Here is a 56,919-nt window from a genome sequence, read left to right on the forward strand (position 1 = left end):
TACCATTTGGGGGTTGCCTACATTAGGGATTTTTACACCAGTGCAAACCCCCAAACTTAGATGTGTTACACCAGTTTAAAGCAGGACTTGGACTGGTACAAGTTACTCTGCTTGCGAACACTTCATCCAAGTACAAGGTGTCTACATTGGGAACTTGTACTGTTGTAGCTATTTCAGTGCAAAACTCCATAAAAGTGACAAGCTCTAAGAGCCAGAAGCAGGATCTGGAGCACAAGAGACAAGCATTCCATGGCAGCTATTCACAGCAGGAAGGCTAGCTGCCACATTCTGGACAACTGGAACATTACTTCCACCCCGCAGTGAATTACAGTCATGTAGTCCAAAAGTGACAAATGCAAATCATTGTGACTAGCTCAGTTTGGGAAGGAGTGGGATGGAAAAAGGCATCAAAACTATTCATAAAGCACTCACTGATCTCCACTAATGTATTTGCTCCTCTGCCCTGAGATTTTTTTTCAAACAATTTTAATTTACATTTGTTAAGCAAATCGTCCACCTACTTACCTGTAGGAAAAAGCAGCAATAAGAAGAGTGCATGGTCCCTCCCCAGCTTAAGTGTCTTGCTCCCGATGCAAATGATTTTTAAAAATGAATATTAGCATAGTTCAGCTCCGTAAGGGCTATTTCAGAAAAGTATGGTTGTCAAGTCAAGAAGGTAAATGCAACAAATTGGAGAAATCAGCAAGGATGGCGTTAAGAGTTTTGGAGAGCCATAAGCAATAGCCAGAAGCTTGGCTTTCCCATTCCTGCCTTCAGTCCCAGTGCTAGAAGAGGGAATTGGACTTTGTGCACAATTGTAGCAGGTTGGGTGAGGGAGGAAAGAACTCAAAACACAACATCAAGACAAAATTGCTGAGGATTCTACAAGGAATCTAGAAGCAAGAGAGCCCGTGTAGTTACTAGATTTTCTGGTACTTAAGGCCAGCCATGGTCACTAGTAAGCTGCTTTGTTTTTAGGGTCTAAGGCATATGCTTTAGAAAACTGAGCTTAATGTTAAAATGGAACTCCTGTCCACGTTGTAGAAAAACCTATTTTATATGCCTAATCAGACATACCAGAGAATGTAAAAAGAAGCATACCATATGGTTTCTTCTATTTCTGAAAACTCTTGGGGCATATCTTACCTATGGCATTCTTTACCCTTAAAAATGTTCCTAACAGCCCTTTGTGATCTGTTTTAAAACCCCACAAGCCTCTTGGTTTGTAACATGGTAGGTGGTCTGCTTTAGAAGAAAAACAAATAGCCAAATTTTTAATCAATTATTTATTTTATTGGGATTTTCCAAGTCATAAGGGCCACAGGACGTGGGGGGAAAAGTTGTCCGCACGTTGAATAAAAAAAAATTCAGGAAAAATACAAATTGGGAAAAACCAGAGCACCTAGAGAAACACGCGGATCATTAGGTATTGGACATTCCTTATCCATTATAAGAAAGATATGTAATGCTACGTTTCAGTGTTGTACAAGTGAAACATTGGCAAGAATCAAGTCCATTGCAGGCAAGTCTCAACATCCCCCAGATCCACTCGCTATCATCCTCATGTACCATGAAGTAAAAGTTACATAGCAATTTGAGTACTAGCATCCAGAACTGAGGTATCCAGTGCCCTGTCCCATCAGATAAATCAATACAAGAGTAAATCAGAGAATTCAGCACCAAGCATTTTATAGGTTTCAGAGTAACAGCCATGTTAGTCTGTATTCGCAAAAAGAAAAGGAGTACTTGTGGCACCTTAGAGACTAACCAATTTATTTGAGCATAAGCTTTCGTGAGCCACAGCTCACTTCATCGGATGCATACTGTGGAAAGTGTAGAAGATCTTTTTATATACACACAAAGCATGAAAAAATACCTCCTCCCACCCCACTCTCCAATGTAATATATGCCATCATGTGCCAGCAATGCCCCTCTGCCATGTACATTGGTCAAACTGGACAGTCTCTACGTAAAAGAATAAATCGACACAAATCAGACGTCAAGAATTATAACATTCATAAATCAGTCGGAGAACACTTCAATCTCTCTGGTCACGCGATTACAGACATGAAAGTTGCGATATTACAACAAAAAACTTCAAATCCAGACTCCAGCGAGAAACTGTTGAATTGGAATTCATTTGCAAATTTGATACAATTAACTTAGGCTTGAATAGAGACTGGGAGTGGCTAAGTCATTAGGCAAGGTAACCTATTTTCCCTTGTTTTTTTCCTACCCGCCCCGACGTTCTTGTTAAACCCTGGATTTGTGCTGGAAATGGCCCACCTTGATTATCATACACATTGTAAGGAGAGTGGTCACTTTATATAAGCTATTACTAGCAGGAGAGTGGGTTTGTGTGTGTGGGGGGGGGGGTTTGGGGTGAGAAAACCTGGATTTGTGCTGGAAATGGCCCAACTTGATTATCATACACATTGTAAGGAGAGTGATCACTTTAGATAAGCTATTACCAGCAGGAGAGTGGGGTGGGGAGGAGGTATTTTTTCATGCTTTGTGTGTATATAAAAAGATCTTCTACACTTTCCAAAATCCACTTTCTAAAAAAATATATAAGTGCCCAAATAAAAATGTACACAAACAGGCTGTATGGGCTACTTTAGAGCTCATTTCATATCACTAAATTATAGCATATATTTAAAATGTGTCTCAATACATATTTACAGTTATAACTTGAGGTTAAAATTTTGTTTTAATGTTATCTTTGAAAGCAAAAGAAAACCAAGTCACACTGAAACACGCTGCTGAAATAAACTCCTATGTGACCAGAGCTTGTGTAGGAGTTTAATTGCACGTGTACCATTGATATTCAATAGCAGAATAAGAGTTTGCATTTATAAAGCACCTTTCAGCAGAGGATTTCAAAGCGCCTTCCAAACATTTGCAAAAACACCCTTGGGAGGTACTATAGGTAAATATTAGACCATCCATTCTGCAGATAAAGTGAGGCAGAGAGAAGTCACTTGCCCAAGGCCACACAGTGGGTAGTGGAAGAGCTGGGAACCTGGAAATCCTGACTCCTAGTCATCTGCCTCTTTCTACTAGATGTTTAAGGGTCAGATGCACAACAGCCTAGAAATTAAAACTGAAGGCAGTGTTCCCTCGTTTACTCAACTAGCAGAGTCCCTCCAAGCATGGGCAATTTTACAGGATAGGCCCTAAAAATTATATTTTCAACCCCTTAGAGACAGAGATTTGGAGTTTAGTTTGAAGTTTGCAGAGTTTGCACAGGGATTTAGCTACATTGCTCTCAAATCAGTGACAATTTTGTACCTAAATCCCCCTTCAATTCAGCTGGGATTATCAGAAAATTTATTGTAGTGTAATTTTATTCTTTTCTTTTTATTAGCACTATTAGGTTTTTTTCTGCTGCCTCTCTAAAGTGTTGAGGAACTTGCAGATCACGACAACTTTACTGTTGCTTGTTAAATATTTACACAAGACTGCGTGCAAATCAATGATTATCTTAAAAAGAAAGGTGCACGTTAGTGCACAGAGACATTTAAAATGTTAAAAGAATAAGGATTTCATCTTACTCTAAGTCTTCTCTCTATAACTATGTAACTACAGTACATAGTAACTTCAGTAATTAGAAACAATGACTGCAGCCTGCCTAGAGTTATTAATTTAGAAACTAAAGTACTGTAGATATTCCATACCTTTGTAAATACTTTGCAACTTCACATCCAATTCTTATGTAACCCTAAAAGAAAATAACCATGTACTATTTTTCTAGGCTTTGCAGACTCTACAGTGGCAGCCCCATTACAATTCAAGTGTCCTCAGTTTCTGAAGCACCTCCCTTGCAGAAGTCAGAATTTGGACAAATAGTTAACCCTCTTAACCCCCTCCAAAGGGCAGTTTTCTTTTGATCAAAAGAGAGAAGGCATCACAATATAGGAAATAAGGTCTTTATGTATTGTTTGCCAGATGCTGGTGTCTACTGGCTTTCATGGCACAATCGCAATCTGACAGTATAGATAACGACAGCTCACTAAATAAAGACTTCAGCAGTTTGCCATCACAAGATGGTGGTTCTACTAGCAAACTACAAGTTTTAACAGTTTCAGCCAGGTAAGAGGAGACATGTAGAAAAATACATGTATGACCATATCACAAATTCAACACCATGAAGGGGACATAATGGAAGAAAAAGTACAGGTAGGAATCAGGGTCCCAACAAGAAGTTTATTGGGGCGAGAAAACTGCCAGGATCTTATTTTCTGTAACGATGTGTTCGTAACAGCTGGAAGCATTACACGGAGGAGGTCCATTTAAGTTACTGCTGAACTCACCATCATACGGTGTCTCATGATTCTTGTTCGAGAAAGTTGCCATGCCACTGCCAAGGCTGACAAGCGATTTCAGCACTGGAACGCTAGCAACACCAATCATTGTCAGGGTAAGAGGAAAGTCAGAATCGAGGAAGCTATTGTGGAACTTCAGAGAGACCTTAAAACTACCACATACACAGAATATATACATATAAAAAAAATACTGCAAGTATGATCAATCTCCTTATTACTCCAGACTCCAGCTAGAGTCGTAACATGCTCAGATCCTAAATATGAAAAATAGGTCATAAACACATGAGTGGTAAATGCAAGCACTCAAGGGGATAATACACTTCATTCATTATCTTGAAGTGACAATCAAAGTATGCCTTGTCTGGAATACCAATGGATCCCAAATTAATTGACTAGTGTTGGCAGATGGTGACTGAGTGGGTATTGGACTATTACAGGTTACGAAGTGCGATGCAATTCCTGGGGCATAAGCCTGAAGATCATTGTGAAAATTGGCTTCCATAATACTGTCCACAAAGAGGATATAGCAGCAGCTGTGATAAACTCTCTTCTGTCCTTGTGATCCAGTTACGCTCATTCCTTGACTGTACTGTAGATCTTTTGGACGGCTGCACAAGTAAGTTCCAAATCCTCAGGATACCTAATCTCCAGCTCTGCATTTGCCAGGTAGTGAGTGCCTGTAAATTCTGAAAAATAGCGGCCGATATCAGGGTGAGGGATTTCATTAGGCTCCAAGTTATATTCCAAGTTCTCTGTAGGGAGAAGAAAAAGCAGTTATCAGCACACTAATGCCCAGCAATGAAGAAGCTATTTGTCTCTGCCTTCAGTTAGTCAATCTTCTGTTTGAGGGTTTCACCTGCTCAGTTTTCTGAGCAGAGCGGATATATTTTTTATACTACCACCAAACTACCATGTCTGAGAAGAGTACCACTGGAATTAAACTAGAATGTCAGAATGCTAACTGGCTGTTGCTGTGAAGTCATTAATGGATATCAGTTCACTATGCAGAAGAGAAGGGAATGGTTCATACTGAAGAGAGAACAAGGACATCTGGGAATTAGGGCCCAATCCTATCGGCACTCCATCTATGTAGAAGCTACACAACTGGGCTCTAACTCCCACAGTCAGGAAGCCAATTCCCAGAAGAGGTCCTTACAAACTGCCAAATTGTTTGAAGAGCAAAGGAAAAGTCAGTTGTCTCAAACATGCACAAAGGAAGAATTGTATCTTCCCCCTTGAAGGCTCCCGAGGACCTGCTGGGATTTGAGCTACGTCTAGCACACAGAGATTAGCATTTAAAATTCAAATTTTCTGGAATAGCAGTCCTATCAGAAGTAAACGTTTACTCCTTACCACCACAGTATTTTCATGTTCTTTCCTATTTTTAAAACATGACCATTTAATCATTGCACACACAGAGATTAAAGTAAGATCAGAAGCAATGGTGCTACAGTAAGAAGATGAACCAAATGACTACTACTCGTTTATTCTGTCAGAGGAAAAGCTCTCATTTGTGAAAAGCAGTATTGCTGTGCAGTGGCCATTAGTGACTCTCAGGTGTACGATCCCTGTGGAGGTCTTGAATGATGTAATGTATACTTGGCAGCAACTGGAATATGGGTGAATACAAGCTATGCACAGCACTGTTTAGCTTATTTATAGTTCTTGGGGAGGATGCTGAGATCACTGCTTAGGAACAATCCATCCATCCGTAGTTCTGAAACTAGCAACAATTAAACTGATCTTTCACAAGCAATATGGTGAAAACTCACTTAGAATTACTGGTAATGCATTTAGTAGTTAATTGTGACCCAAACCATATAAATCGCAACTGTTAAAACTTTAAAAAACAAACATATTTGTTTGAAATTCTCCCCCTCAAAATCCCACACTCTCTCTAAAGCACAAAACTGAAATTGATGCAACAAGCAAAAAGTGACCTGCACAGAGTTTGGAAGGGACAGGAAGCATGGGTGAGATATGGGATGGAAAGTAAGGACAAAACAACTGTAGCATACGAGATTGTGCTCCAGAACCAAAACCCCTGGAACTCACTAAAGATGAGAACTTGGGCTCTGCGACCAGCCAGTACTACAGTTACTAATTTAGATTACAAAAAGGGAAACAGATGAGAATATAACACATATAGTAAGATACTGGGGAAGATATTTTATTCTCATCCTAATAATGTGTGCAGAGAGAAGAAAATGTTATTTCTTAGAAAAAGCAGGACCTTCCAAAAAGTCTGCTTCATAAACACACAAGCATTGGGGCAGAGGCACAGATTCAAGAATCCCAAATACTACTTATTTTCGGACTACCAAGTGCAAAGTAAAATATTTGGGGAAATCTAGAACCACTAATCTCCCTGTATTTTACACCTACAAGTGTATCTGACCTTTGCATTTAATTTTTAAACTTACCCTCATGTACTGTACTGCAAACTATGTTAGACAGCACCCTCTAGTGAAAGCTGAACCATATTCAGTCAAAATAAATTTTCATAATCAAAGTGCTTCAGAAACATTTAATCAATCTTTGTAACACCCCTGTGATGAAGGTATTGTCCCCATTTTATAGATAGTGAGAGGAAGGCAAGTGAAGTAATCTGCCCAAGATCAAGGGGGAAGTTAGTGTCACAGGAAGGATCAGAATGCAGGAGTTCCTAGCACTCAATATTCCTGTGTTCGGACCACCACCAGATTTATTTTTTTATATAGTACAGTGCATTAAAAAATGGCCAGAACAATTTCTATAAAAGGCATAGTGATCATAAAAATGAAACCTTCCATTACACAATGACTTTACTCCTGATTTTTGTCCAAATCTCCTTAGAAACCTGACAAAAACAAGAAAAAAAATCCTCACAAAAGCCAAAAAATTCAGGGTTAAGGCTGAAATTCCATCATAGAATATCAGGGTTGGAAGTGTAACAGAAGGGACCTCAGGTGGTCAACTAGTCCCCCCTGCACAAAGCAGGGCCAATCCAACACTGAATCATCCCAGCCAGGGCTCTGACAAGCTGGACCTTAAAAACCTCAAAGGTAGGAGATTCCACCACCTCCCTAGGTAACCCATTCCAGTGCTTCACCACCCTCCTAGTGAAATAGTGTTTCCTAATATCCAACCTAGACCTCACCCACTGCAACTTGAGACCATTACTCCTTGTTCTGTCATCTGTCACCACTGAGAACAGTCTAGATCCATCCTCTTTGGAACCCCCTTTCAGATAGTTGAATGCAGCTATCAAATCCCCCCTTATTCTTCTCTTCTGCAGACTAAATAATCCCAGTTCCCTCAGCCTCTCCTCATAAGTCATGTGTTCCAGTCCCCTCATCATTTTTGTTGCCCTCCGCTGGACACTTTCCAATTTTTCCACATCCTTCTTGTAGCATGGGGCCCAAAACTGGACACACTACTCCAGATGAGGCCTCACTAATGTCGAATAGAGGGGAACGATCACGTCCCTCGATCTGCTGGCAATGCCCCTACTTATACAGCCCAAAACGCTGTTAGCCTTCTTGGCAACAAGGGCACACTGTTGACCCATATCCAGCTTCTTGTCCATTGTAACTCCTAGGTCCTTTTCTGCAGAACTGCTGCCTGGCCACTCAGTCCCTAGTCTGTAGCGGAGCATAGGATTCTTCCATCCTAAGTGCAGGACTCTGCACTTGTCCTTGTTGAACCTCATCAGAGTTCTTTTGGCCCAATCCTCCAATTTGTCTAGGTCCCTCTGTATCCTATCCCTAACCTCCAGCGTATCTACCACTCCTCCCAGTTTAGTGTCATCTGCAAACTTGCTGATGGTGCAGTCCATGCCATCCTCCAGATCATTAATGAAGATATTGAACAAAACCAGCCCCAGGACCGACTCTTGGGGCACTCCGCTTGATACCGGCTGACAACTAGACATAGAGCTATTGATCACTACCCGTTAAGCCCGACGATCTAACCAGTTTTCTATCCACCTTATAGTCCATTCATCCAGCCCATACTTCTTTAACTTGCTGGCAAGAATATTGTGGGAGACCGTAACAAAAGCTTTGCTAAAGTCAAGGAATAACACGTCCACTGCTTTCCTTTCATCCACAGAGCCAATTATCTCCTCATAGAAGGCAATTAGATTAGTCAGGCATGACTTGCCCTTGGTGAATCCATGCTGACTGTTCCTGATCACTTTCCTCTCCTCTAAGTGCTTCATAATTGATTCCTTGAGGATCTGCTCCATGATTTTCCAGGGACTGAGGTGAGGCTGACTGGCCTGTAGTTCCCAGGATCCTCCTCCTTCCCTTTTTTAAAGATAGGCACTACATTAGCCTTTTTCCAGTCTTCCGGGACCTCCCCCGATGGCCATGAGTTTTCAAAGATAATGGCCAATGGCTCTGCAATCACATTCGCCAGCTCCTTTAGCACTCTCGGATGCAGCGCATCCAGCCCCATGGACTTGTGCTCATCCAGCTTTTCTAAATAGTCCCAAATCACTTCTTTCCTCACAGAGGGCTGGTCACCTCCTCCCCATGCTGTGCTGCCCAGTGCAGTAGTCTGGGAGCTGACCTTGTTCGTGAAGACAGAGGCAAAAAAAGCATTACGTACATTAGCTTTTTCCACATCCTCTGTCACTAGGTTGCCTCCCTCATTCAGTAAGGGGCCCACACTTTCTTTGACTTTCTTCTTGTTGCTAACATACTTGAAGAAACCCCTCTTGTTACTCTTAACATCTCTTGCTAGCTGCAACTCCAGGTGTGATTTGGCCTTCCTGATTTCACTCCTGCATGCCTGAGCAATATTTTTATACTCCTCCTTAGTCATTTGTCCATTCTTTTTTGTGTTTAAGATCAGCAAGGATTTCACTGTTAAGCCAAACTGGTCGCCTGCCATATTTACTATTCTTTCTACACATCGGGATGGTTTGTTCCTGTAACCTCAATAAGAATTCTTTAAAATACAGCCAGCTCTCCTGGACTCCTTTCCCCCTCATGTTATTCTCTCAGGGGATCCTGCCCATCAGTTCCCTGAGGGAGTCAGGCTGCTTTTCTGAAGTCCAGGATCCGTATTCTGCTGCTCTCCTTTCTTCCTTGTATCAGGATCCTGAACTCTACTGTCTCAGGGTGACTGCCTCCCAGGTTCCCATCCACTTTTGCTTCCCCTACTAATTCTTCCCCGTTTGTGAGCAGCAGGTCAAGAAGAGCTCTGCTCCTAGTTGGTTCCTCCAGCACTTGCACCAGGAAACTGTCCCCTACACTTTCCAAAAACATCTTGGATGGTCTGTGCACCGCTGTATTGCTCTCCCAGAAGATAACAGGGCGACTGAAGTCTCCCATGAGAACCAGGGCCTGCGATCTAGTAACTTCCGTTAGTTGCCGGAAGAAAGCCTCGTCTACCTCATCCCCCTGGTCTGGTAGTCTATAGCAGACTCCCACCACAACATCACCCTTGTTGCTCACACTTCTAAACTTAATCCAGAGACTCTCAGGTTTTTCTGCAGTTTCATACCGGCGCTCTGAGCAGTCATACTGCTCTCTTAGGCCTGGTCTACGTTATGAGTTTATGCTGATTTTAGCAGCGTTAAATCAAATTAACCCTGTAGCCATCCACACAACAAAGCCATTTTTGTCAACATAAAGGGCTCTTAACATCGATTTCTGTACTCCTCCCTGAGGGGATTAGCGCTGAAATCGACATCGCCGTTTTGAATTAGGGTTAGTGTGGACGCAATTCGATGTTATTGGCCTCCAGGAGCTATCCCACAGTGCACCATTGTGACCGCTCTGGACAGCACTCTGAACTTGGATGTACTGGCCAGGTGTACAGGAAAAGCCCTGGGAACTTTTGACTCATTTCCTGTTTGGCCAGGTGAGCTCATCAGCACAGGTGACCATGCAGTCCCAGAATCGAAAAAGAGCTCCAGCATGGACCGAACAGGAGGTACTGGATCTGATCGCTGTATGGGGAGAGGAATCCGTGCTATCAGAACTACGTTCCAAAAGACGAAATGCCAAAACATTTCAAAAAATCTCCAAGGCCATGAAGGACAGAGGCTACAGCAGGGACGCAACACAGTGCCGCGTGAAACTTAAGGAGCCTCAGACAAGCGTACCAGAAAACCAAAGAATCACACGGATGCTCCAGGACAAAGCCCCAGACATGCCACTTCTATGCTAAGCTGCATGCAATTCTAGGGGGGGCCGCCACCATTACCCCACCCTTATCTGTGGGCTCCGATGATGGGTTACTTTCCACCATGCCTGAGGATTTTGTGGACGGGGAAGATGAGGAGCACGATGAGCTAGGGGAGAGCACGCAGCACATCGTTCTCCCAGACAGCCAGGATCTTTTTATCACCCTGACTGAAACACCCTCCCAACCCAACCAAGCTGGAGAAGGGACCTCTAGTGAGTGTACTCTTTAAAATATAATACATGTTTTAAAAGCAAGCATTTTTTAATGATTCATTTGGCCTGAGGACTTGGGATGCATTTGTGGCCAGTACAGCTACTGGAAAAGTCTGTTAACGTGTCTGGGGATGGAGCGGAAATGCTCCAGGGACAACTCCATGAAGCTCTCCTGGAGGTACTCTAAAAGCCTTTGCAGAAGGTTTCTGGGGAGAGCAGCCTTATTCTGTCCTCCATGGTAGAACACTTTACCACGCCATGCTAGCAGCAAGTAATCTGGTATCACTGCATGACAAAGCCTGGCAGCTTATGGTCCCGGTGTTTGCTGGCATTCAAGCAACATCCGTTCTTTATCTCTCTGTGTTATCCTCAGAGAGCGATATCGTTCATGGTAACCTGGCTGAAATAGGGGAATTTAATTAAGGGACATTCAGAGGTGGCCGTTCCTACTGGGTTGTTTGCCTGTGGTTGAAAAGACTAACTCCCCGCAGTTAGCGAAGTGGTGGTGGGAGGACATTAGCATTGAGCTGTTCGCATTTGGCTAGCAGGGGGTAAAGCGATCATCACAGGGAATTGGATGGTTGGGGGGGTTAGTTTGGTTTCTGCTGCTGCATGTTAACACAAAAACCGGAGCACTAAATGGCCAACTCAACGGGCTTTGCTTGTATGGGAGAGGAGGGCGCTGCTGTTATGAAGGTTGCAGAAGCCAAAAGACCATGGCTTACCATGGCCGCCTGCAAGCCGAATTCTGTTGCCCGGCCCTGCGTGTGTGATCTCTAACACCAAAGCCACAGGCACTCAATATAAGATGCAGAATGCGACCCTGTACCAAAATCACACGTGCTCTGTAATGTGAATAGTGTTGTTCACCGTGAAAGAGTATAGCTGTTGTTCTGCGAAATATATCTTTTTAAATACTTCACTCCCTTTTTTTCCTCCCGCAGCTGCAAATGTTTCAAGCCTTCCTCCTCCATCCCAAAGGCTATTTCAGATAAGGCGGTGAAAAAAAATGCACGTGCGATGAAATGTTCTCTAAGCTCATGCAGTCGTCCGGCACTAACAGAGCTCAGCAGAACGTGTGGAAGGACACAGTAGCACAGTATACGAAAGTGGCCAATGAACGTGAGGACAGGAGGGATGATCGAGATGAGAGGTGGCAGCAGGAAAATCAGAGAAGGCAGGATGCAACTCTGGAGCTACTGTGGGATCAAACGGACATGCTCCGGCATCTGGTAGAGGTTCAGGAACGGCAGGAGGATTACAGACTGCAGCTGCAGCCCCTGTTTAACCGCCCTCCCTCCTCCCCAAGTTCCATAGCCTCCTCACCCAGACGCCCAAGAACGTGGGCGGGGGGGAGGAGAGGAGGCTCCGAGCACGCAACCACTCCACCCCAGTGGACAGCCCAAGCAACAAAAGGCTGTCATTCAACAAGTTTTGAAGTGGCCTTTTCCTTTCCTCCTCCCACACCCCACCTGGTCTACTTTGTGAGTTCTCTCTCTATTTTTATAATCAATTAATAAAGAATACGTGGTTTTTAAATGATAATGACTTTATTTCCTTTGCAAGCAAGCTGTGATAGAAGCGGGGAGGGTGGGTTGCTTACAGGGAATTAGAGTCAATCAAGGGGGCAGGTTTTCATCAAGGAGAAACCAACAGAAGTGTCTCACGGTACCCTGGCCAGTCATGAAACTAGTTTTCAAAGCTTCTCTGATGCGCAGCGCTTCCTGCTGTGTTCTTCTAATCGCCCTGGTGTCTGGCTGCATGTATTCAGTGGCCAGGTGATTTGTCTCAACCTCCCACTCCGCCATAAACTTCTCCCCCTTACTCTCACAGAGATTGTGGAGCACACAGCAAGCAGCAAGAACAATGGGAATACTGGTTTCACCGAGGTCATAGCGAGTCAGTAAACTGCGCCAGCGACCCTTTAAACGTCCAAATGCACACTCTACCACCATTCTGCGCTTGCTCAGCCTATAGTTGAACAGCTCCTTACTACTGTCCAGGGTGCCTGTGTATGGCTTCATAAGCCAGGGCATTAAGGGGTAGGCTGGGTCCCTAAGCATAACTATAGGCATTTCAACATCCTCAACAGTAATTTTCTGGTCTAGGAAGTAAATCCCTTCCTGCAGCCGTTTAAACAGACCAGAGTTCCCGAAGATGCGAGTCTCATGAACCTTTCCCGGCCATCCCACGTTGATGTTGGTGAAACATCCCTTGTGATCCACCAGTGCTTGCAGCACCATTGAGCAGTACCTCTTACTGTTTATGTACTGGCTGCCCTGGTTCTCCGGTGCCAAGACAGGGTTATGCGCTCCGTCTATAGCCCCACCACAGTTAGGGAATCCCATTGCAACAAAGACATCTACAGAGTCACTATCTTTGATAGCAGCAGCTCAATGATTGCGTTGGCTACTTGCATCACAGCAACCCCCACAGTAGAGTTGCCCACTCCAAATTGATTACTGACTGACTGGTAGCTTCCACAGGGCTATTGCCACTCGCTTTTGAACTGTGAGGGCTGCTCTCATCTTGGTATTCTTGTGCTTCAGGGCAGGGGAAAGCAAGTCACTAAGTTCCATGAAGCTGCCCTTACGCATGCAAAAGTTTCGGAGCCACTGGGAATCATCCCAAACCTGCAACACTATGCGGTCCCACCAGTCTGTGCTTGTTTCCCGGGCCCAGAATCGGTATTCCACGGCATGAGCCTGCCCCATTAACACCATGATCTCCAAATTGCCGGGGACCGTGGTTTGAGAGAAATCTGTGTCCATGTCCTCATCACTCTCGTCACCATGCTGCTGTAGCCTCCTCACTTGGTTTTTCAGGTTCTGGTTCTGCATAAACTGCACAATAATGCGTGAGGTATTTACAATGGTCATAACTGCTGTGGTGAACTGAACGGGCTCCATGCTTGCCCTGTTATGGCGTCTGCTTGGAGAATCCAAGGAAAAGGGCACGAAATGATTGTCTGCCGTTGCTTTCATGGAGGGAGAGTTGACTGACGACATTTACCCATAATCACCCGCGACAAATTTTTGGCTCCATCAGGCATTGGGAGCTCAGCCCAGAATTCCAATGGGCAGCGGGGACTGCGGGATAGCTACCCACAGTGCACCACTCGGAACGTCGACACTTGCCACAGTACTGTGGATGCACAAAGCTGAATTAATGTGCTTAGTGTGGACGCATGCACTCGACTTTGTACAATCTGTTCCCAAAAATTAACTTCTGTAAAATCGGAGTAATTTTGTAGCGTAGATATACCCTTACATACAGTGCAACTCCCTCACCTTTTCTGCCCTTCCTGAACAGCTTATATCCATCCATGACAGTACTCCAGTCATGTGAGTTATCCCATCAAGTCTCTGTTATTCCAGTCACACCATAATTCCTTGACTGTGCCAGGACTTCCAGTTCTCCCTGCTTGTTTCCCAGGCTTCTTGCATTTGTGTATAGGCACTTAAGGTAACTCGCTGATCGTCCCGCTTTCTCAGTATGAGGCAGGAGCCCTCCCCTCTTGCGCCCTCCTGCTTGTGCTTCCTCCCCGTGTCCCACTTCCCCACTTACCTCAGAGCTTTGGTCTCCTTCCCCTGGTGAACCTAGTTTAAAGCCCTCCTCACTAGGTTACATCCTTAACATATTCTGTTTAGACAATGAAGCTCACCTGCTACGTGTTCAGACTGTTCTCAGGCCCCTTACAGAATTGCATCAACTGTAATACTACCAAATAATTTTCAGATTTAAGTAAAAGTTGGATCTATTCTTCCAAACACAGCAATCAAAGTTTTCAGCAGTGTTTTCTTATCATGTAAACTATTAAAGGTATTTCAAAATAAAATTGGAGGGTGGCAAGTTAAACTGAAGTTAACTTTTCAGTTCATTCCTAGTAGTACTGATCTCATTGAGAAGTTATGGGGGTGTTCAGAAGCAAGGTAGGTCAATTTAAGATTTGAATATCAGTTTCCTTCTTGCTTTAATCTTGATTTTCAGAGTACATATTAATCTGTTTAAATAATAATCCCTAGTGTTTTAATATCCATATAACTTTAGTGTAAATATTAACATTGTTCAAATATTAAGCAGAACAGATCTGATATACCACACATTTACAAATAAATGAAATGCACACGTATCACATCTACAGGCTGATTTATTTGCTCACCTTGAGCAGCGTATCTGCAGGATCCATCCTCCACCAGCACATTGTAAAAAGGTTGATGGGGACCATGAGGTAGGCTATGGACATTCATATTTCTAATCCATTCTTGTCCCATCATGCAGGTGGGATCCCAGCCATAGATGACACAGTTATAGCCGTATCTAATTAGAAGTATTAAACAAATTAATCAAAATCTTGGAAAGGTGCACAGCTAGATACTCTTCTTGAGAGAGGAAGACTACCACTAAAGGGTATGGGATCTGCATGCTGGCACTCATGAGCTCCTGGGAGAGAGTCTGTATAAAGAACACCATTGACTGAAGAATTAAGAAATTCATGTTCTACCTTCAAACTGAAGACAAAGCAAATTAAGAGTAATTCTGAGAACAAAAGATTAATGGAGTTCTCATGGTGCCAATTCTAATCCAATCCACCTGAGCATGGGACTGCAAGTGGAAGACTTGTTCAAAGAGATCCTTTTACAATATTCCTTCGTATGGGAGGGAATTGGAACAGTCATCCCGTACTTTAACTCCGTGGTCAAAGAAAATATTTTGAATAATAAAGCAAACTCACATTTGTTTAACTGAACACAAACAGCCATTCTCTCCCCATCTCTGCTGATAAACCAATAATCATTTTCACCATGGTTCTTGCCTCACACCCATCCAAATCACTTCAGAGATGACGACACCTTCTTTCCATTTCCTCAATGGCTGATCAATTCCAGCCTATCCTTCACCATAGTATTTGAATGCCCCGAGCAGGACAGCATCTACTAGCTCACAGCCCATACACCATAAATCTTACTTTGCAGCAAATGGTCATATGGGATCATGCCACAACTTGTAAGCCCAAGGGCAAAATTCCAATAAAGAAGTTTTTTATGCAGAATTAGGTTACAAGAATTTCTAAAGGGTGAAGTACAACCTTGTAAGAGCCTCAGGTATGTAGTTCACGTATACTGCCCCCAATCCCACCTTCCTTGGTAACAAACACCTTGCTGTCATATAAGCACATAGGGACCACTGTGATCATCTAGTCTGACCTCCTGTATAAAACACACGCCATAGAAGTTTCCCAAAATATTTCCTATAGCAGATTTTTTAGAAAGCCATCCAATATGGATTTTAAAATGGTCAGTGATGGAGAATCCACCACAACCCTTGGTAAATTCATACTATGGACCTCGTCAAGTTTCCTTCAAACGAACTAACTCCCAAATGACAAACACAAATCATGAGTTAAATACTAAAAGACAAACAAACAGTATGTGGCACAGATTAAAGTGAATTTGAAAACCACAGTGAAATTACAGTAAAACAGAAAAATTAAGAATTGGGAAGGAGAAAAGATGTAGTCTAAGAGTAAATTTGGGGAAAAAGCATATTTAGTTGCTATGCTCTGGTCAAATATTAAAACTGCAATCAAACCTATTACAATGCAAACTGACCTGCAGCTTACATTTAACACTCAGTTTAGAAGTCATTGTATGGGGAGGGACAATTATTGTCCATTCCCGCCATGTGACCCTAGGATTTCTGGGCAACGAGTTTCCAGAAACATAAAACCTATTTTATTTTTCTAGCGTTATACGTGATTGTGTGGTACCCTCTGAGAAGTCAAAGTGACTGTGTCTGTCCTTAAACCTGCTCCTCATGCACTTATCAGGAACCGGGCCAGAAAAGCAGCAGAAGTAGCACATCACCAGCAGGTTGCATCCCCCCAAAAATAAAGGCAGAAAAATGAAGTCTCCAGTGAATGTGGGGGTGGGGGGGGAGGAGGAGAGATATTATGGGAGAAAGATGATGTATAAGATTTTCTTGTTCCTTCCCACTGTCCCTTCAAAGAGGGCAGAAGAGCAAGAACAGAGAAAACAATGCGATATACTCATTGCTATCAGTACTATTCCAAGAGCTTAGCCATATAATCCCTGCCAACACATTAACACTTAGGGTTCAGATGGCTCATCTTCATGGTCCTCTTACTAAGCAAAGAATGGACAACACACTTGCGATCCATCAAAGGACAGCGAAGTATACAGAAGTCAGGCTTCATATCTCTAAAAGGATACATAAATAACTACACATAGGGGCAGTATGTTCCTTCTCAGACACTTCTCTAACCCTTCCTTAGCATGTAATAAAAATGATGATCAATCGCAGCAAGAAGGAAGCAGCTGAATGCATCATTCCATACACAAACAAGAGCACACAGTGTTACAGTAAAAAGAAAAGGAGTACTTGTGGCACCTTAGAGACTAACCAATTTATTTGAGCATAAGCTTTCGTGAGCTACAGCTCACTTCATCTTTTGGACACTGAAAGGTTCAGAGTTGATTACCTCTTGTGTTTCATGACCAGCCCAATAGAAAAGCAGATATCTTTGTGCTTCTCATCAGAACGGTGCTTCACCTCAGGTCCCACTTCCTCCTTACGGCGTTCAATATGCTCTAAGGTATGCTGAACTAAATATCCTACTGCCCCATGCTGGGATGGATCCAACACCTGAACATGCTGCAGGATATCCAGAACCTTCAGCAGGGAGAGAAAGACAACTAGGTTTATAAACAGTGTCTATAGTAGCTTTAAAAAGAAAAAAGAAAAGAAAACTATCTTCTCCATAGACCCTAAGTGCCCAATTCTAGATGTCCGCTCCTCTTCAGATCAGGGTTCTCAAAACTTTTTCCATAAGGTGAACCACATTTTGCTACAGATTTTGGACCAGTTGCCATCTATCCACCACGGCACAGACTACCTCCTGTCCCATTCAGCATCATGTAACATGCATGTAACAACTACTGCAATTACTTACCGGAAAAGTAATATTAGGAAAATATTTAACAAATCAACTGCCTTTTATTGCAGTTTAGCAAGTGAAAGTGAGGAACCAGCACCCTGCAACCAGTCTTCAAAAACCAGCGTCTGCTCCAGACTGCAGAGCTAAAGAGCCCTTCAGAGTTGTTTCTCATTACAAGCACCCTTAATGCCCACTAATAGTCACTAGCCTCTTAGCCGGAAGGACTGGAGATAGTCCCTTCAAAGCCAACAAACATCACTCCTAATTTCTCAGAAAGGTCAGCGTTGCAAAACATGAGGTACACCCCTGAAACGAGTGCACGAGCTAGGACTCATAAGCCTTACAACCGTTGAGAGCTAGGAGAAGGGTTCAGGATTCCAAACAATGTTTCTGAGATGGTGGGAGCTTGTTGTTGCTAGACTACCAGACCGCCCTTGTGAGACTATTCTAGAAACATCTATTACCCAGGCATGCGTTACAAACATGGGATACTCAGTGGGGCCAGAGTCATCTTAAGTAGTCTGATTTGTCTTAAAGGGTCAGGGGAAGCGAAAATGTATCCCATTCCAGTATCAAATGCCGCATCTGCCTACTATTTGCTTACACACCTCAGCAGCTGTCAAATACCTCAATTATCCCCTGCCCAGTATCCCCCTAATAGCTTCTGCAACATTGTGCATTTTCATTACAAAAGCCTGAAGCACACTAAACACTGAAAATCTGGGATAGGATAACAAGTTAATATCAAAGTAAACACTGACCTGCTTGACATATACTGACTCAGAGGCAGAGAGGGGACAGGCAATGATCGAGGGCATAAAAATACTTAGACAAGTAATGAGCAGAGGGCTTGGAGGGCAGTGCTGCATCGTTCAAGATCCTCTGCCACCTAATTTCTGTCAAATGTGCTGCATATTTCCCATTTAATGTCTCAACCAGGAACATCAAATGCAAGAAATCTCTACAAAAGCAAAGTCCTGGCACAGTGATCAAAGCTGTCTCGGATCTTTTGCTATTTAAAAGCGACCTGCTCAATTTTTGTTTTAAACCTTATCTAGGAAGGGGAACTACACAAAAATGAGGAAGTTAGCTAAACAGTAACTAAATGGCACGGTGCCAAAAGTGAACTCCCTGCAAGCTGCATGGAAATTTTTTAAAGACACCATAATACAGGTTCAAATTAAATGTATACCCCAAATTAAAAAACATAGTGAGACCAAAAAAGTGCCATCATGGCTAAACAACAAAGTAAAAGAAGCAATGAGACGAGAAAAGGCATTCTTTAAAAAGTGGAGGTTAAATCCTATTGAGGAAAATAGACAGGAGCATAAACTCTGGCAAGTGAAGTACAAAAATATTAGGAAGGCCAAAAAAGAATTTGAAGAACAGCTACCCAAAGACTCAGAAAGTAATAGCAAAAGTTTTAAAGTACATCACAAGCAGAAAGCTTGCAAAAAATCAAAGGGGCCACTGGAAAATCGAGATGCTAAATGAGCACTCAAGGACGCTAAGGCCATTGTGGAGAAACTAAATGAATTCTTTGCATCGGTCTTCACAGCTGAGGACGTGAGGGAGATTCCCAAACCTGAGCCATTCTTTTAAAGTGACAAATCTGAGGAACTGTCGCCGACTGAGGTGTAACTGGTGCATTAATTTTTCCATAACCACAACCTCATTTTTTTGAGCCATTCCTCTACGGTTGTGCTGTTTTCCTTTTTCTAATGAGAGACTATTAGTAGCCGGAGCCGATAAGAAGTTAATTCTTCATTTCCTTTTGTGTGACCATTTCCGCTAGGAAGTCCAAGAAGGATTGCCAAAGGTAATAAATATTCAACACTTTGTAACCTTTGGTTACGAATTACAAACCAATAGTCTTCAACGACTGGACACGTCCACCATATAGGCACGAAATCTGCACTTTCACCACAATTTTTCAAACATTTATCCTCATTCAATCTATATTTCATATACATATATTATACATACATATACATTAACCTGACTGGTATGAGGTACCATTGAAACAGGATTTTAAAGAAATTTTGATTGCGTTACAGGCTGAGGCTTGCTGATCCTCTTTTCCAGATCAAATCCTATTCCTCTGGGGCAATCTTTCTATCCAGATCCTTTTCACAGCATCTCCTACATAGACTTTTTTTGTTAGGAAAGCTGCCGGCAAAGATTGATATAAATTAGTTATATAAAAAATTTTTGTTTCCCAACTGACCAGACACCATTACTTCTATTAAAGTTAACTTTCTGCATAAAACAGCTAAACTGAGAAACAATGCCTCATTTGAAAATACTGATACCATGGAAGAATGGGCCAGTTAGAGATAAAAAATTAAGTTAGAGAAGTTTCTTTACTGAATAGCCAGCCAACGTGGCACACTCAGTCTTTAAAGCTTTGTAGTTTGTGATCTGGGTTAAGATCTGGATTATTTACAATGGGTGTCATAGAATATCAGGGTTGGAAGGGACCTCAGGAGGTCATCCAGTCCAACCCCCTGCTCAAAGCAGGACCGATCCCCAACTAAATCATCCCAGCCAGGGCTTTGTCAAGCCTGATCTTAAAAACTTCTAGGGAAGGAGATTCCACCACCTCCCTAGGCAACACATTCCAGTGTTTCACCACCCTCATAGTGAAAAAGTTTTTCCTCATATCCAACCTAAATCTCCCCCACTGCAACTTGAGACCATTACTCCTTGTTCTGTCATCTGTCACCACTGAGAACAGTCTAGATCCATCCTCTTTGGAACCCCTTTCAGGTAGTTGAAAGCAGCTATCAAATCCCCCCTCATTCTTCTCTTCTGAAGACTAAACATCCCCAGTTCCCTCAGCCTCTCCTCATAAGTCATGTGTTCCAGTCCCCTCATCATTTTTGTTGCCCTCCGCTGGACTCTTTCCAATTTTTCCACATCCTTCTGGCAGTGTGGGGCGCAAAACTGGACACCCTACTCCAGATGAGGCCTCACCAATGTCTAATAGAGGGGAACGATCACGTCCCTCGATCTGCTGGCAATGCCCCTACATATACATCCCAAATTGCCATTGGCCTTCTTGGCAAGAAGGGCACACTGTTGACTCATATCCAACTTCTCATACACTGTAATCCCTAGGTCCTTTTCCGCAGAACTGCTGCCTAGTCGCTCGGTCCCTAGTCTGTAGCAGTGCATGGGATTCTTCCGTCCTAAGTGTAGGACTCTGCACTTGTCCTTGTTGAACCTCAGAGTTCTTTTGGCCCAATCCTCCAATTTGTCTAGGTCCCTCTGTATCCTATCCCTACCCTCCAGCGTATCTACCACTCCTCCCAGTTTAGCGTCATCTGCAAACTTGCTGAGGGTGCAATCCACACCATCCTCCAGATCATTTATGAAGATATTGAACAAAACCGGCCCCAGGACCAACCCCTGGGGCACTCCACTTGATACGGCTGCCAACTAGACATGGAGCCATTGATCACTTCCCATTGAGCCTGACGATCTAGCCAGCTTTCTATCCACCTTATAGTCCCATTCATCCAGCCCATACTACTTTAACTTGCTGGCAAGAATACTGTGGGAGACTGTGTCAAAAGCTTTGCTAAAGTCAAGGAACAACATGTTCACTGCTTTCCCTTCATCCACAGAGCCAGTTATCTCGTCACAGAAGGCAATTAGATTAGTCAGGCATGACTTGCCCTTGGTGAATCCATGCTGACTATTCCTGATCACTTTCTTCTCAAGTAAGTGCTTCAGAATTGATTCCTTGAGGACCTGCTCCATGATTTTTCTAGGGACTGAGGTGAGGCTGACTGGCCTGTAGTTCCCAGGATCCTCTTCCTTCCCTTTTTTAAAGATGGGCACTACATTAGCCTTTTTCCAGTCATCTGGGACCTCACCTGATCGCCATGAGTTTTCAAAGATAATGGCCAATGGCTCTGCAATCACATCCGCCAACTCCTTTAGCACTCTCGGATGCAATGCATCTGGCCCCATGGACTTGTGCACGTCCAGCTTTTCTAAATAGTCCCGGACCACTTCTTTCTCCACAGAGGGCTGTCACCTCCTCCCCATGCTGTGCTGCCCAGTGCAGTAGTCTGGGAGCTGACCTTGTTCGTAAAGACAGAGGCAAAAAAAGCATTTAGTACATTAGCTTTTTCCACATTCTAGGTCACTAGGTTGCCTCCCTCATTCAGTAAGGGGCCCACACTTTCTTTGACTTTCTTCTTGTTGCTAACATACCTGAAGAAACCCTTCTTGTTACTCTTAAGATCTCTTGCTAGCTGCAACTCCAGGTGTGATTTGGCCTTCCTGATTTCACTCCTGAATGCCCGAGCAATATTTGTATACTCATCCCTGGTCATTTGTCCAATCTTCCACTTCTTGTAAGCTTCTTTTTTGTATTTAAGAGCAGCAAGGATTTCACTGTTAAGCCAAGCTAGTCGCCTGCCATATTTACCAATCTTTCTACACATCGGGATGGTTTGTTCCTGTAACCTCAATAAGAATTCTTTAAAATACAGCCAGCTCTCTAGGACTCCTTTTCCCCCTCATGTTATTCTCCCGGGGGATCTTGCCCATCAGTTCCCTGAGGGAGTCAAAGTCTGCTTTTCTGAAGTCCAGGGTCTGTATTCTGCTCCTCTCCTTTCTTCCTTGTGTTACGATCCTGAACTCGACCATCTCATGGTCACTGCCTCCCAGGTTCCCATCCACTTTTGCTTCCCCTACTAATTCTTCCCAGTTTGTGAGCAGCAGGTCAAGAAGAGCTCTGCCCCTAGTTGGTTCCTCCAGCACTTGCACCAGGAAACTGTCCCCTTCATTTTCCAAAAACTTCCTGGTTTGCCTGTGCACCGCTGTATTGCTCTCCCAGCAGATATCAGGGTGATTGAAGTCTCCCATGAGAACCAGGGCCTGCGATCTAGTAACTTCTGTGAGTTGCCGGAAGAAAGCCTCATCCACCTCATCCCCCTGGTCTGCTGGTCCATAGCAGACTCCCACCACGACATCACCCTTGTTGCTCACACTTATAAACTTAATCCAGAGACTCTGAGGTTTTTCTGCAGTTTCATACTTGAGCTCTGAGCAGTCACACTGCTCTCTTACATACAGTGCAACTCCCCCACCTTTTCTACCCTTCCTGAACAGCTTATATCCATCCATGACAGTACTCCAGTCATGTGAGTTATCCCACCAAGTCTCTGTTATTCCAATGACATCATAATTCCTTGACTGTGCCAGGACTTCTAGTTCTCCCTGCTTGTTTCCCAGGCTTCGTGCATTTGTATATAGGCACTTGAGGTAACCTGCTGATCGCCCCTCTTTCTCAGTATGAGGCAGGAGCCCTCCCCTCTCACGCGCTCCTGCTTGTGCCTCCTCCCGGTATCCCACGTCCCCACTTACCTCAGGGCTTTGGTCTCCTTCCCCCGGTGAACCAAGTTTAAAGCCCTCCTCACTAGGTTAGCCAGCCTGCTTGCGAAGATGCTCTTCCCTCTCTTCGTTAGAGTGTCACTGGTGAGGGAAAAGAACTTCTCTCTAGTTCTACCCCAAACCACAGAGTAGCCTTTGTTAAGGGTAAGTATAAACTTCTGAGGACACGATTTTTTAAAAATTATCATCCATGGTAGCCCAGCGAGGTTTGCACTGCCACGATTTTCTTGTTCAATAAAAACCTGGTGTTTGGCTGGGTTAGGGCATCACCAATCCACTACTACTTTGAGCTGGCTGGCACGTTAGTACCATTGACTATTTGGAACAGCTAGTCCATCCTGTTTAAAGATCTGTACAAAGTATCGGCACTCAGTCTTTCCTTATTCCACATAAATTCTAACAAACAGTCTCCTCTGTATTCCTGCGAGGGTTTTATCTGGGATGATTACAAAAAGATTTTGAAACAAGACCATGCTTGGCCAAACATTCATTTTCACTGTGACTGTTCTTCCCAACCAAGAAATTGCATATTTCCCTCAGCACTCCAGCTCCCCCCGTCCCGCATTTACTGCGGTTCCAGTTTGACATTGAAATCTTACAGCTCCTCTAGGGTGTTTGAGATTTGAATTCCCAGGTATCTTATAGGACTTATTGCCCATTTGTATTCAAATGTTTTGTGGAGGAATGACTTCTCAGAGTCTGGCAAATTTATAGCTAGTATTTCAGATTTGGCATAACTTCCTTTAATACAGATTTCAGAGTAGCAGCCGGGTTAGTCTGTATCCACAAAAAGAACAGGAGTACTTGTGGCACCTTAGAGACTAAACACATTTATTAGAGCATAAGCTTTTGTGGGCTACAGCTCACTTCATCGGATGCATAGAATGGAACATATAGTAAGAAGATATATATATACACACACAGACAGATAAGTTGGAAGTTGCCATACCAACTGTGAGAGGCAAATTAGTTAAGATGAGCTATTATCAGCAGGAGAAAAAAACTTTTGTAGTGATAATCAAGATGGCGCATTTAGACAGTTGACAAGAAGGTGTGAGGATACTTAACTTTAGGGAAATAGATTCAATATGTGTAATGACCCAGCCACTCCCAGTCTCTATTCAAACCCAAGTTAATGGTATCTAGTTTGCATATTAATTCAAGCTCAGCAGTTTCTTGTTGGAGTCTGTTTTTGAAGCTTTTCTGTTGCAAAATTGCCACCCTTAAGTCTTTTACTGAGTGGCCAGAGAGGCTGAAGTGTTCTCCTACTGGTTTTTGAATGTTATGATTCGTGATGTCAGATGTGCGTCCATTTATTCTTTTGCGTAGAGACGGTCCGGTTTGGCCAATGTACATGGCAGGGGGCACTGCTGGCACATGATGGCATATATCACATTGGTACATGTACAGGTGAACAAGCCCCTGATGGCGTGGCTAATGTGATTAGGTACTATGATGGTGTCACTTGAATAAATATCAGGGGGTAGCCGTATTAGTCTGGCACCTTAAGGTGCCACCGGACTCCTTGTTGAATAAATGTGGACAGAGTTGGCATCGGGCTTTGTTGCAAGGATAGGTTCCTGGGTTAGTGTTTTTGTTGTGTGGTGTGTAGTTGCTGGAGTGTATTTGTTTCAGGTTGGGGGGCTATCTGTAAGCGAGGACTGGTCTGTCTCCCAAGATCTGTAAGAGTGAGGGATCATTTTTCAGGATAGGTTGTAAATCTTTGATGATGCGCTGGAGAGGTTTTAGTTGGGAGCTGAAGGTGACAGCTAGTGGCGTTCTGTTATTTTCTTTGTTGGGCCTGTCCTGTAGTAGGTGACTTCTGGGTACTCTTCTGGCTCTGTCAATCTGTTTTTTCACTTCAGCAAGTGGGTATTGTAGTTTTAAGAATGCTTGACAGAGATCTTGTAGGTGTTTGTCTCTGTCTGAGGGATTGGAGCAAATGCGACTGTATCTTAGAGCTTGGCTGTAGACAATGGATCGTGTAGTGTGTCCTGGATGGAAGCTGGAGGCATGTAGGTAAGTATAGCGGTCAGTTGGTTTCCGGTATAGGGTGGTGTTTATGTGACCATCGCCTATTAGGCACAGTACTGTCCAGGAAATGGACCGCTTGTGTGGATTGGTCTAGGCTGAGGTTGATGGTGGGATGGAAATGCAGAGGCTTTCCCAAACTCTCACATTTCTTTAGATACTAGTTTTAGGGACATATTTGGTTTAGATTAAAATATTACATCAGCAGCATATAAAGCATAAAAAGCTATTTTCTGATGTGTTCCTGCAAGTTTTATTCCTGTGACAGATTCATTGCTCTTTATCCTCTGTGCAAAAGGCTCCATGGCCAATGCAAAAAGTAAAGGAGACAATGAATATCCCCTACCTAGCCTGTCTGTGTAATTCAAGCAGAGAGATTTAATCCCATTAACTCACACAGCTGCTTTTGGGCTGGTGTAAAGAGTGTATCCATTGGGCTGGTGTATCCATTTAAGGAACTGGGGACCAATGTCCATATGGGACATGACTTAGAAAAGTGTGGAACTTTACATTTAATCAAAAGCTTTCTCTGCATCAAGTGACACCAAAAGAAAGGGATCTTTTCTTCATCTGGCATTATGGATGTTTATAAGCACTCTCCAATTTGTCTATCCTTAATTAATCCAATTTAGTGATTTAAGTCATTTGCAAAAGGTACACATTTAAGCAATAGTAAAATATGCATTCTGGTTAGCTCTGTTTGGCTAAGATTTCACATTTATTTCTACAAATGTGACGTACTCCACTGTTGTTGGTTTATTTTTTTTCTATGCTGGCTGGATACTTCGCTAAAAGGGAGCTCTTAAAAATAAAAATTCCACGTCACAGAGACTAGGTGAAAACACATTCTCAGCTGGAAAAAGATGCTGGGCCCTCTGTCAGCTGTTAGTAACTGATCCTTGGTCCAGAAGTCTGGAATTAACACATGCACAGATGGATGCAATGCAGGAATCCTCAGTGATCACTGAGAAGGTTGAGGATTTTCAAGGTGTTTGGCAAATTTGGAGCAGTGATTAGTGATACAGGGAATACAACTTAAGGACCACATCTGTACTTAAGATCAACAAATTGCAGGATAGTAAAGTGGAAACTGAAAATAAATCAACCATAAACCTTCAAATCACTGGCGAGAGGAAGTAAATTGATGGTCTGGGGAATTTGCCACAGGTAGGTCATAAAGCTTAGCTGTCCCATGTTACAGTACATCTGTCATTTCTACTGGAAGATTCCCAGGGAGAATCTTGGATATTAGGAAAAACTTTTTCACTAAGAGGGTGGTGAAACACTGGAATGCGTTGCCTAGGGAGGTGGTGGAATCTCCTTCCTTGGAAGTTTTTAAGGTCAGGCTTGACAAAGCCCTGGCTGGGATGATTTAACTGGGAATTGGTCCTGCTTCGAGCAGGGGGTTGGACTAGATGACCTTCAGGGGTCCCTTCCAACCCTGATATTCTATGATTCTATGATTCATTAGCTTGTACCATTTTATTTGTGGGTGAATCTCTTAAATCTGATATTTCCTTCAGACAACAGCAAGCTTGGTGAACAATTTATTATACAAAGGTAGACTCTAGCTATACTACCCAAGCTTACTAAAGAATGCCTGCCAAAGAGGAATTTAGTTATATGGGCCTTCGATCAATAGTTTTGTAGTCAGATCACTTGTCTTTGTAACGAGAAGGGTGTTTTTATATACTCCAAAATTGGTAATGGACAGGTGGTCACTTTGAAGTCCATGAAGACAGGAATTTTTTTTGGGGGGGGAGGGGGGGGGGGAGGAGGGCGAGTGTTGGAAAGGAAGTGATTGCTTAGAAGTTGATGAAACAACCGCAAGAGGAATGATATGAATGCTATTGAAAGTTTGGGCTCCTTTCGTACATTCTTCATAATCTGAACATGCAGCTATTGAATTTTTATTTTTAAAGGATACTGCAAATAAAGACACGTGATAGAGTTTGGGGAATCTTGTTTTGTTGGATTCCCTTTGACTCCAAGAAATGAACAAGAAAAACCACAGTACACATGTAATGATACTCTTAATTTAATCACTAACTTTCATCACCTCACTTTGACAATCACTATGTTGGGTAACATTGTGCTGTGCAGAAGTGATTGATGAGATCTGTGGAATATACAGCCACGTATTATTATCCATAATCATCCACGATTGGGGCCCATTGTTCTAGGCACTGCACCAACATATAGGAAGCAACAGTCCTGGCCCAAAGAACAATCAATATGGGTTTAAGATCTAGTAGCAGAGATACTAATGTAGTGAATGGGTTTATCTTCAGTGGGGGTGTGGGTAAAGTTCCAATGGTAAGTCCCTGATGAGTAGAGATTTACATTTATTTTGATTTAAGAGGTATCCCCCTTCACTGACATGAACTGAATTTTGCTAAGTTATATGCAGCTGCACTGTAACAACATGCTCAACGTAATTAAATGGTTTCCCTAATTATGTGCTTTATACTCAGCTTGATGGAAGGCTTGAGTGACCCAGACAATTTATATGTCCAAGTCCTTTCTCCATCAAATTATTTGATATCCTGCCTTGATTGGCATGACTGAAGCATCAGCCCCATTATCCTCATACTTAGGATTCCTTTTGCAGTTCTTTTATTGTGAAAGTAAGTGGGAATGGGTTGAGAGCGCCAAAACACAGTTTTAGTTTAGTTTATAACAGGTAATCCCAAAGATTTACTTTTTCGGGCAATATTTTTCCTTAATCCAGCAAGAGCTCTTACACCCATGGCCTCTATATCATAGAATCATAGAACATTAGGGTTGGAAGAGACCTCAGGAGGTCATCTGGTCCAACCTCCTGTTCAAAGCAGGACCAACCCCAACTAAATCATCCCAGCCAGGGCTTTGTCAAGCCGGGCCTTAAAAACCTCTAAGGATGGAGAATCCACCACCTCCCTAGGTAACCCATTCCAGTGCTTCACCACCCTCCTAGTGAAATAATAATATCCTAATACTTTTCCTAATATCCGACCTAAACCTCCCCCACAGCAACTTGAGACCATTGCTCCTTGTTCTGTCATCTGCCACCACTGAGAACATCCTAGGTAAAACACTTGTGTATTTTACAGCTCTACGGCTGTTTAAGTCTACCTAGAAACATGCAATCTTGGTTTAGAGATTAAGTACTAGATATATCAAGAGAATCTGAAAGCCCAAGTTAAAATGAAAAAACAGTTATGGGAAGGAAATCTTAATTTTTGTCTCAGGTCAGAGGCTATCCACAGATATGCAGTGGGAATACAAAAAGCAAAATCTCTTCTATATGCGGGAGATACTGATTTTTGAAGCGTGATAATTCTTTACATTGTTTGTACAACATAAAAAGCTCTTGGCTGACTACAACACAAGGTACTGTAGCCCAGAATCAATCTACTGTTTTTTAGCTTACCCCCTATGATAAAATATATGACCAAGTTTTAGGGTACCTTTTCTGGCCAGATTCCCAGGTGGAAGTATAACCTAGCCTGGAGCATTAGATGCTGCACATTGTCCGGATACATGGCCAGGTATAGATCCAAGGAGTCTCTCAAGAGCTGGTAGGACTGATCAGTGCTTTCCCTACCAGCAAAGAAGAAATTCAATTTTAAGGTTAAATCTTCATTTCCTTTCCCTATTACTTCAGCATTCGGGAGACACTGATCAATAAAGACATTACACAGTACTGGTACACTCATCCAATTGGAGCAACTCCAGGGGCTTATTGTTGCTAACAGTACCCACTACTCTGCTAGGATGGAATTGCACTAAAATTGCCCTACCAAACTCTATTCCTTCCCCCTGGGGGAAAAAAAAATCTCCTGGTTCCAATACCCCTTTCAGAGAATGCACTCTCCAAGCTGCAAGCTTACTTTCTCTCAAATTGTGATATGGTTCTCCTGGCTCATTCATACTTGGAGCAATTCTTTTATGTTTGTGCTTTTTTGTCTTCTATAAGTAACAGTGAAGACTCCTTAAACAATATGAAGAAAGGTGTTCATAAATAGAAACTGAATTACAAGTCCAATCATGACAGCCCCAGTGTAACCACATGAAGTTGATCATGTGGGATAAATCCATCAGATCTTTTTCTCTACCGGATAGTGAAAACTCTAATATGCCCTAAAGGAAACACAGTCCCTTGATTTGCTTATCTGAAATATGGTTTACTAAGTACTTTCTATGATACAAGAATATTCCTTTAGAGTGAGTAGAATCATTAAATAATGAGAAAAGACGGGTAGAACTGCCAAGTGAATAACTGGTATGGTTTATACCTCATAAAGCCACTCATGACTGCCATAAAGAAGCATATGACTAATCAAAGCAGCATTTTTCAGGTCCACATTTAAGTAAGGCTTTACAATCTTCATGAGGTTTAAGTAAATCTTACCGCTTTCCAAGGTTTAAGAGGTTTCCCACCATACGCTGCAAGACCTCCTTTGAAGTAACCACTCCATAGAACTCCTCTGTTACATGGTGGCCAATCAGGTACTCACATTCTTTCACAGTTAGCTGCTTTCCCTTTCCAAAGGCATCTATGTACATGTAGTCAAAGATGTCTGTGCTTCTAATGCAACACCAAGAAAATAAAACTCAGACTTGGGAGTCTCATTTAAACAGGATTATGTCTGTGTCCTTTTCAGATGCCTCTCACTCTTGTGTTTAAATCTGAGGCGAATATTGTCAGTACCTCAGCTCCTTTAGTGACAGGGTTTAGTTTCCTCTTATTTACCTTCTTACAAACACATGGCAAAAGACTACAAAAGTCAAATTATTTTATCAATAGTGCTTCTTCTCCCCACAGAGGCTTGCAAACTATTCTCAAATTTGCTTTACCTGATGCTATGATATATTAGAAGGCCATGTTTGGCTAACAATAGATTGTTGCACAATGCAGCTATCGGGATGGGAGTCAAATACCATCGGGGTATGTGTAATCAAGTTCACTGTATTGAATGAGATCACTAACATTACCCCTGAAATTTGTACTTCTGGGAGTAACATCACTGCTAATAGCCAATCATTAGGTCATTCGAAGAGTCGCCAACACTGATTCCGAGAGCAGGTGGGTACATGACACAGTAGCGTCAGCTTCTACCAGTTGTGCTGCACAAAGGTTTAAATGAAATGCCTTTAAAAAAAGCTATAAAATGATGAAAAGCAGAAGTGCTACCCCAACTACTATTATATTTATTCAGGAAATCTGTTGCCATTCAGAACCCTTTGAGTGAATACTCAGCTGTGTATTCACTTGCTGGCTGATGTACAGATTTAGCAATTAAACTCATAGATCTGTATTGGACAAGATGCTACTGCATTTATGGATTATCTCAGAAAATACTTCTTGTTTCAGCATTGAAGTAACTTTTCGATTTGCGTCAGAAACAAACATACAATGCTTTCATCATGTGAAAAAACAGTTAACTAGGAACTTTCAACCTGACCTATTTTAACATCTTGTCATCAGAGATGGTTGCGTTACTTGACCTCTCTGCCAACAGAGTTTCAGGTTGGAAAAACTGCCTCCTGGGGGTAAATGGTTTATTGGTCTTCCCAAAAGTCAAACGGAATTAACAGAAATCTTACCCTTCTTTCCCCTGACACCATCTCAGCAGGAAGTGACTAGGAAAGTTGACTGGCTCAAGTCTGACTCCCAACTGCCTGGCAATTGTTAAATAGAGCACAGACAAGCTGATAGGGATTCCTGTCCTACGGATTAAAACCTGAAAAATGAGATTAAATCAGAGGGAAGCTTACAAATCATAGGTTATTTAATGCAGGACATTAAAAAATTCAATTTCTAGAGTACCAGGATTCTCAGCGGAGATGCAATTTTATTCAAAATGCCTCAAAATCCACTGACCCAGCAGCAAGTGCACAGAGAGTTAACATACGATACTGTTTACAGCAAGCCACCCCTTTGTGACACTCAGAATAGAATATCAGGGTTGGAAGGGACCTCAGGAGGTCATCTATAGTCCAACCCCCTTCTCAAAGCAGGATTGGTGCATACAGATTTATTTTACTTACTCATCCATGCAAAAATGACAAAAAAGTGTAAGTAGAATTCTCTCTCAAATTTGTACTATCAGTGGCTTCCTAGGCTGGTTCAGTAAATACACACTTGCCTGGTGAATGTATGAATTCAAGGAGTTGTAGTAATCCATCTCATTTCCTTTGTATTTTAACTGTTCATACAGGACACAATTCACAGCATCCAGTACCTGTCTTTGAAACTCCACATCAGGAACAATCAAGACCTCTCCTAAAAAGAATACAGAGTGACAAGACAGAGAGAAAAGATTATTACTTAAGTAATGACTGGCTGCTCATTCCTTGAAATAGAACAAACTTCACAGAACACTTCATAACGTTTATGGGAGAGAGACTCTCCTCTTTCAGATCTTAGAGGACACTCAAGAGTGTGATTTGATTGCTGTTCAGTTTGTAATGGCTCCAAGAAAGAAAAGGACACCTCCCAAGCCCCGTGTTAGGGCTATTTAAAAATTATGGAGTAAGTTAAACAAAATAAACATTGTTTAGGCAACATAAAGACGAGCAACATCACTCTGAAAGGGCCAACTAGACCACATTTCTCTACAGTACCTGCCTTTGGAGCCAAGCTTGGATGCCTAGGGTTTTTGGTCCGCAGGGCTTTGCGAACTTTGTCTGTGATATCGTCAACCTGCGCCTGGACACTCGTTAGACAGATGTCTGAGAGAGGATTACAGTACTGGTCAATTAAAACAGCACCTGGAACAGATAAACTATTTAAAAACAGGATTTTGGTCTGTTCTTCACTTTCCAGCTCTTTGTTTAAAAGCACATATTTCAGCAAAACACTTTTTTTAAAATGTTCATTGGTTCTGATATAAAGTCATACCCAAACGCATAAAACATGGAGACAGACACAAATTATATGAATCCTTTGACTTTTAAAGAGACATGTATTTACATCTTGCAACCACTTCTCAGACTTTCAGATTTTGAATCTCAAGTATGCAACCTCCTTCTCTTTAGGGCTAAGTTGCCCCCCAGTGTCTTGAAAGCAGAAGTAATGGAATCTAACATAGAATACGGGAAGCTGCATTAGATCAATTCTGTACCAGTCATCTCTCTTCCCTTCCTCTTCGAATCTTTTCGGCAGTTGCTAACTCAAGAATCTCACCTTTAAGGCCTTCCATACTCGCAATCCAGCTCCATTTCTGCTCATATTTAACATGTCCACTATTCTTAGAACAGTCTCTCATTTTTGTCCAAGTGTCCTCTGTCAAACTCCTGGAGAAAAAACACTTTTTCCGAGAATCCTTCCTTGGTTGCCTTGTCGCTGCTCTTTCCAAAACCTTCCTATTGTCCAACTTCTTGTCCTGTCTATATTCAACTGCAGAAGATCTCTAAGATCTCTGCAAAATGGATCATGTCTGTTCTAGTTTTGCAAAGTGCCCCGTACATTAGCAGACTAATATGCATGACAAACACACCTCCTGCAATATCAGCCACAGAGTTCCCCTCCAAAAAAGCCCACAAAGTGGCAGCCTTTGGCTTTTATTGCCTGCCCCAACACATTCCCTTCTCTAAAGTCTACCACCACTTTTAACTCATAACACCAAAATAAACTCTCTAAACTGGGTTTTAACTTTCACATTTACTATATTTTTAGAGTACACACCAAGACAGATTGCTTCTCCCCCAAATCTTGGGAAAACCCTGCACTTCCAAAGTCTAAACATATTCTCTCCATAGTTCTCTATTTCAGGCTTACATGACGTAGCTCAAGAGTATGAACTTTGGGGAAAGCAGGTGTCCAGCAATACTGCAAATTTTCTTTAAAGAGCACTTTTCCCCCACTATTAGAACTTTAAAAGGAGGTTGTTCAGGATTTTATTTTAAATAAACTACACCTAATTTTTAAGAAGCCTAGTGTAGTTTGAGTGCCTGACATTATGCAGCTAACATGGTACTGAAGTAGGCTGCTTGATATTATATAAATACTGTCCCCTGTGACAATCACATAAGTGCATCTCCTAAGACTACACTGGTGAGCAAACATTTTAAAGAAAAATAAGATTACTTGATAATTTAAAGAAATGACAGCAAATGCCTTTTGCAAAGAGTTACCCTGAGGAACAAAGTTGAAAGATATTTAATAAATGTAGATTTCATTTGTACACAGGAAGAGGTTACAAAACATGGTGTAAACAAATCTTTCATAATGTTTAAACATTAATCTTCATTCTGTGAGCCAAATAGGCATGGAATGTAACTATTTATTCTAAAACATTTGAGGACAAAGTGAAAACACACCAGAAATACTTTTCTAGACAAAATATCATTAAACATATACAGAAGCAAAACTCATTGCAATTCTCATTAAAGCACATTTACTTTGACCAGTTACAACAATGCAGCTACAAAGCACATCCCTGCAGCCCCTGGCGGGGGGGGGGGGGGGGAAGGGGCTCCGCATACTGCCCCTACCTGCAGGCACCGCCCCCGCAGATCCCATTGGCTGCAGTTCCTGGCCAATGGGAGCTGCGGAGTCAGTGCTCGCGGCAGGGGCAGCGTGTGAAGACCCTCCCCGCCTAGGTGCTGCAGGGACGCGACGGCAACTTCCAGAGCGGCGCAGGGCCAGGGAGCTTGCCTTAGCCCTGCTGTGCAGCCAGACTTTTAGCAGCCTAAAATCTCCCAGATTGGCTTTAGTAACCACTGGGAGGTACAGCCCAATTCCGGGAGACTCCCGGCGAAACTGGAAGGGTTGGTAACCCTATCCAGAAGAGACAATGGAAATCCCAACAGCCTGGAAAAGTCACACCCAAAAGACAGCCAGAAGGAGGAGACTCCCCCTACCTTTCTGCAGGAAAGCAAAGCAAAGGTCCGAAGTTGGAGAACAAAGGGGGAAGGTGTCTGGTGTCTGAATTAAGAGCCGGGTACACTGATACAGGAGAAGATTCTCTCCTGGCACTGGGAGACAAAAGGGGAGCAGGGCATGGCAATGCCCTGGCTCCCATCAATAGGAACCATATCCTCTCATGCTAACCTAAAGACTTTCAGACTCTGTATTGCAGGTGATTAATCAATAGTTACCGTGTTCTGAAAAGGCTGCCTGGTGTTACTGCAGATACTTAGAGCACTGTGCCCTAAAGGGGTGGGAATGAGTCTCTCCCAGGACCCTGGCTTGGCTGGATTCAATGCAGGGAGCCCCAGAGACAGGGATCACTGGTGCCTGAAAGCCCAGTTTCTGAGTTGTAGAGGCCACAGCTCTGCTCCATGGATCTGTGTGGATCCTTGGTTTGGCACACTGCAGAAACACTCACAGGGCACTGGTTACAGGGTAAGGCATAGACCAGACCTCGTGAATCCATCACAATAAACCATGAGACTTCTTTCAGGCCAATACTCACCTTCCAAAAATGACAATTGGTCCCCAGGTCGTTCAAGATATGCCTTCAGATTTTTTAAAATATTCTGTTGTCGTAGAAAGTAAAGAATTTTCTTTGCATAGTACTTCCAGGTTAGACACTTCCTGCAGAATTAAACATAAAAATGTAAAGGCCCTATCACCTACTAAATTAACAAGCAATGGCAGAATCTCTGCAAGCCCGGTCGTTTCAAAGATCTAATAACCATCAGGGGATGTTTAAGGAGGTGATCTTGAATACAGCCAAGGCATACATGGTTAGGGGATTTAAATGCCAACAGTTCCAATTTACAGACACTCATAAATCACATCTATCAGGGTCACCACTGGCCTTTGCCAATTTACTACTAAATGCCTCCTCAAACTCTTCTGTTCCAGAATGTTAACAAGTGGACAGGTCCCAGACCCAGAATGGGAAGGCAGAACTCCATTAATTTTCACCATAGTTTTATTTCACCCACTATTACTGCCATGTGTTTATCGGACCCAGTTCTGATGGTGGAAGCTGCAAGCTTTCAAGCCTCACAGAGTGTCTGAACTAAACACAAGTTGGGACAGATTTTGTTAAGAGAATCGGTTTCTCCACACTGTAGGAAACTACCTAAAACGGTTAGCAGGCAGTGTGGTGTGTTACAAATTGTTGTAATGAGCCATAAAACCAGTGTCTCTATTGAGTCCATTATTTTTGGTGTTTAGCAGAATTTGATGTCTAGCCAAGCTCGTCTTTGGAAGGTGTTCTGCAGATTTCAGAACAAGGGCTGAGAGGTCACATATAGAGCAATTGTTTTGTGAAAAGTGTTTGGCTGCACGGGATAGGGTGTTTTTGTCTTATCATTTTTCTGTGAGTTCATTTCAGAGCATAGCAATAGTCTGGTTTCACCTACACAATTGTTGCTGGGTCATTTGATACACTGGTTGAAGTACACCGCATGTGACAGACATGTGTAGGAGCCATAAATCTTGAAAGGTGTGTTGTGGAGGATATTGATCATTGTGGTACTGTGACAGTACATCTGCAGGTTTTGCATCTCTTGTTCTGGCAGGGTCTGGTGCAGTTTTGAGTTGATGTGGAGCTTGCTTCTGATGATGAGACTGGAGAGGTTGGGGAGTTGTTTGGAAGCCAGAAGAGCGGGGATGGGAAAGATTTCTTTGGGGATGTGGTTCCCATCAAATATGGATTGTAACTGTTTGAGGATACCCAATATGGGTTCCAAAGTGGGGTTGTAGGTGACAACTAAGGGTGTGCAGTCAGTGGGTTTTTTCTTCTGTATTGAAGCAGGTTCTCCCAGGGTATTTGGGTGGACCTTTCCAAGATGCAATCGACTTTTCTGGTGGAATGCCCTTGTTTAGAGAAGGCAGTTTTAAGTGTGTTTAGGTGTGTATCCTGAACTTTCCTTTCTGAACAAATTCTGTGGTATCTGAGTAACTGGCTGTAGATACATTTCTTGGTGTGTCTGGGGTGACTGCTGGATCTCTCAAGGCAAGTGTGGTCATCTGTGGGTTTCTTGTTTAGTCCTTTGTAGGGTTCCACTGTTGAAGCTAATCATGGTGTCCAGGAAGTTGATGCTGGTGTGGGAGTGCACAAGGGAAAGTTTGATGGAGGGGTGATGGTGGTTGAAGTTATGGTAGAAATCTATGAGGGAGTTTAGGTTGTCTGTCTAGAAGATGAAAATTATTGATCTATCTCAGGTATATCATTGGTTTCATGGTGCATTTTTCCAAAAGTTCTTCCTAAAGTGGCCCATGAAGAGTTTGGCATATTGGGGAGGCATCCTAATGCCCATGGCTGTTCCCATGGTTTGTGCTAAACGTTTGTTAAATATGAAATTGTTGCAGGTGAGAATGAAACGGATAAGTTTGATGCTGCGTTTAGGGTGGATTTCTGAGAGTTGTAAATTACCTTGTGGGTATCTAACAATGCCATCATTATGAGGGATGTTGGTATATAGGGAGAGGACATCTACGATGGCAAGGATGGTGTTCTCAGGAAGGTTGTTAATGTTGTGGGGTTTCTGGAGGAAGTCAGTTTTGTCTCGGAGGAAGCTGAAACGTGTGTCATAAGTAGTTTGAGGATGGTTTCTATGAGTCCTGATATTCCTTCAGTAAAAGTGCCATGGCCATTTAGGATGGGTCTGCCTAGGTTCCCTCATTTGTGTATCTTGGGTCTGTGTGGGATGAGATTGTAAAGTTTTTCTTGGAGCTGTCTGAGGAAGGATTTGATGGTACTGTATCATTTAACTCCTGTGTAAACGGTGGTATGGGGTCTTTTTGAAATACTTTACAGTAGGTAGTGTCTGAGAGTTACCTATTTTCCTCTTTGATGTACACATCACAATATACAGACTATCATGGCACCCACTTTGTCTGGTGGTTTGATCGCTATCTGGTGGTTGGAATTTCAGGGCCGACGAAGTGAGCTGTAGCTCACGAAAGCTTATGTTCAAATAAATTTCTTAGTCTCTAAGGTGCCACAAGTACACCTTTTCTTTTTGCGAATACAGACTAACACGGCTGCTACTCTGAAACCTATAGCTATCCTGTCAGTGGTAGGGACTGTGGCAGATATAACATTTGCTGAGGATTTCAGAGTCAAATTTTTTTCTTAAAGCAATTGATGTAATGATCCGCTGGGTGGTTTTGTCCATTGGTAGGGCACCCAATGAGATTATTTTTTTTCTTATGGACTGTCAGTGGGGAGGTGGTAGTTGTGGGTAGTGTTGTTATGGAGTAAGCAGAAGATTTCTTCTAGTTCTCCACATGCTCGTAAGGTATCAGGTTCTGTGGTGGGGCAGAAATTCAGTCTCTTGGAGCGTACAGATATTTCAGTTCCGGTTAGGAGCAGTCTTGATAGGTTGATGATGCTGGGTTGTCGTTCGGTGTCCATGTGTTTGATCATGGTGTCTGTGGTTTCTCCTGGAGGTGGTACTCTGTGCATTGTGGAGTTGTAATAGTTGGTTCCACTTTTTGTTTTTGTGTTGGATGGCTGTCAGAAGTGGGGTTTGGTTTTGTTTTTAAAAGTAGTTGTTTTGTGTTTCCTGCATGATCACTAGGTAGGTCTCCTGGTTTTTTTTTCTTCCAGTATGTGGGACCATAAGATGGATTTCTTGTTTGAGATGGTCTCTTCTGGAGTATGTAAGGTACAGAAGAGGACTTCTGAGTTTTCTGAGGTCCTTCTACAGAGCTGTTCAGTGTATATGGAGTTGTATGTGGTGGTCAGAGGGTTATACATGGGAGTCCTCTGGAATGTGCAGTTTCTTACATTTGCTCAGAAAATAAATGTTACTGTTCAGTCTGGCTTCCTTCTTCATGCTGTGGAGTTTCCATTGAAAGACATTTGAATTGCTTCCTTGAAGAGAATTCCCTTCTCTTCCCCTGCTCTTCCTTCTCCCCCAAGCCACAGACCGAGCAATTCTTCTCCATCCTGCCAACTGAAAGAATCAAATCTCATAATACTTTATCCTCCACTAATTAATCAGGATGCTCCATAGGGACAGCCCCTTTATTGGGACATTTTCCAGGGAAACAATTTAGCCTAATGATATTGAATGGCAAGGACTACAGCTCAATCAGGCTGTAATTAGCATGAATTCTGCTTTATGGGAATGCATTTGGCGAGTGCAAAAGCTCAAATTGTGTTTAACCAGTTGTCAAATACAAAATGAAAGCCACAATTTTCAACCCAGAAGTTACAAAATAATGTGAAGAGAAAATTAAATGAATAGTTTCATTCCAGTTTGTCTTTTCAAACAGTCCCTTTAATCAGGACAACAGGCAACCAGGAAACATTAAGAGAAATCTACTGTCATTTCAATCACAACAGAAGCAGCTTTCTACTGTTTGCATGTCACTGATAGCACAGCACTGTAATGGAGTCTTGTTTGAATGATAATGCTCACCTCTTCACTGCTCCAGAGATTAACAATGGCAACAAAAATATTTACACAGACAAGAACCAAAGGTGCATTGGTTTGTTTCTACCTTTAATTTAAGTGATCAATGTAACGCTCGTATTTATGCAATTTAACCAAACAGTGCATGTTGTAGTGGCTCAAACAAGCTGATTTCAGGACAAAAGAAGTTATAAGCTGCAATTCCCCACCAAAAACCAGAAAAGCAACAGAAAGGACTACAAGCACATTGTGCCAAAAGCCATGCTTATTGTAGAATATTTAAAGTGTTTTCCCTCTGGAAAGTTATTTCCATTATGCTTGTTCTGAAGTTTAAAAACAAAGAGACAGCTAGTACCTAAGGGAAAGAAAGGTGAATATTAACATAAACTTCATAATGCTGAGATTTATTAGGCTGTGACATTTATCTGTTTATTTTAAACAAGGGAGGATGAAATGACCCTGAATATGACCAGAGTGCATTCACCACTGTAGGATTCACCTCCACTCAGTTAACATGAAATTAGTTTTTTCCACTTCCATTTCTAACACCTTTGATTTTTTTCTCACCTTCCTTCCATGTTAAGGATAGACATCAGCTCGTCCTCAAAAAAATGACCCGGGCACCCAAGAGTCTCAATGTCACTGAAGCCATCACAGGGGACCTGGCAAACAGGACACTGTGTTATACACTACAGAACAGTTTACTTTCTCAAGCAGAGATAGGTAATTTCAAAGAACCCAATTTAATACTTTGTATACACAAGTGAAATTGAACTGAAAACAGATTTTCCAGGCCTGGCAAACAGAGTTCTCACTGGAGGGTGCTCATCTACAGTACTAGGCCTCCAATAATTCAAATGACCTGACGTTTTGCAGTCTTCCAGCTACGATGAAAGATGCATCTGAGTAAACATCAATGACCAGCCATGTGCCCCAGTAAACAAATAACAGGGCAGCAATTCTTCATGTGGGTGACACGGTGGTCCTGTTAGTTTTACACTGAATGTAAAGTTCATAAATGCTACAGAAATGGACATGGAAAATATTTAAGTTACTTTTACTTAACTGTAAAACATAGTGCTTTGTGTGTCTATTGATTATATCCATATTATTTCTTAAAAAATGCTTGTCTAGCCCCAATACCCTCCATTCATGAGAGCACATTGTCACACAATCTATAAAAACGGCAGAGCCAACTAATCTGAAAAGAGAGATAGCGGATTCTGAAGGACCAGTAGGTTTCCAGCTTCTGTCTTCCTGTGCCCTGTGCTGATTGGCTGTTTGCTCCTATCCTCACCCCCCGCCCCCCTAAAGTCCCTTGACATCAGCTTCAGTCCACACCTGCCCCTCCTCCCTTGCCTTATTCCCTTCCTTTCCCTTTAGCTGTTCCCCTCCTAAGTAAACCCACCCAAGGGGGAAAAAAATTATGGAATTAACATGATATCTACCACCATCACATTCTTCACTCTGCTTGTGTGTTACACTCCTTCCCCCACCCTACATCCATCTTGTCTATTTGGTCAATAGCGTCTCATTGTTTCCTCATACTTCCCCTTGTATCCATCTGTTCTCTCTTCTCTTACACTTAGATTGGAAGCTTTATTGGACAAGGACAGCTTTCTTGTTCTATGTTTGTGCAGCACTTAGCACATGAGGTCCTGGTCCATGACTGGGGTTCCTAGATGCTATTGCAATATAAGTAAATAATAAGAACAATGGCTAGTAGAAGGAAATGTAAAGATTCAGCCTCTGAGTGAGAAGATGACAAGAAATAAGAGGTCAGAGATACTAGTGCACAAACGGCTAGGTTATTTTCAAGTGTATAAATAAATTAGAAACCTTACATGTTCTGAGAAGAATCTTTTGGAGAATGATGCTACAATTCGTTGCGTTTCTAAGCCAGCATTGTGCCGTGCTTTATATTCCTTTAGCCAATTAACGTTGTCTGTCTGGCTATAGTATTTCAGAAGTGATGGCCACCTATGTAACACACACAGGAACAGGTTCAGTGGTTAATACTGCAGCCTCCACAAGACAGTTTAATATTGTAAAATATGTTACTTATTGCTAGGCAGTTAACCATCTGTGACTTGGGTACCTGAGACTAAGTCAAGACGTTATATTTTAAAAATTTATCCACATACTGAAGTAAAAGCAGCAGAGTAGAATTCCTATTCCCCTCCAGTCTGATTATTTCTGGTTAGATTACTGTAAACACAAAGTAAGCATTGTGGGGAAAAGTGCTGAAGAGGCACAGATATCAGAGACTTGAATGGGATTTATGTTCCTAAATACCTTAGGCACTTGAGAATCTCCCCCTAAAGCTTTACAAAATAATTTTAAGTCCTCAGATCAATAAAAGAATAAGCCTATAGTTTAAACTACATATATTTTCTAATATTAAAGACAAAACAGCTTAAAGGTGACGTTGTTCTCACCTAACAGGACTTGAATTCATTGCCCTATGTTTCTCCTGCTACAGCTGAAATCTCTAACTAAAAGGGTATGCAGAATATAGCTCTGGACACTGAGTTAGGTGTAAACAAGGACAACAACTCTTGCAGGAAAATCACAGAATTATGAAATCAGATCTTACTAACGGCTTCTGCAAGTACTTTTAAAGTACACAAACACACACACAAACTTAAAGATGCACCTGTTTTGATCAGCCCTTCAGTTTGAAAGTTAACAAAGTACAAAGCCCCTCTCACTATCTAAGGCACAAAATGTTGTATTTGAAATGAAAACTCAATTGCAGTTGTTATTTCTAAGGCTAATATTGACAAAAGCACTTGCCCCAATAAACTGGCATCATTTGAGACACCTTGCTGAGTGGCAGCCCCAGTCTAAGAGAATAGGAACTAGCACAATGATACCTATGACAACTCAAAAGACACAGAAAAATCAGCTGCTTAATGAAGGTGTTTAAAAGATGAAGCAGAACTGAACTCAGTACAGCTGAAATACTGTGTGCCGTTTCTTAAGGTAAGAGGTCACTTGTAACTTGTAATTTTTAATATTTATTTTAAAATTGTATCAGAATGTTACAAGTTTTCATGCACCCTTGTTTCCCATCACAAATCCGAAAAGTAAAAATCTAGGTTTTCTTCAAGCAATGACATGACTTGCCTTAAATAAAATGTGTTCAGATTCTTAAAATAATGAATGACATGGTTAATATCTATTAAATAGAAATAAAACAAGTCAATGTGTAACTATACTATTTGAACTAAAACATATGGAGAATATTTTACTATTAGTTAAAAGTAACGCTACCCTGAATTTGCTGGCACACAAATTTAGAGGCTAGCCAAATACATTTGTATTTCTATAGTACCTTTCATTCTAATGGATCCCCAATTACTCACCCATGACTAAAATGCAGCCACATTGCAACAATACTAACAACTGTTTATTTTAGGGTGGTAAGTAAAGAATAATTTGTCCAACTAAAATTACAGTGAGAATTTGAGAGAGAGAAAATGTAATTACTCAAAATGGAATCTGGCCAGGATTACAAGGTCAATATCTAAACTCTAGCCAAAAGTTCTATTATCAAATAAGTGGATGCTACTGCAACATGAGCATCTACTAAACACTCACCATAATCAATTTCAAGAATGGCTCTGAACCATTCTAAAAGTTCAGGCTTGCTCCTGAAATTATAACTACTGAGTTGATGAACATATCCGGCTACCTACCCAAAGTCATAGCTTGCTGAATTGATGAACTAACTATTGTTCAGTAGCCTCTTTCACAGGTGGAGAAAGAATAGTTTCATTTACTAACCTAAATTTTAGAAGCCAACTGGCAGTTAGAGAAAGCAACACTGCCAGAAGGATGTGGAAAAATTGGAAAGAGTCCAGCGGAGGGCAACAAAAATGATTAGGGGACTGGAACACATGACTTATGAGGAGAGGCTCAGGGAACCTGGATTGTTGAGTTTGCAGAAGAGAAGAATGAGGGGAGATTTGATAGCTGCTTTCAACTACCTGAAAGGGGGTTCCAAAGAGGATGGATCTAGACTGTTCTCAGTGGTAGCAGATGACAGGACAAGGACTAATGGTCTCAAGTTGCAGTGGGGGTGGTTTAGGTTGGATATTAGGAAAAACTTTTTCACTAGGAGGGTGGTGAAACACTGGAATGTGTTACCTAGGGAGGTGGTGGAATCTCCTTCCTTTGAGGTTTTTAAGGTCAGGCTTGACAAAGCCCTGGCTGGGATGATTTAGTTGGGGATTGGTCCTGCTTTGAGCAGGGGGTTGGACTAGACGACCTCCTGAGGTCCCTTCCAACCCTGATATTCTATGAACACAACTGGGGTTTTTTTTGTGCCAAGACATGAACAAAACCAAGTATCAGATTCATTTATTCTAATCTAGAAAGCCCAATAGCTGTAGTGAATTATAGAGATTCATCACAGATTATATAGTGATTTAAGCCCTTGGAACAGTACATTGTATGTTCAAACTGAAATTTTATATGTTAAAAATTAATTTGAGAACATTTATCATCTATTAAGTTTATGATTTCTGAGAAAGTGAAACGAGCAGATGTAATCTCTTGCACTATCCAATTTGGCAGCCCTCAAAACCAATTTTATTGACAATAGCTTATATTGAAAGCCTTCTGAACTACACACGTACTTATTTCAGAGTAGCAGCTGTGTTAGTCTGTATTCCTTTTCTTTTTACACATACTTATCTATTTCAACCAATGCTTGCGACTGACAACATTATTTTCCTTGTTTCACCAAGCTAGAATCTCGATGGGGCAGTGCAGAAGAGTTCCCTAATTTGCCTTTTGTCCTTTCCATCAGAGGTCAGCAAAAGATATTTTACTAGCTTTGTTTGCCATTTTGAGCTACAGTGGAGATGCAACACACATTATGGACTCCCGATTACAAAAACAAATGTAACATTTCTTATGTTACTAAAAGGGCATTAGTCTATGTGTACGCTTCTTCACATGAAATCATGTTGAGTATGATGCTTCTGATTCAGAGAAAATAGGGTCACCTAAGAATAACATGTCCTGTTTATTGGATTTTACCACCAAAATTTCTGGAGTGAGTAGCACTGAGCCACATGCATCTGACAGGTGCATCACTGCCCTCTAATCTCTCTCTCTCTCTTTCTCCAAACTAGAGCTGGGCAAAAAAATCTCCAGCAAACAGTAAACTTGCCAAAATACACATTTTAAGACACAAACTATTTATGAATTCAGGTCAAATTTGATGCATAGCTTTGGCAAAACAAAATGAAATAATATTGAAAAGGAATTTCATTTAGAAATGTAACTATTTTTTAACACACAGCAGCAAAACAGGGTGCAATCTAAAAAATGACCCAAAAAGGAAAACCACCACCACATTTTGGGTCCATCAAAACCTTTTGCTGAACCTGAAACAAAAAATTATGCGGGTGGAGGCTGACATGAAAAAATTGAACTAGTGAATATTTTTAAATATTTTTTTCCAGATTTTTTTGGTTTAACCCCAGAAACAGAAAATCAATTATTCACTCAACTCATTTTATTCCACATTTCAGCACCCTGGAAGTACATCTACATTCCAATTAAAAACACACATGGTTGGCCGGTGTCAGCCAACTTGGGCTCGCAGGGCTAAAGCTACGGGGCTGTAAAGCTGCAGTGTAGATGTCTGGGCTGGAGCCTGAGCCCTGAGGAGGGAGCATCTACACTCCAGTTTTACAGGGGTGCAGTCCCAGTGTGAGTCAGTGAAGACAGGCCAGCAGCAGGTGTTTAACTGCAGTGTAGACATATCCAGGATACTGTACACAGGGTGTTCTCCCAGGGAAGCCTTGACTGGGTGTCTACACAGCCTCCTAAACCCAGGCTCAGACTCAGGTTTGAGCCCAACCCCCGGTCTGTCCACACACAGATCAGTCTGACTTGAGTCAGCAAATGCCCAGGGCCAAGGACCCGACTGGAGAGTAGGTCAGAGCCTGAAACTCCGCCCCCCGGCTGGGTTGGACGCGGAGCCCCCCCCGGCTCCGCCTCTGCACCCCCCCGCGGCTGGGTCGGAACCGGCTCCGCCTCTGCGCCCCCCCGCGGCTGGGTCGGAACCGGCTCCCCCCCGGCTCTGCCTCTGCGCCCCCCCACGGCTGGGTCGGAACCGGCTCCCCCCCGGCTCTGCCTCTGCGCCCCCCCGCGGCTGGGTCGGAACCGGCTCCCCCCCGGCTCTGCCTCTGCGCCCCCCCGCGGCTGGGTCGGAACCGGCTCCCCCCCCGGCTCTGCCTCTGCGCCCCCCCGCGGCTGGGTCGGAACCGGCTCCCCCCCGGCTCTGCCTCTGCGCCCCCCCGAGGCTGGGTCGGAACCGGCTCCCCCCCAGCTCCGCCTCTGCGCCCCCCCGCGGCTGGGTCGGAACCGGCTCCCCCCCGGCTCTGCCTCTGCGCCCCCCCGCGGCTGGGTCGGAACCGGCTCCCCCCGTCTCGGCCTCGGCGCTCACCGGAGGCGGAAGCGCTCCCGCCAGACCTTGCCGCGGGCCTGGCACGCCTCCCGCAGCCGGCGGCAGGTGCAGGAGACGCGGCCGATGTCGGTGGCGCTCAGGACCCCACAGCACAGGATCAGCTCCAGCAGCTCCCCGGGCAGGTCGGTGAGACCCGTCCCGCCGGCCTCCGCCGCCGCCATCTTGGCTGTTTACCTGGGCGAGTGACCCGCGCGCCGCGCCGCCCCGCCCCCTCGGCAGGGCGGCCCGGACCCGCAGGGGTAGGGAGCGTCTGCAAAGTCCGATTCCAAGAGAGGCGCAGAGCAAAGGCTGCGTGCCCAGCCGCGCCTCAGGGGCAGAGGAGTTAGGGAGCATCTGCAAAGTTCATGCTCCCCGAGAGGCGCAAAGCAGGGCGCAGGGCTCACCCACAGCAGGCACAAGAGCTGCTCAGGCTGAGGACTGCAGGAGGCGTTTTTTATCTGAGTTTTTTATCTGAGTCCAGGGTTCTGGATCTGACTTCGAGTTCCCAACGTGAGCCCGGGTTCTGGATCTGACTTCGAGTTCCCGACGTGAGCCCGGGTTCTGGATCTGACTTCGAGTTCCTGACGTGAGTCCAGCTTCTGGATCAGAATTTGAGTTCCCAACGTGAGCACCGGTTCTCGATCTGAATTTGAGTTCCCGACGTGAGCCCCGGTTCTTGATCTGAATGTGAGTTCCCAATGTGAGTCCAGGTTCTGGATCTGAATTTGAGTTCCTGACGTGAGCCCGGGTTTTGGATCTGAATTTGAGTTCCCAACGTGAGCCTGGATTCTCAATCTGAATTCCAGGTCTAGATCTGAGCCCGGGTTCTCGATCTGAGCTCAGGTTCCTCTTTCAATATGTTCTGCTAGCACTAAGGTTGCCAGGCCTCCAGTTTTTGACAGGAACGCCAGGTCAAAAAGGGACCCTTGCGGCTCCTGTCAGAACTGCCAACTGGGCCGTTAAAAGTCCGGTCAGATGCATCCGATGAAGTGAGCTGTAACTCACGAAAGCTTATGCTTAAATAAATTTGTTAGTCTCTAAGGTGCCACAAGTCCCCCTTTTCATTTTGCGAATACAGACTAACATGGCTGCTACTCTGAAACCTGTCTCTTGCAAGAGACTGCCCAGTGTGCACCAGCAGGAGGCTCCCCCACTAACAGCTGAAATCCCTGAGAGCTGTGTTGTGGGGGGCCCGGAAGACATCTGGGCGGCTGGTGGAGAGGCGTGGCCAGTAGGGTGGCTGGCGGAGAGGCGTGGCAAGTGGCCAACAGGGTGCCTGGTGCAGAGGTGTGGCAGGCGGCCAGCAGGGAGGCTGGCAGAGGGGGCCAGAGCAGAGCCCCGCAGAGAGGCAAGGCTATGGGCTGTTGGGGCGACGAGCGAGTGCCCGAGCAGCAGAGCGTGTAAGGGGCCTCCTTACCCGCCCCCTTCCACGCAGGGTGGGAAGTGAACTCTGCGGATGAACCTCTGAACTCTGGGGCTGCGCTGGCCAAGGACAGCAACTGTGAGTGGGGTGCGGAGAAGGGACGGGCATGTTAAAGGGACTTTTGGGTTGCTGGACTTAAGACCCTGAGGGCAAATGGACACTGCCCAACTTACTTGGGAGTGGGTCTTTTGCTCCTGGTTTGTGTTTATGAACTCTAGTTGTGGTGTTTTCCCAAATTAATGCTGAATTACTTCCCTCCTTTTATTAAAAGTTTTTGCTACACTCAGACTGCGCTAGCGAGAGGGGAAGTATGGCCTCTTAGAGGCGCCCAGGGGGTGGTGTGTAACTGTCCCAGGTCACTGGGTGGGGGCTCGAGCCGGTTTTGTGTTGTATTGATGAAGCGGAACCCCTAGATACTGAACCCAGCCCTTGTTGCTGCTGGCTTCACCTGGCAGAAGGGTTACACATCAAAGGGTGGTCACCATCAAACCCCTTTCTTTGACCCCGTTTGACTCCTTCCCAGCCCAGTAATACCTGAGCTCAGGGAACGTGCCCTGGAACCCCAGTAAACCACCCTGGGAGGGGAATATTTGGAATGGCTGAATCTAGTTACTTTGGCCCAGGGATCTCTCAGTGCCTCTGCCCTACAGCCCTGACACCTGATTCCCATTAACATGCAACTGCTAAAAAGCTTTGTTTTTTTCCTGGGCTGTATGATCTCCAACTCGACCCTGAAGACTACAGCCCGTGAATCCACTGCCTGGGCCCTGTCTCAGGCCTGTTTTTCTGGGTGGGCCAATTGTATGAAAAAGTGGCCCAGTTTTTGGAAGACCCAGCATTTCTCTTACTGCTGTTCTACCTTTCTCAGGGTGGGCTGGAGCTGCTTCAGGCTGTGGTTTCACTGATGATCACTGAACCCGTAACCGGACCTGCCCTTATGATCCTGTTCTCTCCCCACCTCCATTCATTCTTCCCAGGGTTTTATGGACAAGTCCCACTCTGCCAGCTGAGCTGCCGCTTGGAGGAATGCACCCTTCAAGAGGAGCCCTCAAGAGCTGCTCTAGGAACTGTCCATTCCCCACTTCCTCCCCCTGGTGTCATACACTACTGTACCCCTAGCTCAGGGCGCCTTTCCATGGCCCCCTTTCTGCACCTAACTCACTCATCCGTCATGAGCTTCCATGGGCATTCGGTACCTTCATAACAGCCCAACTCTCAGCTGCATAGGCACTTTGCCCCAATCCTGGCTCTGTCAAGAGGAGGCCTCTAGCATTTCCCCCTGAAAGGATGCAGGAGAGATGAAGGGCCCACAATTCCACCCCCCTTCGGATTGGCCACAGTTTCTCAAGTTCCCAGGACCCACTGTCTGCCCCTCCTTGCTCAGGGTGTTGTGGGGGGCCATTTGACAGCGAGGCTGCAGCTGCACCCATCCCCTCATTGCTGCCCTACCTTGAGTTTTTAACTTGTTCTTTATCACCATTCTGCTCTTGCTCGGTTTCCCCTCTGGGGAGCTGATGCTGCTGCGCTCACTGCTCTGACGGGGCTGCTTTCCTCTCCTGGGTGCTGTTCTTCAGACTCCTTCTCCTCTCTGTAGCCTGAACAGTCTCTGCCTCGGCTGATAATGCGCCAACTCTACGGGCTAGCGGCTGATAGCGGCAGGATTCCTGGGTTCTCTTCCCAGCTTTACCAGTGATGCACTGGGCTAAATTCCCCACCCTCTGAGCCCCACTTTGTAAATAATGAGAGAGAAAACACAACTCACTTCAGTGTCTTCCAAACAGATTTTATATGACCAATTCAGAGCCAATGATCTTCTCCTCTTCTCAGTCCTCAAGAAACTAAAGTGTTGTGACTCCATCTGAAACAGGAGATGCCGAGGTGCCACCAGTGCCTGAGGCCTCAGGGATGGCAGAGAATTGATTAAGCAGGATAGGTCCAGATCGTCCTAACAGGTGTTCCCTGGTCCATGCTTCAGAGGAATTTGAAAGAACCCCCAGGGTCCCTGCCAATCTGCCTTTGGGCAAAATTCTTTCCCAACCCCAAACCTGGTGATCAGTGTGACCCTCAACATGGGCCAAACCTCTAGGAATAGAGCATTTGCTGTACTGTCTCAGAGCACTGGTCCTTTTCATCCAGTGTTCTGTGTGGCCCAAACCTGATGGTTCAGAGGAAGGTGAAAAAACACCTATAATGCAGCTGATCAGTTGTGCATCTGGGAGGCAAAATTTCTTCCTGTCCGCTACAGTTGGCCGGCTGAAGCCCTGAAGCATAAGGCTGATTATACAAATTATCTTAGTATTCAGGGCTGCAAGTGAGCTCATTATCATTGGAGCAAGACAGGGGCTCCTCCTAGCTCCTGATCTGAGAGAACAGAGTCAGTGACTTGCCCCGCTGGGGTCCCATGGGCTTTGTGGATGGGCTCCTGTCTCTCTTGCTATTGCTGTCATTCACACTCACTTTGTCTCTCTCTCTCTCTCTCTCATGTATAGGCTGAAGACTTTCATGCACTGTGAGGCCTGTAAATTTTCACTATTATATCACACATGTTACACTGCTCCAGGACATTGTCAGAGGGCCCCCATCCCGACACTCCAGCCAGCCTCTAGTGGCAGGTGTGAGAGGGAAAGCAATGGGAAGGGGGAGCTGCCCCCTTGTGACACCCAGTGATGTCATTGCCAGTTCGACACCACTTTTCAACTGCTCTTAGCCAATGAGGCTGCTGTGTTTCAACCGCTTTCGCCTTCTAAGAGGAGGTATTTGGGACTAGTCATCTACCCAGCTCCCATCAGAACTGAGCCCTTCTCCTTCTCATTTACCCCAAGGCCAAAATTTTCAAAATAGATTGCTCAAAGTTGAACAGCTAAGTCCATATGTAGGCACCTGAAAGAGTGGCTTGGTTCCAAGAATTGCTGACGTCTCATTGACTTCAGTGGGAGTTGTGCGTGCCCATCCACTCTGGAATCAGGCCAAAGTTACTTAAGTGCTTAAATATGAATGAGTGTCATAACAGGGCAGTTTGTCCAGCCACAGCGCAAAGGGCCGGCTAGGCACACATAGGTCACTTTTTACTTCTTACAGTTTGGCCCCTTGATCTTTTCCTTGTTTCAGTCTTTTTACTGTTAGTGCCCTTAGTTACTCCCCACCTTATATTTTCTTTCCTGATGCCCCATTTCAATCAAGAGAGACGTGCTTTTTGCCAGACCAAAATCCTGGATCTCAAGCCCCTGGAATTTAGCAGAGGTTTTGAATCCGAACCTGGATCTGAATTTACTCACCAGCTCCCATCTGTATAATGAGCTGAAAGAAAGTCACAAAGCCAAACATCCCTTGCCCTTTGGGTATTTCAAATCCAAATCAGAAATTTGCTGGATGGCCCCCATCTCTGGTATCGACTCATCATGCATGCGATAGATCAAGGAGCTTAGGAAGTCTCTCTCTTGCTCTCTCTTTCACCCACACACATCTAGATTTCGTCCACTTTTTTATTTTGACTGTAATGCAAACAGGCATAGGTATTTCTGAAGAATGGATTCCACTGTCCACTATCCCCTTCTTAGCGCCTTCAGAAGACTCACTGCACGTACCCACTAGGAGGTGATGTGCTTTGCTGCCAGGCCCTGTCCCCTGTGCTATTAGCATCTCTGGGTCCATTAGCGATGGACCTGAGACCAAACCTCATATCTCAACACCCCAATCTTTGGGGAAAGGGTAGAAATCCAGCCTGGGATCAGAGTTCTGTGCCCCAGGCCCATCTCCAATAGTGACCGGTTCCAGTGACTGGGAAAGCCCTGGTGGAGCTGGGGAAGCAGTGTCTCTTGTGGGGTAACAGTGCTGACCGGCCTTTGGGTTATTGGCCAGACTGTTCAAACCCCTGCCGGGACTGAAGGGCAGGGTCTGGTCCAGACAGAACATCCTGGAGAGATGCGGTTATGGGAATTGTGACACCCCATTAATGAGCCCCGCCCCCTCTGAATTGTTGACCATTGAGATCTCTGCATCAGAGCCCACAACCAGTGCCAATCCCCCTTGGGGCTAGTTCTGCCCTTTTTATCCTAGTTCTTTAGGTTTCTTTGACGCTTCCCCATGATTAGCAGGCAGCCCTTTGTGGTGTGAGACTCCCACTAGCAAACACACTGCCCTGGGGATATGGGCACTGGATCTGGATTTTTCTGGCCTGAAAGGCTCCATGGGTGACTTAATTGTTTTGGAGATCAAGTCCTAAGTTGCAAAATTTGGATCTAGATTCTGATCTTGAACTGAATGTCCCCGAAGTACAGGCATGTTAGGATCTGGGCTTTAAGCGTGTGTGTTTAAAAGCAGTTGTATCTAAGTAAAGGCAATATATATCAGCAGACAGTACAGTATGCATGGGCAACATTACACCTACACAGTGATTCTATCCATCTCACCTGCCCCCAGCCACCATTCTTCATGCCAGACAAGCATTCCAGTTCTCTCTGGCATTCACTGCACTATGATTGCGCAGCTCCAACAATGGATGGTGTCCAACAGACAGAGTAGGCCTCTAACCCTGTTCAGCTTAGATGTTTTTCCAGTGTAAGTACCCCGCAGAGGTCTCACACTGCAAACGGGGTTATGATGTAATGCTCAGAAACCAAGCAGCCCTGCAAGAAAGTGAGCATCTGTCACAGAGAAATACAAGAGATCTCACAGTGTTCTTTTTTACATCACCAGTATTTTCTACTATTGTTAGTCAGTGGAGGGACAGTGGGATGTGGTGAGGTAGACAGGGCATTTCCAGTGTCAAGAGAACAAGAAAAAACAACTAACAAGACAGTCCACTGGATTTCGTCCACTTTTTTATTTTGACTGTAATGCAAACAGGCATAGGTATTTTATTCCATAAAATCAAAAGATTGGAACTATACAGAGAGGTGCATGCTTTAGAACAGTGTGGATACCTTGCAAACAGAGCAGGAGTCAGTCCATGAGAGAGGTGCTGGAGTACATTGTATGAATGGCAGAGATTTTAGCAGCATTGAGAGCTCAGAGGTAGGGGAAACCATGTTTCTGACTGCTTAAAGCACTGATATGATCAAATACAACACCTGCCCACCCTCACTCCCGCTCCCAACCCCCACCCTACTTCCTCAGAAAGAAACCTACATTTGAATCACATTTAATGCTACAAAATGTACCAATCTGTCCACCCACCTCAGGAAACACAAAGTGAGAGTCAAGCTGATGCTCCAGTCTTAACTCATGGCGTCGTTTAAAAAATAAACGGAAGGCACAATGATACGAGGGGAAGGCGAAGGGTCACTAGGCTGAGAGAATTTGGAAAAGATGGAGTTCCAGCTAACACGGGAAAACCCAGGACAGTTAGAGGATTCAGGAAACCTCTAGAATGTAGAGATTTCGCCAAACCTTTGTCACATTTCACAAATGTCTCCATTTCACTTTTGCGCCTTTGCTCTTCATGAGACAAGTCATTTAAAAACCTGAGATTTTCAAATCTGCCTAAGGGAATTGGATACCCAGTTCCTTTTAAAATCAATTGGAACAGAGCACCCAAAATCCTTTGGGAGCTAGGAGAATTTCAGCCTGTGTTTCTAACTAGATGGGAGCCAGTGCCATTCAACCAGTCCTGCTTGAAAGGCACTCTTGCCCTGCTTCCGGGGAACCACATACAGCCCAGAACTCAGACTTTGCCAGAAACAAGGAGAACTCAATCTTCACCATTCTTCAGTTCTTTTCAAAATATAAGAAACCAGGATTTCTGAGGGGCTTCCCAAATGGGCCAAAGCTATTTCTTCCAGGTCAGGAGTTGACCCAAACTTGGGAGTTCCTGACATTTGTCTATTTTACAACACTGTAACCAGAATTGATGTTTGCCCTGCATTTTCTTGGCTTTCAAACCATCACTTCAAGGCTGCATATCAGCAAACCTCATTTAAGGAAGGGTCTGAAATGCATTCCTACATCAGAAGCATCAGAGTGAATTTTGTTAATACTCCATTCTATACCCCACACAGACATGAATGGCTGCTTTGGAGTCATGCAGGCTTGTTAGTTAAAGGTGGATTTAGATACAGTTTTTTAAAAGTTGTATTTTTCCTGAAGCTGGTAGATGTTTTTTCAAATTTTGATTTTTTTCAAGGATTTTTTTGGACAAAAGATTGAATTTTAACTAACCCCCTCCCCCCAACTCTTGAAGACATTTTTACAATCTCCCTCTCCCGCCCTGCTATATGTTTTTTGACTGGATAAAGTGCTGGTCAAAACTCGGTCTAATTTTAAAATGTCAATGAAAAATTTCAACAAAAATGTCCCCATTTTTTGGTTTTGCATTGTTCAACCAGCTGCAGTTGTTTTTGAAATGAATGGATTCTGCTATGAACTCAGCACTCTTTAGCGGAGTCGAACACAGCCTTGGATGGGTCAATCAGTTCACCCTGGAATTGACGGGAGCAGTTCACACACATGCAAAATGTCTGGAACCTCATTAGTAAAGCTAAAGCTGCTTGTTGGTTGGCACTTGTGGAAACACAAACTTTTACATTTTTTGAACACACGACTTAAAAAACCCCAATTCTTTCAGACTCAGGGTAAACTCCAGAGCAGATGGGGCAGGGGTTGCTGCATTTATTATCTGTTTTGCTACATTTTCAAGTAGAGCTGGTTGAAAATTTTCTGTCAGAGCTGGTTTTTTGGTTGGAGAATTGATTTTTTGACTAAACTTTGTGTGTGTGTGTGGGGGGGGGGAGTCTCAAAGTGCCCACTTTCCATGGAAATTTTTGATTTTTCATCAAAAAACCAATGCCTCAAACCCCAAAGATTTCAGTTTTCAGGATTTGTATTTCCACCTGCCCACTTCCTGGATCCCAACAGGACCCAAGAAAATCCACATTTTCCATGGAAACCCAGTCCCACCCCCACATATAGACCATTTTCCAACTAGCTCTATTCAGTGGTGATTCAGAGCAAGCTGCTGCAAAGAACTAACCTGTGGGATCCCTTAAACCAGCGGGGGACCCATACACAGCTGGGTTTACTGCCTCTGAGTCGTGCCCACACAATCTGACCCACACTTTGTGACACAAATGAGAAAGAAAGGTACCTTCTTGTGTGATCAGCAACTCACTGTGAGCAGCTCTCACCAGCAGAGAGTCTATAAACGACTGTGTTTGAAATGAGCTTTGCAGCTTCTCGTCATTGGCCCTTATAGGCAACAGTACCCGCACGGGGCATTTTAGAGTCCAGGCCGTGTCCATCCTGTTGTAATACTGTCTAAGCAGGGAGAAGAGAGGCATGTGCTGTGATGTGTAAATAGTTCTCATGCCATCCTCATAGCTTTAGCAAAACCCAGAAAACTCTGACCCCACTAGAGCCCATTTCAGTCCTGGAATGAAGCGCTTTAAATCCACGATCTCATTAGCTTTTTCCATCACCCCTGAAGTTTTAGTAAATAAAGGTAGTTGTATGGGAGAAGCCAGAGCTGAAATCCCACAGCCTGGGATAGATTTGGAACAAGATTATTAGGGAATAATGCATTGCGGGTGAGTGCGGCTTGGTGCATGCAAAGCTATAATCACTGTCCGGTTTTGGGCCCCACACTACAAGAAGGATGTGGAAAAATTGGAAAGAGTCCGGCAGAGGGCAGCAAAAATGATTAGGGGGCTGGAGCACATGACTTATGAGGAAAGGCTGAGGGAACTGGGATTGTTTAGTCTGCAGAAGAGAAAAATGAGTGGGGATTTGATAGCTGCTTTCAACTACCTGAAAGGGGTTCCAAAGCGGATGGATCTAGACTGTTCTCAGTGGTGGCAGATGACAGCACAAGGAGTAATGGTCTCAAGCTGCAGTGGGGGAGATTTAGGTTGGATATTAGGAAACACTATTTCACTAGGAGGGTGGTGAAGCACTGGAATGCGTTACCTAGGGAGGTGGTAGAATCTCCCTCCTTAGATATTTTTAAGGTCAGGCTTGACAAAGCCCTGGCTGGGATGATTTAGTTGGGGATTGGTCCTGCTTTGAGCAGGAGGTTGGACTAGATGACCTCCTGAGGTCCCTTCAGACCCTGATATTCTATGACTGTAACCTCTCCTGCCCTCAGGCTCAGTGCTGAGGCGTGATGATCGCCCCGTCTCCCAACGAAGCCAATGGAAGTTGGGGGTCCTTAGTACCTCATGAGAATCTGCCATCTCAATGCAGGTGATAAACAGTGCTGACTGGGGATGGGCTTTTATAAGCACTCAGCGTGGCCTTAACTCTGCTCACACTGATGCCAGTGCTGAAACTCCCCGCAGAAGCAAATGAGGGCCATGCTGAGCGCCACCCATCTCTATCTGTTCTGAGAAGGGCCACGATCCTCAAGGGAACTATGCGAGTAATTAAGAAATTATAATAATAATGCCAAACCTAGCAACAGATCTCACTCTAGCAATAGCCACACCTGTGTAGCCTGACAGGAGCAGCACCATTAGCCTAGAGCATAAAGTTTTCCCTCTCAGAATATCAGCAGCCCCTGGAGAAGATCCTCCACTGGGGTAAATCAGAGCAACTGCATGGACTTCAGTGGTCCTAGACAGATTTACAGCAGCTTAGCATCTGGCCTGGTGTATTTGGCTTAGCTCACGGACGCCTCAACAAGGACACCCCCTCTACCGCCATCAGTAATAACAAGGCCTCCGTGCACCGTATGTGTTTTATGGAGATTGCGCCCAGTATGTACACACTCCTGCTTCTAAGGAGTTGGTCCTGCAAACTCTTCCTAGTCACATTGCGCTCAGGTAAATGATCTCAGAACAGGGCTCAGAACAGAGGCCAACTTCTGCTGCCATTTAGGCGGGTATACATTGACTGCCATTGATTCCTGTGGGAAGTGACCGACCGATCTGAGAGCAGAATTTGGCTCTTTAAGGTGAAGTTCCTTGCTCCCTGCATCCTTCAGTCTCTCCTTGGGCTGGAATCATCGCTGGAGAGAGCCATCTAGAAGGGGAGCAAGTCCCCAGAGCATTAGCATCCTCCTAGCTTTAGGTTCTTCATGCCCCACTGCCATCTCCAGACCTACCTTTCCTGAAGTGCTACTGCCCCCCTTTTGCATGGCTGAGCAAGGGCTGGATGCTGGGAAGGCCTCTCCAGGGGGAGGTGCAGACACAGGCTAGGGGTGTGAATTGATAAGGGAGGGGAAGAATAGGGAAATGGGCAATTAACAGAGGTCAATTACTAATCAATATTGAGTATAGATTAGGGGTAAAATATAGCAGGGAGAGGCTTCTTGTGCTGCAGCCTGTCCTCAACTCTGTTTCTGCTTTCTTTGGGGGCAGAAAGTGATTTTGTTATTTGCTCCCCTCCCCTAGGGTGCTGTACACCCGTAATATAAAGACTGGCCAGTATGTTGCCCCCTGTCTAAACTTCCAGGCAGCTGCTGTGGGGAGGCAAAGCCTTGGGGACAGTTGCTGTGGAGCTGAGGCTTAGCACAGTGGCTTAGCGGCTCATCAGTCTAAGGTAAAGAGCGGAGCTGGTCAGGAAAAATGGGGAGCATTTTTTTCATGCACATTTGGCAAATTCAAACAGTCTTGACCAGATCTAGTAAGGAACCACCTGGCTGTTAACCCTTTGGAGTAGGAAGTGAGCTGAGGCCCTGTGAAGCATTTTGGTGGTGGTGATGGCAGTCTTTGCCATTCATGGGAATTGCCCGACCGGATCAGCCCACTGGTCCATCATGACCACTCTCCAATTGCTACAGGAGCTGTTTGGAGCGGCTCAGCCGATTGGAGCGTTGGAACTAGCCAGGGGGGACTGGACTGAATGGACAGAGAGCAGGCAAAGCCATCAACTGCACAAGATACATTCAATCCATCACCTGGCTATCTCCATTCTCCACCACCCATGTGCTATGTATATATTATACATACACACCCATTTCACCCAGCTGAACTGTGTCCAGGTGGCAGATGAAAGGTCTGTGTTTGTGGAATGACAGAGGAGATTAGCAGGATCATGTCCCCTTTTCTGGGGGAGGAAATTAAGCATATGAAACCCTTGCAGGTGAGGAGAGCAAACTGGCTACTAAAGTAAATGGAACTTGCTCAGTTAAAAAGAAAGCCAGCCCGGTATGTTAAAAGTCAACTATCCCAGCGAGGCAGGGCAAGCTGATGACAGCTTCTGGAGCCCTTGAATTCAACTCACTCACCTGTCCCTTCCCCCATCCCTGTTCTGTCTCTTGGATGCACCAGGTGAGCAGGCTGGATGTAACACAGCTTTTAGCTCTCTAAGGCTGGGATTTTCAAAGAGAACTAAAGAAGGACTTTCAGAGTAGCAGCCGTGTTAGTCTGTATTTGCAAAAAGAAAAGGAGTACTAAAGGGCCTAATCACATCAGCCACACTATCAGAGGCTTGTTCACCTGCACATCTACCAATGTGATATATGCCATCATGTGCCAGCAATGCCCCTCTGCCATGTACATTGGTCAAACTGGAGAGTCTCTATGCAAAAGAATAAATAGACACAAATCAGACGTCAAGAATTATAACATTCAAAAACCAGTCGGAGAACACTTCAATCTCTCTGGTCTCTCGATTACAGACCTAAAAGTTGCAATCCTTCAACAACAAAACTTCAAAAACAGACTCCAACG

At 44.0% G+C, this 56,919-nt stretch overlaps 1 protein-coding gene across 3 annotated transcripts; it reads right to left on the minus strand.

Moving 5' to 3' along the window:
- Positions 1-1,271: 1,271 nt before the first annotated feature.
- Positions 1,272-45,338, minus strand: FBXO21 (F-box protein 21). Of its 3 annotated transcripts, XM_077834670.1 has the most exons (12): positions 44,893-45,149; positions 40,271-40,406; positions 38,994-39,088; positions 34,520-34,641; positions 31,725-31,871; positions 31,247-31,383; positions 30,705-30,841; positions 29,509-29,685; positions 28,565-28,697; positions 17,220-17,410; positions 14,880-15,037; positions 1,272-5,077 (listed from the first exon to the last, which is right to left on the minus strand). In XM_077834670.1, the coding sequence occupies exons 1-12, from the start codon at positions 45,072-45,074 to the stop codon at positions 4,899-4,901; spliced, it is 1,794 nt and encodes a 597-aa protein (XP_077690796.1). In that variant the 5' UTR covers positions 45,075-45,149; the 3' UTR covers positions 1,272-4,898. The 3 variants fall into 3 exon arrangements, with proteins under 3 accessions (XP_077690796.1, XP_077690797.1, XP_077690795.1); XM_077834671.1 differs by lacking the exon at positions 40,271-40,406 and having other exon boundaries at positions 31,725-31,832; positions 44,893-45,338; XM_077834669.1 differs by lacking the exon at positions 40,271-40,406 and having other exon boundaries at positions 44,893-45,338.
- Positions 45,339-56,919: the final 11,581 nt, after the last annotated feature.

This window comes from Eretmochelys imbricata, chromosome 15 (genome assembly GCF_965152235.1).
Source record: "Eretmochelys imbricata isolate rEreImb1 chromosome 15, rEreImb1.hap1, whole genome shotgun sequence".
Taxonomy (NCBI): domain Eukaryota; kingdom Metazoa; phylum Chordata; order Testudines; family Cheloniidae; genus Eretmochelys; species Eretmochelys imbricata.

Bases quoted from the DNA above. Each gene is read 5' to 3' on its own strand.
- FBXO21 (XM_077834669.1), bottom strand. From the start codon at position 45,246: ATGCTCCCTAACTCCTCTGCCCCTGAGGCGCGGCTGGGCACGCAGCCT. The intron at 39,089-44,892 runs GTGAGCGCCGAG...CCTGTTTGCCAG, and splicing joins CGGGAGCGCTTCCGCCTCCG to GTCCCCTGTGATGGCTTCAG. The intron at 5,078-14,879 runs GTGAGCAAATAA...TTCTCCCTACAG, and splicing joins CTGCAGATACGCTGCTCAAG to AGAACTTGGAATATAACTTG.